General features: G+C 43.7%; 3 protein-coding genes, 1 long non-coding RNA gene and 1 pseudogene across 5 annotated transcripts; 2 read left to right on the top strand and 3 right to left on the bottom strand.

The window, feature by feature from the left end:
• Positions 1-6502: 6502 nt before the first annotated feature.
• Positions 6503-7381, top strand: H1-7 (H1.7 linker histone). Its single transcript, XM_070408815.1, has one exon. The coding sequence runs from the start codon at positions 6503-6505 to the stop codon at positions 7379-7381; it is 879 nt and encodes a 292-aa protein (XP_070264916.1).
• A 5770-nt stretch (positions 7382-13151) lies between these two features.
• Positions 13152-26442, bottom strand: ZNF641 (zinc finger protein 641). Of its 2 annotated transcripts, none has more exons than XM_070410334.1 (6): positions 26372-26442; positions 23670-23878; positions 22976-23067; positions 21838-21967; positions 21072-21185; positions 13152-19981 (listed from the first exon to the last, which is right to left on the bottom strand). In XM_070410334.1, exons 2-6 carry the CDS (start codon positions 23851-23853, stop codon positions 19227-19229), a joined length of 1275 nt encoding a protein of 424 aa, XP_070266435.1. In that variant the 5' UTR covers positions 23854-23878; positions 26372-26442; the 3' UTR covers positions 13152-19226. The 2 variants fall into 2 exon arrangements, with proteins under 2 accessions (XP_070266435.1, XP_070266436.1); XM_070410335.1 differs by lacking the exon at positions 26372-26442 and adding an exon at positions 24772-24793.
• A 158-nt stretch (positions 26443-26600) lies between these two features.
• On the top strand, positions 26601-47673 carry LOC139005567 (uncharacterized). Its single transcript, XR_011470678.1, has 3 exons — positions 26601-26749; positions 46289-46379; positions 47305-47673. It is a non-coding gene; the product is annotated as an uncharacterized lncRNA (long non-coding RNA).
• LOC139005565 (ubiquitin-ribosomal protein eS31 fusion protein-like) lies at positions 43223-43689 on the bottom strand (annotated as a pseudogene).
• On the bottom strand, positions 45085-46014 carry LOC139005566 (olfactory receptor 8S1-like). The gene has a single exon (XM_070407794.1). It carries the CDS (start codon positions 46012-46014, stop codon positions 45085-45087), a length of 930 nt encoding a protein of 309 aa, XP_070263895.1.
• Positions 47674-71382: the final 23709 nt, after the last annotated feature.

Raw genomic sequence — 71382 nt, 5'->3', positions numbered from 1 at the left:
ACCAAGTCCCAAAGCAGCGTGTTTATTTTATAGTCCCAATGACAGGAAGTTACGTCACATCTGGGTGGGCCTTCGACATCATGAGATCCATCCTCTTAACACTGGGCGGGATAGTCAAACTGGGTGGCGCCCAATCTTTTGACTGGTCACGCCCCCAAGGGAGTGGCTCTGCCTGCTCCCTGGGTCCAGCTGACATAAATTTAAACCGAGTGTATTCTGATGGCCCTCAACAATCACCAAGTCAAATGATAGTTCAATTCGCCTTCTCAAGCTTCATCTTGCACACTTCAGGAGCCAAGACCGCCATGGAAAACCAGGAGCAAGTAACCCACACCTGGGACCCAGGTTATTATGTGGCTGTTACTAGGCAGTTTGTCCTTCCTATTGGTTTTTAATATAGTTTTTTTTAAAAGTATAAACTTAATGTTCATTTATTCTTTTGATGGTTGAAGGAAGAAGTGTATAAGAAAGTGGGATAGGAACTATGAGTGGGAACATTAATCAAGCATCCAATAAGGGAAATTAGAAATCAGAGGTAAAGAAAAAGAATCTCAGTTTTTCTGAACCCAATAAAGGTGGAAACTGATAGGTCAGTGAGAATCCAGTGTTATTTTAGAAGAGCAATCTGGTTGTTGGGGGACAAAGCTGCTTCTTTGGTGATGAGGGTGGGGGTTGAAATATGTGGTATTGTCTCCCAGCATTGGCTGTTGTTTCATGGCAGTTTATATGAATAGTAGAATTCAATGTTTCTTTAAATACACAAGGTTTATTTTTTTAATGAATTCTACGTTTCTAATGATATAACTTCTGAATCAATTTAAGTGCTTTGTAAAGTTAGCTTTTTAATCTGTTAAGTTTATAGCCGATTTGTGATTGTAGTATTGGTAAATAATCTAGATTTCTAGCCTAGATCCATAGGTCCACGGATTTCTTTCTTTTAGGTTTTGTAGAGAAGGCTGCTCCTCTTTTTGGCATATTTGTGTATGCTAATGTCAAAGGAGACTTTTTGAATAATACTTAGCTATAAAAATAATATAATAACAATTAAATAATATATACGAGAGCTCTCATGTATATTGATATGTAGAACCTGTCCTGAAGAGGTGGTGAGGTGACAGGAGGCAGGACTGTGCATAAGTTTCCGGGATTCCAGCACAGGCTTCTTCACACATAAAACACAAACTCACAATAATATTATTAAGAACTTTAAGATGACAACCTCAGTATCAAACTTCAAGCATGGAGCCCTGTATGGCAGCATTAGTCACATGTTCATGAAGTTGACCCTGCTAATTACATTAAAGGAATTTTCTCCAATGTAAATGATGAGGGGTCACTTTCCTTATGTGTTCCTGTTGTGTAACTTATCTTGTGCAAAATGGAAGGCTCACTCACATTGGTGATATTTACAGTATTTATCTCTATTACCTAAGGAGAGAGAAATCGTCCCATACTCATTGTTAAATTCATAAGATTTCTGTCCACTGTGAACGGTCTTTTGTTACCTAAGGGATGAAAGAGCAATAAATGCCTTTCAGCACTCATTGTGTTCATAGGGATTCTCCCCACTGAGTATTCTCTTATTCGTGGTAAGTTTAGAACTACAGCAGAAAGATTTTCTATTCTGGTTACACTCATAGGGCTTTTCTCTGGTATGGTTTGTCATGTTTCCTAAGGGTGAAGTAACACTCAAGGCTTTCCCAAAGTTACTGAGTTCCATTTTTTATTCTGTTGTATACAGTAAGGGGAAAGCTTCTTCTGAAGGATTTTCTCTATTAATTACAATAATGGGATTTTCTCCAGTGTGAGTTCTCATGTGCATATCAAATGAGATCCCTTCCACTCTCTTTAAAAAAAGGTTAGTTGCAATGTGAAATCTGAGACCATATCAGTGAACTTTTCTTACCCCGTAACATAAAAAACTAATGGTCTCTCTTCTTTTACCCACACATAATTCTGTAACCTTGCGTTGTAAAATTGCAGTGCATTGGGCATTTGGAAAATATTAGTTCATTGAGTTAGGCAGATCTTCCCCAAACCGACATATTTTACTATGCATTGTCCAAAAATCATGATTGTTAATATCACCACTGATCTCAACAGAAAGTGTTGGGATGGTGTCAAATTTATTTTAGCTGATATAGCTCTTCTAAAATTTTATTTTTTGTCTACAAACTGGATTTTACCATTAGCAATAAAGTATGTCAGTTGTTTTATATAAAATTATAGAGTCACTTTATTCATTTCTGAGAATGTTTGGTAAATACCTAACTTTGAATAATTATTGTTTGTATCTCAGTTGTTCTTTCAAGTACAAATGCTGTTTCATGAAAAAGTGGCTACTTCACCTTGCAACAAATTGCACAAAGGCTTGCCCTTGAGACAATCACTAAACTTCAGCACATAGCAGAAATGCTTTATTTGCACACAGAATGTTAAAAAGAAGGGTACTCAAGGATTGAGATTTAATAAAATGATAATTTTTTATTGCTTCATCAAAGATATTTTCAGGTTAATTGCTGAGAGATTTGCCTGGGCCTCCCAGTGTGATCACCTGGAATTCATTTCTGAGAAATTGTGCTGAAGAGTAAAAGGATGGATGCTCAATTGCCAGGCTGTCTCCATGCTTTTAAGGAATCTTGTTATTTTAGTTTTAACATTCCTTTTTGTGAACCACTGTAGTCTTCCTCAAAGCCCTGAAAGTACTAGCAGACTTATTTGCTCAAATAACTATTTTGGGGTCATTTGCATTAAAGTGGGAGGCACATAGTAGTTCAGGAGGGGAAAGGGTCTTAGAACGTAAGACAAAATGAGAAGAAAAGTTCCTTTTCAGAAAAAAGAACTAGCAGTTTAAGGTCAGTGAGGGAGTTGTAATAGACTGTTGAACACATTTCTGTTATCTGTTTGGAGAGAGGTAAATTGAGTCACTGCAAGATAATTGAGTCAGAAAGACCTAACACCTTGGAACTCAGGCCTGTGGATTAGGAGAGGCAGTGAGTTACAGATGGAGGTTAGATCAGTGTGTGCTCCTAATTTTTGCTGCGCTCTGGCATGGAGTTATTCTTGGTGAAGTTAGAGCTGTATAACTCTGTATGAGGGAGTGAGATTAATTGAAATTTCTGATGTTCTTACATTTTAGTATAGTAAAGCTTGCGTATTCTCTAAATCAAACAAGTTCCTCTAGAGATCTCAGAGAAGCTTCGAGGAAGAGTCTTGTTATCAACTGAGAACAAAGCAATCTTGCTCTGGAACTTGAAGCAGAAGGATTTAAGCTTGACATTATCCCCTAGCATCTGCCCCCGCCCCCCCCCCCCCCCCCAACTCCCATCTGCAACCCATAGGCGTCCAGAAATTAAGAGCTGTTGCTCTTTCTCACAATAGGGTGATGATGTCCTCTCTAAGTGATAACTTCTGGTTTATAATCAGAGACCATTCAAATTGCAAGGGATAGTTGTCTTTCTGGATCTTGGGTTGGTATCTCCTGATTAGGGGCTAAATGCTGGCTTATACTGACCCTTTTCCTAAATAAATTGGTGTGCTTTTTTCTGCAGTATTTTTTTCCTTTTGGGGTACCAGAAGAAGAAGGCTGGCAAGTAGATTTATTGTAAAGAGGAAGACAAGAACTCTAAAGGATCGGTCTATGAAAAATGTCTGTCAGCTGGTTTTCTTGTTCTCTGAGCCAGCTGAATGGTAGTGGGCATTTGTTTCCTACCTCGAATTTTTGTTATCCCTCTATTACCTACAGCACATTTATACAGAAATCTATATAGAAGTAAATGATTATATATAAATGAAAATGTTTGCCTTTTTTGCCATAGGTGTTTTTGATATGTTTTTCATATATTAATTTTTCTTTCATTTCAGGCTAATTGGCCTCCTTTATAATCACAGGGGTATTAATACAATGGTTTTTTGACTTGGTTCTTGTCCTTCATGATGATACCATTGTGTGCAGCCAATCTGGAATTAGCTGATTGGAAGGTCAGACTTCACTTACTTTCCTCCTGCTCTCAAAGTATACAATTTTGTCTCTTTTTTTCTCCTGGTGGTTGCCCCATCCTGTGGCCACTGACCTATGCAACCAGGAAGTATAGACAGATCAAGAGACTACACAAATGGGAGAAATCCTGCTCCATGTGGCTCTGCCTCTCCGTCTGGCAACTCTTCCATGGTGCACTGTCTACATGTTAGTCCCCTCTCCTTGGAGATCCTCAGGTTCACACTACTCTTTTGGGACAAGGTACAGTGAATGCTCGTAGATACTCATGATTTTGAGCTGTGATTATGGAGATAATAGAGATATGTAAGGTTGGGAGGGTCAATCTTGGAGAAAGGGAAACCAAGCACAGTATTGTAGTTAAGAACTCAGGCCTTAGAATGAAATAGACTTCAGTTTGAATCCAAACTTGACCACTTACTGCTCTGTGACCACTTACAGATGTGTCATTATGGTATCTGTCCTTCACATCTCAGCCCTATGCCACCTTTCCAATCTCATCTCCTGCCACATCCCTTCTCATTGTCTACTCCACCCCCACCCCCCACAACAACACTTGTATTTTAACCAGATAGAACTGCCTGAAAGTTCGTTAAAAAGTATACCATCTGGCCCCATCCCAGACCTAATTACTAGAATTTGCACTTTATGAAGTGTGCATTAATGTTTAAGAAGTGCAGGTCTAAGCTACTTCCTAGAACTTTGATTCCTGGAAGAAACTATGTCACAGTAGACTGTTGAGTATACGTGAATGTCCTCTGGAAAAGTATGACATACTTTGCAATTTGAAGTATTCTTTGAATTATTCTATGAATTAGTCCCAATTAAACAGTGTCCAAAATAAGAAATCCTTGAGCAGCTAGCTTCCTTGGTCCCTTCATTTCCAACCCTTTGAAATTCATCCTGCTCTGCTCTACTGGTTTTCTGGGAGTTTTCTTCTGAATCCAGAGAAAGCCTCGGCACCAGGGAGAAGTTTTAGCAGACTCAATCAAATGCCTGCTATGTATGATGAGATAGTGAGTGCTAGGTACAGGATGAGACATAGAAACTGAAAGACTGTCTGGCTCTCAGGAAATTTTTTTATTTAGTTGGAAAGACACAGTCAGAATAAAATAATTTATGCCTCTTGTCATCTACCATCACCTTCTCTGAACCATTGCAATAATTATGTGATGTTGGTAGGGAAGGATTACTGCCTTTTTTTTTTTTTAAAGAAATCAGATCCAAAGATATTAAGGGATTTATCAATTTCATATGGCTGTTGAAGAACTAAGATATGGCCTGGCCAGTGTGGCTCAGTCATTGAGTGTCAACCCAGGAACCTGGAGATCAGAGTTTGATTCCCTGGTCAGGAAAACATGCCCAGGTTTTGAGCTCCATCCCCAGAAGGGGGCAGGCAGAAGGCAGCCAATCAATAATGTTTCTCTCTCATCAATGTTTCTATCCCTCTCCCTTCCTCTCTCTATTAAAAACAATAAACATAAAAAGAAAGAAAAAAAGAAGGAAAGAAAGAAAGAAGGAAAGAAAAGAAGAAAGAAAGAAAGGGAGGAAGAGAGGAAGGAAGGAAGGAAGGAAGGAAGGAAGGAAGGAAGGAAGGAAGGAAGAGAAAAGACGAGAAAAGAAATAAAAAGAAAAGAATTAAGATATGTATCTATGTTTTCCAGCTTCAAGTTCAGGGTTGTTGGGTGTTTGTTTGTTTGTTTTTTAAATATTGTGGCACATTGTACCCTCTAATGCCAAATTAATTTAAAGTAAAGAAAAAGCGGTATAGGAGTGTAAAAGTAATTGTAGTAGTTAAGAGGAGAGAAATCATTAGCAGGATTCAGCTAGGCAGAGAAAGGGGGTGGGCAATCCTAGAAGAGGCAGTGGAGGGAGATGAGCTCAAAGGCTGTTCAAGGAATGTTTGGACCAATGTTCTTGGGCTGTTTGGAATCTGATTGTTCCAATTCAACGGAATGAGGCATCTGAACTTCCAGGTGTGGGTACCACTGTGGTGGAGAGTCAAGGAGACATGGCTGCAGACACAGCTGAAGGGACTAACAGTGGGCCTTTCTAGGCGGGGTGGTGTTATGAGCCACCACATTTACTTCTTGGAGGCATCTAGGACTTGTTTTGGACAGTTGAGAGCAGTGTCTCTCGCCTTAGGGACATATGGGTAGGTGGTGTGCACTAATTTTCACAGAAAACCAGTGAACTTCAAAAAGTGGTCGAGATTAAGATCAATGAGAAGTGTGAGCATAAGAGCAGGGGACAAACTCGGGAGGGTTATAAAGGTGGTTCTTCCGGTGCATCTGCGTGGAAGATCTGCAGTGGTTTAGACCCAGAAGGAAGGGGTAGGTGATTCAAAGTAAAAAAGGCCCCTGCCCAGGGGGGAGCTGCCAGCCCCCTCCTAGCACTGAACCTCCAGGCTGGCCCGCCTTTGTGACGTGGTCCAGCCCCCCCAGCCCGAGCTCGGTCTTTGTAGGTGAGTCCCCAACCCAGCGCCCCGCGGAGCAGAGCTGGGCCATGGCGGAGGCGACCGGGGCCGTGGCGGAGGCGGCTGAGGCCGGGGCCGGGGCTGTGGCCGGAGCCGGGGCTGTAGCTGTGGCCGGAGCCGGGGCTGTGGCCGGAGCCGGGGCTGTGGCCAGAGCCGGGGCCGGGGCCGAGGCCGGGGCGGAGAAGGCTGAGCCCAGTGGCGGATCTCAAGGCGCTGAAGTTAAAACCCCGCAGCCCACGGGAAAAATCCTCGCGGCCCCGCCGAGGCGGGACTTGGGCTCGGTGCTCAAAGTGTCCCAGCTGCTGCTCGGAGCCATCGTCTCGCACGCGGGGCTGACGGTGGCCACTCTCAGGAAGGAGCTGGGGAACGCCGGCTACCAGGTGCGCAGGAAGTGCCGGCGCCGCGCCGGCTCCGCGCGCAAGCCTGGCATCAGGAGCACTCTCATCAGGGTCAGCGGCAGCCACACCTCCGGCTGCTTAAGGGTCTGGAAGCCTCCAAAGCCCAAGAGGAAGCCGGCGCCCCGCCCGACGTCGGAGGAGGGCGTTCGGTCCTGGAGGACCCCTTCGGGGCTGCGGAGCCCCCGGAGGCGCCGCCGCGTGCGCTGCCGCAAGGCGGCCAGGAGGGCCCGGGAGGTTTGGAGACGCAACGCCAGGGTGAACAGCGCCCTGAGGAGGCTGAGGCCGAGAGTCCGGGGCCAGGTGCGCTCCAGAGCCAAGGAGGGCACGAGGGCCAAGGTGATGGACGGGGGCAGAGGAAGGCCCGTGAAAGACAGGCCTCGGTCCCGAGAGAAGAGGCCCAGGGAGGAGAAGAAGCAGGAGCCCGGGAAGGCGGGAAGGCGGACCGTCCCGAGGTCAGCTTCGGTTAAAACGGGCCCAGGGGCTGCTCGCTCAGACTGCCGCAGCATCTGAAAGCCCTTGGCAGCCAGCGGGAATCCTTGGTGTGGGAGCAACTTCCCTTCCTCCAGGCGCAGAAGCCTTTCCCCAGAGGGTTCCAATTAGAGCCGCTCTCACACTCATGGAAATGGACAAACTATTCACAAGACCTTTCAAATCACCAAATTGTGTCTGTTTCCTCTTTATCCCCTGGGGGGCGGGGGGGCGGTTGTGGAGGTGAGACCTTGTAGCAGGGACATGTGAGGTGAGGGGAGGTAAAGTCATTGAGTCTGTTCCTGCTACAGGACCCGGGAACATGCCTTTCAAAAGAAGACAGGTAGAAGAAAACCAGTAATTCATGGTATTAGACAGAAGTATTGAATTAATGTTAGACACCCTAGCAACTCCATATTGAGTTTGGGGGCGAGGGCAGGTAAGGAGAAAAGTGGAGGAATCATTGGGGCAAGAGGAGACAGCCTTTAGGTTGAGTGGTCTCACTGACCCAAAGTGTTCGTACCTGAAATTCCTTTTTAGGAAAAAGTCCCTTCTCCCAGAATTGATTGTAAATGGCTTTCTAGATTTTTGCCGATGATAATTTTTAAAATGTTTTATATGTTAATCCTCGGGTAAATGAGTGTGTGTGAAGCATCTAGCACAGGGCGTGGCACAGGGCAGGTCTGTCTCATCACTGAGAGTTAAACGAGTATAAACAATTCTTGATGGAGTGATAATGTGCTATAGCAGAAAACTGCTGGATCAGTACTTAATAAGACCAGGTTCTAGTCAAAGTTCTGCCACTCGGACCTTAGCTGAATTACTACTTAACCATTCATGGCCATGGTTTCCTTCTCTGGAAAGAAAGGAAAGGAAAGAAAGGGAAGAGGAAGGAGAAGGAGAAGGGAAGGAAGGGAAGGGAAGGGGAGGGGAGGGGAAGGGGAAGGGAAGGGGAAGGAGAAGGGGAAGGAAAGGGGAAGGGAAGGGAAAGGAGGAAAGGGAAAGGGAAATGGAAGAAAGAGAGAGGGAGAGAGAGAGAGAGAGAGAGAGAGAGAGAGAGAGAGAGAGAGAGAGAGAGAGAAAAGAAAGAAGAAAGAAAAAGAAAAAGAAAAAGAAAGAAAGAAAGAAAGAAAGAAAGAAAGAAAGAAAGAAAGAAAAACTGGTATTAAACTAGGATGATTTTATGTGTCAGTAGAATAAGAAGGACTTAAATATCACATATGCTTTGATTGACAAAATTCAATAAGGGAATTTTCAACTGGGAAAGTACCAACTCCTAGAGAGTAAACTATTCAGATTTATAGAATGCATATCAGAAACACAAGGAGATGGGGAAGGTTAGATAATGAATAGCTAGTTCTTTTGCTTTTCCGAAAAAAAACAACATATATTGAGCACTATATATAAAATATGGAGCAAATGTATGATTCCTTTTAGTTCTGAATGTGGGAGTTAAGAATAGATGGGAGTAGTTCTCATGCCATAGGCCATGACAGGACACAGAAATGATTCCTAAGGAGCCCTGGCCAGGTAGCTCAGTTCATTGGAACAACATCCAGATATTCCAAGAAGCCTTGCAGGATAGAGGGTTGCTAGGAAGGGAAACAGCAGAGTAGTTGATTCAGGGAAATGATGTTTCCAGCTGAAGCCAAAGGAGTGGGGGGAAAGGAAGGCACCTTGGAGGTGCTTTTTATTCTGAAAAGAGGTGAGTGAAGGTGAGAGATGGGAAAGTGTGAGAACAACCTGGAGAGCTTGTTACAGAGTATGCCAAACCCAGCTTTTCCCAGAAGAGTCTGATATCTCATCCATAGATGATTTGAACTTTAAAATTTCCCCCTGCTGTAATTAGGCATATGTGCTTTTACATTGTCTGTGAGCAGCAGAATGAAGCAAGCAGAAACAGAATCAGAATAGGGAGCCATCTGAAGAGATTAAGAAGTACAAATTGGTAGTTACAAAATAGTCATGGGGCTGTGGAGTACAGCATAGGGGATATAGTCAATAATACTGTAATAACTATGTATGGGGTGCCAGGTGGGTACTACTTATCAGGGGGACCACTTCATAAATTATATAAATATCTAACCACCCTGCTACACACCTGAAACTATTATATAGTAATATTGAATTGTATTGTAATTGAAATATAAAAATTTAAAGAAAAAAGACTAGAGAGCCATCTAAAAGAGGCAGTGAGAAACACAATTAGAACAAACTTAATCAAGTGTTCTTATGATAGCCACATGTATTGCCCCTTTATAGTCCCAGTTATTTTTACCTAAAGAACCAGATGGTCTAGAATTAGGACATCTTTTCCCTTAAGATTGGTAGGAAAGAACACTGGTAACAATTTGTTTTCTAGATTTCTTAAGAACATCACACTTCTGTTCTGTTTATATTATGATTTCTTCATTTATTAGTAAACTTACCAAATTTATTAAATGACAGACCCTGATCTTATATAGCTAACAATGATCATTTCCGATTATTTTTCATTAAGCTTTAGGGTGGCTGTGCTCTGATGAAATAGAAGAAATAACCTTAACTCATTGGCAGGCTATCAAAATTATCTAGATCCTAATCCTAGCTGGGTACTTCTGTGAAAGGAATTCCCAAGAATAGCTGATCTCATCACTAGTGTTCACTATGACTAAGTCCTGCAATATGCTGGGCCTTTTGCTGGGAATAAAGATGGATAAAACATAATTCCCACTTTTCATTGTTCACAATATAGTGGCATTATTTGGGTATTTAACTTTAGTCAGAGTAAATGGAACATCCGTGACCTCAATTCTTTGCTTCCCTTTTATCTCAACAGCCCAGTGCAATGATGATCGGAAAATTGTTGGACTTAAAAAAAAAAAAAGAAAATTGTTGGACTTTAGAGTTGTAATGAACCTTAAATGCTCTCTAGCATCAAATATTCAATGGTTATTGAAAAAAAGTTAACAAAATACAAATGGCCTTTAAAAACATGAAAAATGTGCAATTTTACTCCTAAGAGAAATGCACATTAAACAATAATTTTAACCAATCCAAAAATGTTTAGGAACCTACTCCATTGGTGAGGCTGTGGGGAAACCAGCACTCACATACAGTGTTAGTGGGAGTGTAAATCTCTGCCACCCCAATGGAGGGAATTTGGCTTTCCAAATTGCAAATTCAGATATCCTTTGACCCAGCTGAACTACACTTGGGAATTTATCTTTTAGATATTAGTGCATTGGTGAAAATATTTATGTTCAATGTATTTAGTGCAGCATTGCAGCAACAACAACAAAAAGGAAATAATCTAAATAGCATGAGGAGATTGGTTAAAGCATGAAGCTTCCCTCCAGTAAAATAGCATGAAGCTGTAAGAAAAAAGGGAGATTCTCTATGTATTATTATGACAAGCTCCCCGAGATACATTAAGTGGGGGAAAAAAATCAAGACGACCATCCCAATGAAGGAAAATGTATTTCTTTGTATTGTATAAAGAAACTTGAAAGGATACACAAAAAACTGGTCCTCTGTTGTGAGGGGAAGGTGATGGGAATTGTAGAGGAGACACAGAAATTAGACTTTTTATTATAACTTTTTTGTATTTGTTTTCAGAATCATATAAATTGTGTAGAAATGTCCATGTAATCATCAATTACAGCTTTTTTGTTTATAAGATGATTGTGCTTTTGCATGCATTATTTAATTTCACCTTCATCTCAATCTCTTAGATCTTAAGTGAAAAAGCTAATGTTTAGAAAATGTACAATTTAGAAATTGACTTTTTTTTTTATCCTCACCCAAAGATGTTTTTCCATTGATTTTTAGAGAAAGTGGAAGATAGGGAAAGACAGAAATATCGATGTGTACATCCATTAGCTGCCTCCTGCACGTCCCCTGACCAGGGCCCGGGCCAGGGAGGTACATGCACTTGACTGGAATCAAACCTGGGACCCTTTGGTTCGCAGGCCGATGCTCTATCCACTGAGCCAAAGTGGTTAGGGCTAGAAATGGACTTTTAATAGTAACTTCAGTGCTCTCTTCACTACAATTATAGATGTTGAATGGGACCTTCCCATCTACTCTTTAACTCTACGAACATCTTTTTTATGTAGGTAAAGGTCAGAAGTTTAGAATTCATTCTACACTGAATGTTTTAATGATTTAGTGCAGGGGTCCTCAAACTACAGCCCGCGGGCCACATGCAAATACAAATATTGTATTTGTTCCCGTTTTGTTTTTTTACTTCAAAATAAGATATGTGCAGTGTGCATAGGAATTTGTTCTTGGTTTTTTTTAAACTATAGTCCGGCCCTCCAGCAGTCTGAGGGACAGTGAACTGGCCCCCTGTTTAAAAAGTGTGAGGACTCCTGATTTAGTGGTTTCTTGCAGGATGTTCTCAAACACATTGTGGAGAGGTGTTTTCAGAACATATGAACATTTCCATTTGTCAGTGTTCTCAAAGCAATAGAGTTCACGTGTTCTTTCTCCCCCTCTGGGGAACTCTGACATGGCAAGGCTGTCTGGTTGGGCTGGAGGTTATTCCAGCCAAAATCTAAGTGCCCAGCAAGGACAGGAAGATAGGTTATTTTGGAAATTAATATAGGGGCACACGTCAAGAAAGGACTTGGAAGAGAGGAACTGAAGACTGAGGGGAGGGAGGTGTCAGTGTGAGGCCTTGGATGAGCCTGGGAAAGGCAGTGATCTGAGAGTAAGAAGGAAGTCGGGCCTTCAGCAGTCCACTGAAGCTGGCTAAGAGAACAGGCACCTCCATGAACAATCACAGCTATGTTTCTCCTCCCCGTTTTATCAAGTCCTTCCCGCCTCCCCCTTTTAGTTAGGGGAAAGACCAGACTAGTCAAAAGTTTTACTCCAAGTGACTAAGGAAGAGTGAGAGTGAACTGCAAGAAAATAGGAAAAATATGAAGCATGGAGGCAGGCAACACAACAGTCTGGTGGTGTTGGGAAAGCTGCAGAGGGGAAGCAGCCCCCCAAACAGTAGGCATGAAGCTCTTCAAGGCAACTCCCACGCAGGAAGAGCAAAGCCTTCGGGTTGTGCCAAGGCCTGCCAAGCAGTTCCCTCTCTCTGCCCCAGTGAAGCCCCAGGGCTGGAAGGCCATGTCAGTGGGTCAAAGACTGGTGGTTTCTCCCCTGTCAACTTTCCATATTTTCTCCCACGCTATTTCTTACTCTATATTCTTCATAACCTGCCAGATGCCCGACCTCTTCACCCTCTAAAGTGAATGCATCTGGTGGACCAGTTCGTGCCTAACCCCATCTGTGTGCATTTTCTCTGGCTCCCCCCAAATCACCAAATATTGTGAATTTGCCTGGGGGGGGGGGGGTCATTTTGCAGTCACCACCACCAGCTGGTTCCAGACTCAGCTGTCTAAATTTTAAGGGCTCAGCACTCTAAGGGTCTCCCAAGAGGAGACTTGGCACTTGAATAACCGAGACCAAGGGCTTCCTTAAATTTGGGCCCTAAGCCCTCACTCACCTGACCTGGCCTCCCCCTAAGCCTGGCCCAGCTCTATGCTCTGCTACCTCAGTCTCCAAGATGAGTTGAATCCCCAACTGACTGGGGAGTGACATCTGGGAGTCAGGACTTCAGGAGGGAGGCAGAGAGGCCTATGTTGTGATGCCTTGAAGGTTTATATTTCAGGAAGGATAGTGAGGGGACTTACACATGGCTGCCCTACCTCCTCTGGGATTTCCCTGATCTGTCTCGGGTCCCTACTCTATTGCAGTTTTTGTGTTGTTTTTTTAATCAGGACTGAATTGCTGAGAATGGGGGGAGAGTAGAGAAGGACCAACAAAGGAAGTCAGTGACTGAGTCAATACATTCTTTATTCAATGACAGGGATCATAAAGAGCGTATTATAGATCCCTAAGGATACAGATGAAGGTCCTTCGCTGAGTAATCTGTGGGAAGTTCACAGTCCATCTGAGGGAATTAAGTCAGACAATTGCTAGAAATCTGGCAGGCACGGAGCAAGTGGGGTTGGATGGCAAGTAGGCATATACCCACAATGCTTCCTGGAAAAGAGCACCTTGGCGCACAGTGTCATGAGGCATGGCAGGAAAGTGATGGCAGGAGAGGGCTCCGCTGCGGAACATGCTGAGGACAGGTCCATGATCACAATCTCCCAGGCCTGGAACAGCCAGTGCCTACCATGCAGCGAAGAGCTCAAAAAATGGCTTGTAGAATTGGAACTAGTTCTCAGGAGCCACAAGAGATAAAAAGGGTCTGAGTAAATCAAAATAGTGAGAAGTAAAAAGTTACATCAAGGGAGGAAGAGCCTGTAGGGAATGGAGTTGACAGTACCAGCAACTTTGGCCAAGTCCGGATATGAGAGAGATGCAGAATGGTAAGATGGCAGCTGAGCTGCTATAGCCAAGCCAAGAATTTGAGAAAAGAAAGTGGGAAGTATATGGAATGGAACCGTGCTTAGTAGGCTTAAGGCTGATAGAAAAGAAACTGGACGAGAGGAACTATGATGGAAGGAAGACAGGGATTGGGAAGAACAAACACCCTCAGGAAGGTGTGGTATTTCCCAGACAAAACAAAACAAAATACCGAACCAAACCAATCAATCTGAAAAAGAGAAGTGGAAGTTAAGAGTGTAGGAAGCTCCCCTGGCCAGTGTGGCTCAGTTGATTGGAGCGTTGTCCCATATACCAAAAGGTTGTAGGTTTGATTCCCTGCCAGGCAGGGCACACACACAGGTGGTGGGTTCGGTCCCAGGTCAGCGTGCGTGGAGGCAGACAATCGATGTTTCACTCTCACATTGATGTTTCTCCCTCTCTCTCTAAAATAAAATTTTTAAATAAATAAATAAATGAATGAATGAATAAATAAATAAATAAATAAATAAAACATGTCCTTTAAAAAAGAGTGGGGGATGAGCTCCTTTTATTGGGAATATGGAAGTGCTGATAGGAAGGGAAAGAGGGAGAGAGCCTAAGGTCTGGAGCTGAAGAAAGCAGTAGCCAAGCTTTTTTCTGCCTTAGGGGAGAGGGGCTGATCACCTCCCCCAAAGAGAGGTAGGTTCATTCTAACCTTTTGGCCTTGGAGATTCCCATAAGGGTGACAGGTTTGCAACTTTCATTTCAGCCTGTCCTTATGAGCAGGCCTCGGAGAGGAGCTGGAGGAGGTAACGATCCCTTCCTGAAGCCTGAATTGGACAGAATCTTCAAAGTAGGAGAATGTTGTGTTTTTTAAATAGACAATTTTTAAAGATTTTTTTTTTTTTACTGATTTTGAGAGAAAGGGGGAAAAGGAAGAGAGAGAGAAACATTGATGTGAGAGCGTAACAGCAATCAACTGCCTCCTGCACGATCCCCTGTAGGGATCAAGCTTACAACCCAGGCATGTGCCCTGACTGGGAATCGAACTGGCAACCTTTCTGTGCCCAACCAACTGAGCCACACTGACCAGGGCAGAAGAATGCATTTTTGACATAGGTGCCATGGCTTAATGGGTTACAACCTCTACCTAGTAGAGTCTGGGTTCAAATCTCCCTGGAGTCACATCTTACTAAATGAGCCTGGTTCCCTCTTATGTCCTCAGGGCTCCCTAATGCTCTGCTGCCCTTGCCCATACAGTAGACCAAATCCTGGTTAGAAATTCCTTGCATAGCACCTTATTGTTCTCCAATGCATTCTGAAGTTGGAAAACCTGGGTTAAGGGCTTGGGACAGTTGGCTTTACTCCCTACCTCTGTGCTGAATGTTCATCTAGTCTGCCTCCAGGGCAACTATTAGGCCCAGAAAAGGACCAGATAACTAGCAAAGGAGGATCATTTCCTTGGTTGTCAGTTTTTCAGCTTTACATTGGATTTCCCCTCTTTGGTGTGTCTGTTCCTTTTGTCCTTTCAGATTTTTGGACCCACAAATCCTGTGTCCACTTTAGAAGCTCCAGCCCCAATCAATCACAGCAACGTGGTAGTTGCCCCACCAGTTTCTGAAACTGGTGACTGACCCAGTCCTTTCATTGATTAAAGAGTGAAGGAAGGCCTTGGAACTCAAGAGGAACAGAACCGAAAAACAACTAGCTTGGAGAGGTTGCAGAAAATCAATCTGACAACATATATAAAGACCCCCTCTTTCCCCATTTGAAGTGGGTGCTGTACCGCTGATTGAAATGGAATTTGAATCTCTGAGCCAGAGGTTCTTAAACATTAGCATACCTCAGAGATCCAGAAAGACGGGCTAAAAGACTAATTGCTGGGCTCCCCTGCATTACCCCATCCCTAGTTTCTGATTCAGTGTGTTTGGGGTAGGGTAGAGCCTGAGAATTTGCATTTCTAAAACAAGCTGCCAGATGATGTTGATGCTGCTGGACCAAAGATCACACATTTTGAGAGTGTAGGCCTATTAGAGCATTCCAGGGGAAAGAAAGAAATTTTGCCAGCTCAGGATCTCTAAGGGGTCTAAGAGAATAGATTTTACTTTTCTGTTACTGCCTAGTGCCACTCACTCCCATCCAGAGATGGAAAGAACCTATCTTCTGGTACCTATGGTTCTGCGTCCGGGCTCACCCTGTCCTTGATATAAATAGATAACAGCAGTTTGATTGCACAAGTGCTGGAAAGGGAAGGATTTTGTCCCAAATTATATCACCCCTTCAGCTCCCTAAAGGCATAACATCATTTTAACAGGGGAAAAGATTTTCCTTCCACTTCCACTACCAGATATCAGAACACTTAAAATGGAAACAGATCTGGGTAAAGCTAACACTTTGGGTCACATTCTCCTGTGTAAGGGATTCTTTACAGAGATACTTTGATGGGATGCAAAGGGGAAGATACCTGCACCCTGAGTAGAGGTACCACAGAGGGGAAAAGGTGACAGGTTTCTTATATGGGACTTCCCTATTTTACATTTTGCACAGAGAGAACACAGAGACATTTTTTATTTAAAGCAGTTAGGATGGACATGTGGCAGAGGCAGTTGGAAGATGGGAGTTTGAGGCTGATTCCCTGTGGGAAAAATCATTCAAATCTACTTGCCCATATGATGGCTGTTGCTTATTTTATTTTTTGTCCAAAGGAAGTGGTGTTGGACCGAGGTAGAGAAGAAGAGTGGTACACCGGAAATGACCTAAAGGGATGCCCCTTCTGCAGAAGACCCTTAGACTCCATGATGCCTTTCATTTGGGTGCTATGACTGCACCTACACTTTAGGGGCTTCACTTTCTAGCCTTACAATTACTAAAACAGATTAAAGGCTGGAGGTTAACATCTAATTATTAAGAGTGTGATCTGATAGTATGGAGAGTCACCTCCTACAAGTCTTTAAAACAATGTTTGTGAGGAGCTGGACTTGTTAGTATACCATATCTTTAAGAAAAAAATAGAGTAGATTGTAAGCAATACCCTTCTAGTCATTATAGACCAGACTATTCTTATATCCTACTGCCTCTGGTATCTTATTCCTTAAAATATTTAGTGACCACTGCCTTGTACTTCTTGACATAAATATACTATAATGACCTTTCTTTGACCCCAGTTTAAGTGATTCCATGGGTAGACTAAATGTGTATGAAAAACTGAGTGAATTGCTAATGTATATTTTTTCAAAAATGAGTTCCTGGTTTTTATCAGATCTTCAAAAACAGTATGTGATCCAAAACAGGTTCTGAACCACTGCTTAATAGAGCTGATTTGCATGAATGAATGAGGCAGAGTGGGAGGGTTAAAGAAATGGCATAGTCCAGTTTTACTACTGGAAGGCAATACTTTTCTATTCCTTGGGGCATCTCCTAATACTGATCCTAGAACACTCCTGTCTATGAGAACCTAGAACAAGGCGCCTTACAAAGGACTGGCCATTTTGCTCTAGTCATATCAACACAAGCAAGAGAAGTGCATACCAGGCAAAGAAGGAAGACTGCTCTGAGCAGCAGAAGGCAGGGACTGGGCTGATCAAGTCATATCCACTCTAAGAAGCCCATTCAGCAAAATGACCTTATTTTCAAGTCCATATGGGTCCAGGGCTCTGAGGAGCTGTGATTCACCCCATGTTCCCTAAGCAAATGGGACAGTCATGAAATTAGACTGTTGCAGCTCACTTTATCACCTCTCTGGTTAATTCCACCAATTGTGGTTGAAAGATAAGTCTATTAAGGAAAACCCAGAATTTAAGCATTAAAGAGAAAAATACTGACTTTCATCCTCTCTGCTCCTCTCCACGCCTCTCCCTCCCTAACCCCAAACTGCTCTTACATACAAGATAATTTTTAAATTATAACACTGGTATTAACACATCATCAATAAAGAGAAACAATGATCAACTCATCAACGCACAGATGCTAGAATATTATGCAAGTCCTGGAGTTAAGAGTCTTAGCATGGACACTTTCCCAGAATTGTGAGAAAAACCAATTGGAAAGCTCATTACCCTGCATCAGCTGCAAAACTAAACCACAGCCATTTCCCCCAAAGTTCTGTTTCGGAGAGAATAAGATCCTCAAGAATAACTCTGCCCCCTTGATGAGGCCATCAAAGTCAAACAAGAGTAATGAAAACAACCTGTAAGCACTGTGATTCCTGCCCTAATTTCTCAGCACTTAAAACAAGACAAGGAAACACACCACACAACAAAAACAAAAAACCCTCACTCAGCATAAAGCTTCTATATGCATCTTGCTTGAAATCAACAAGAAAGAGCCCACCTCACTGAGGATGTTTCTTTCTCTCTCCCCCCAAGCAAAAAGAATCTGTGGCCCAGGGATTCGGACATGGAATATATATCCACTTGTCTTGATCTCAGTGACATTCAAGAAGTCTTTATACCTCAATTTCCACAACACTACCCATCACATAATCCTTTCCACTAGGGCTCCCTTAATAGATCAGCTTACTTCCTATCTTGAAACAAAACAAAAACCCCATAAAATCCCCACTACCCTCATCACCAGAACACAGCCCCTAGAAAATCTAGCTTTTACAGTTTGCACTTTGCATGCTCTCTTCAAAGACCCTGCACACAGTTACACATCAACACATAAAGACGCAGTCAAGAGAAGAGGGGGACTGTCCAAGGAGATGAAGTTTTTTCTTCTGTGTGAGTCTGGATTACTTGGGAGTATAAGGTCCATCTCTTAGCATGGTAGTATGATCTCTCAGCTGGATATACATATGTGCAGGATAAAGGACTAGGAATCATGGGTGAAAAGGTTATTATTTCTATTTTTCATCAGGTGGGGTTGAGAGGTGTGGATGTATATTTGGATGATTGGAGAAAAGGTGATGGACCCACACAGGAATGAGATCTGCCCTTCAGCTTTCACTTGGATAAAAAAGGGGTCTCTTTTCTGTTTCCTCATTACTCTAACCCAGTGTTATCAGAGCGTTTCATGGAGTCACCAGTTCTGTGGGATGTGAGATAGAAAGAATACTGAGGTCAAATACATTTAGGAAACGTTGCATTAAGAGGCTCAAAATTTGCTTTACTGCATACATTTTCAGAGCCTTTAATATGCCAACATGGTCTTTCTCTCTCTCCATATATAATGTAAAGAGAATATAAGAGTTATAGTATACAGTGGTGATACTAAAAATATTTAAATATTTAACTGGTATGGCATAGGCTCCAATCACATCAGAATGGACCTCAGCCATAAACCGCTGGTACCACTGTACCCTTGAGAATGGGCCTAGGCTGAATATCAGCCCATGTAGTAAGCATTGTTTCCCAAAAATTTTGCCCAAAGAACTCTATTTTATGTGGTATCTCACAGAAGTGGTGAAAAATGCTCTGGCCCATGCTGAAACCTCATCTTTCTAGGGATGAGGCCAGGGCTCATGATCCTGGCCATCGGGGGCAGGAGGGGGGCACCTCTGGCAGAGACTCCTGGCAGCACCAGCTGATAGATGTGACCACAGCTACAGTAAAAACAGAAATCAGAAGACAGATGTCCCTCTGTCCCAGCTGCTCCTGGGACTCTGTCCCTGATGGGTCAGCAGGTGCCTGTCCAGGTGATGTTTACGGCCAAAGCTCTTCTCACAGCGAGGGCACTGGAAGGGCTTCTCCCCAGTGTGGGTTAGCCAGTGTCTCACCAGGTGGTGCCGTCGGCCAAAGCTCTTCCCACACTCAGTGCACACGTGGCACTTTGGCACCGGTGGGGTGTGCTGCCGTTTCCTAGCCCCAGGGCTCTCTCCAGCTTCTTGGCCTTTGCAGGATTTGCCTTCCGCATGCATTCTCTGGTGGCTGGCCAGATGGGAGCTGCATTGGAAATTCTTGCCACACTCAGAACACCTGCTGGGCTTGTCGTGCATGTGGGTTTTCTGGTGCCGGATCAGGTGATGTCTTCGCCCAAAGCTCTTTTCACACTTGAGGCAGCTATAGGGCCTCTCCCCGGTGTGAGTTTGCTGGTGCCTGGCAAGGTGGGAGCCCCACACAAACTGTTTCCCACATTGGGGGCATGTGTGTGGTCTTAACAGGGAATCCATCTCTGTGCTACACAGAAGACTTGAGAAGCTCTCTTCCTGAAGAAATGGTGGGCCCAGGAGCATTCCTCTGGAGCTTCTGGGCATGGAATCCCAGCTCTCCTCCTGCTCCGGGTTCCAGAGAACAGTATCTTCAGACACACTAGATAACATCCTGGGAGGTTCTGCTTCTAGTTCAGGGGTATCCCCCTCATGCTCACTTCCATCTCCTGTGGAGAAGGGAAAATACCAACCCCAAGATGGGAGTCACCAGAGAGGACCTCAGGACCCAAGTCACAGGTGAGGTTATATGATGTCTGTTAGGGCCTAAACCTCACCCAACAAGGACTGAGAGAACAGATTTTAATGTTGTACAAGACAGTGCAAGAGGTGTAGAAGTTAGAAGCCTAGGCTTAGGAGACAGACTACCTAATTTTGAATCTCAGCTTTCCTACTTAATTTCTGTTAGTCTTCATTTCTTTTGTAAAATGTAAATAATTATAAGATAGATAGCACAGTATCTGCACATAGTAACCACTTAGTAAATGGTCTGTGCTATTGTGATTATTTATTTATTACTGTTACTTATTTACCACTGATCTTTACTATTAATTACCATCTTCCTGCCTAAGCATAAATGGAGAGTTAAGGAATGTGCTGCAGTCATCACGGGCTGGCTGGCCACCTGTCAACAATACCAGAGACACTGCAGAAGCCCTTTCTATAAGAGGTGGGAAGCTGAACAACAACAACACCAACAGTCATAGCAGCAACTAGTGTTTATTGAGTGCTTTTTATGTACGTTGTGGTATTGTTCTATTATGTTAACATATTTAAATCTCACAATAACGTATACGTGAGGAACCCAAAGAGAGGTTAATCACTTTTCTAAGGTCCTGAATTCAAATCCATGAAGTTTAGCTCCAGAAACCTGCCTTCTAAAACCTTTCCGCTATACTGTCTTGCTTTTGAAAAAAAAAGACCTCTAAACCTTTTGATTCTACAGCTCTCCAAGGCAGAGGAAGGATTAGAGCAGCGGTTCTCAACCTGTGGGTTGCGACCCCTTTGGTGGCCAAACGACCCTTTCACAGGGGTCACCTAAGACCATCCTGCATATCAGATATTTACATTACGATTCATAACAGTGGAAACATTACAGTTATGAAGTAGCAACGAAAATAATTTTATGGTTGGGTCACAACATGAGGAACTGTACTTAAAGGGCCAGAAGGTTGAGAACCACTGGATTAGAGGGACATGGAATGATCACATTCCAAGAGGGATGAAGGCCATGCCTGAAAGTCCACTCAAGGCTCTTACCTGTATATGTTACCCTCAGGATGTCCCTCTCCTCTAAGTCCTGTGGGTCAGGGACCCACTGTTCCTCCCCTCCTTCTACTTGAGAAAGCATGTCCAGCTTAGGAATTGGAAATCCTGCCCATGGGAAAGGAAAATAGGGATGTCAATTAGTACATCGGTAATTCTATATTTCTGAGAAAAGCTGTTTCCTATATTATTCCTTAGAACTCTAGATAAAAGGCCAGATACAAGCTTCACCCTCCTCATCCCCTCCCATTTTTTAAGTTGCTCCCCCCGCGCCGCCCCCCTCCAGAAAATCACACACTATTCCCCAATGTGTGTGTTCTCTGCCACTTATATTTCAAATATTTCCAACCCAAGTGTCCTTTCTGGTCACAACTTCATTTATTTAGCTCTAACACAGCTATCTCTCCATCCCTCCCCCTCCTCAACTCCCATCTTTCCCTAGATGGTTTCTGAGTTTCCAAGGACTCAGTTCTATCTCTTAGATGTCCTGCTCTCTGTTTTGTAAGAACCTGCAAATTCCCAACTGAGAGGAGTCTAAAGTTCTCTTCTCCATGATTCAGCATTATTTTGCTGCTGTCTTTAAAAATGATGCCTCACTTCCATTCTCCTTGAATTAGTCCTAGTGCTCTTTTTCTGGTGGAAGGAAGACAGATCCCCTGACAAGTGAAGAACCCTTGACAGACACTATCCAACATGCTAAAGCACAGGGCTCATCCTCCCAGAGGACAATCTTTTAGTGGCTGGGGAAGATCATGCTTACTTAGAGAGACCACTATCCCACAGTTTTCTTGCATGACATATTCTCCATAAAAGTCTGTCTGAGAAGGGTCCAGGCTCCGCCACTCCTCCTGAGAGAAGCACAGTGACACATCCTTGATGGTTACCAGGCCCTGAAACAAAATGTGGCATCATCTGTCACCAGCTGTTCCTTAAGGAAAAATGTGATCCCAATATAAAAGGATGGGGCAGTAGAAGAGAGAGGGCAAGAGAATATCTGGAAAAATAATTACCCAGTGGCCCCTGGGTAGGGCCCTGGGTGAAGGGGAAATGAGGAGAGGGGTAAAGGTAATGGTCAGTAAGTGAGGTTAGTGTCTCCAGAGGAGTCTCCCAAATGGGACTAAAAGTCGGAGACACCAGAAAATCATTGCTCTCTCTGTTTAACTGTATGTGTCTGACCAGTCTCTTCTCACCGGCCTTATTATTTCCATTGAAAAAATTGTGTATTATGCTCTCCTTCCTCCACTTGACCATTCCTTTTCTATCAGCACAAAATGATATAGATATGATAAGGACACATATGTAATACCTTAATCAATAAAGAAAAAAAATTTTTTTAAAAGGATATAGATAAAACATTCACCCTCACACCCACCACCATGCCATATCCTTATCTTCCGAGGCAGCATAGTATGGTGTTTAGGAGTCCAGATTCTGGAGCCAAATAACTCCTAGCTCTGCCATTTACTAGTATTATGGCCTTACACACATGCCTTAGTCTCTTCCTGCCCTTTTCCATAAATGCCCCATCATCCACCCAATCTTGCCTACTTTATGCTCTTCCAAGCTTCCTTCAGGCTCTCTTTTCCTAATCTTCACAAATTTATCTCTTAAAGAATATTAATGAATTGTTCTTAAAATCTTCCTGTGGATAGCACAGCTATCTAATAAAAACAACCACACACCTAACTTCTTGGAATTCTCCTCTTCTTGTTATATCTTCATTCATTTTTAAAGGATATCTTGAGCCTCTTGGAAAGGGATAGAATCTATTCACTTATAAGATGAACATACTATTCGTGATCATGTGAAATAACAATTCAGTGGGAGGATGCTAAGGCTTACAGAAAGGCAGCAGTGAGGAGACCCCTGGGAGAGGCCAAAGGCAGCACACAGCCCACCTGTGATCCGGCTGCAAGAAGTGCAGCTGCCATCTCCCAATCTCCGGTGCTCCCCTCCTGGGGAACGGCAGGAACCCAGGGAGCCGACTGAGCTGGTGAGGGGAGAGAGGAACCATTAGAGGTGTACCATTCATCCTTTCCCAATAAGAGCCTAGGCCCCATTTTAGAGGGGCTTAAGGGTCATGGTTTTTCTCTATCTATGCCCATTGGTAAAACTCAAATGCAGAAATACAGTAGAAGAGACTTTCGCTCAAAATGTTCAGTAAGAGTATTGAGTGACTTTTAGTAGATCTTTCCTGTCATCCATCTCTACCACAGTGGCTATGGTATGAATTTATATTATTTAAATGTAATTTTCATCTTGTAAAGTGTATCTTACTGGGTGTGTTCTCCAATAGTAATCAGTGTTGCTGTCACTTCCTTAGTCTCCCACATTTGGTACCACTAAGATGCACTTGCAGCATGTGGAGGGAGTGGTTATGTAAGAAATGGAGAAAACCCAGTTGTGTGGCATGCAGAATACAGGAGCTCCTTGTATTCCTGTGACCAGGGCCAAGGAAGAATGGACTAGCTGTGATATTGATTATGCTGTTCAGTTCAAGGCAACTGGGGATTTTCAACTCTACTTTCTGAACAGAGATTAGGAGACTACTCTGCACTGTGCTCCCCCCACACACATCCTCCAGATTCTCACCCTTTTCCTGAAGGGACTGTGGCTCTTCTTCAAGGTCACAGCACAGGTGTTCCAGTGGCCCCGGTGCCATTCTCCATGGCCCCTCCTCTTGGCTTCCCCTTTCCACCTGGGGCTCTGCTCCATCCAGCTGGACATTCATCGACTCCCATCCTGGCCCTAGGGCTGCTGTCTGTTCTGAAAGCATTTTTGCTGCGAACCCAAATTGTGACCTGGAACAAATTCATATCAACAGTTCCCATGAAAATGGAAAGGGATGATATTCCTAAGGGAGTTAGGGAGACAGCCAAGGGATAAAAGATGAAACTAGATAATAAGAGCTTGATGGAAGATGAACTTTAAAAGCTTGATATAGTCCAATCAACTGAGCCTGAGCCAAGCTTCTTGCAGGAACTAAGAAATGAACAGGTGCCACAGAGCAAACTCACTAATGGCTATTTTGGGAACCTTGTGATAGAAATAGAATATCCCTGAAGGCTACAAGAACTTCATTTAAGAAAAATAAAGTTCTAATGGAACAATCCTGGAAATTCAAAAGCTATCCATTAATTCCAACCACTGAAAATACAGTAAACAATCTGGAAACATCCAGGAAGGAATGCACACAGACTTGCACCCAACAAAAATGGATATAATCACTTATAAGATTTTCTGCCACAAATTCCATTCACATTGATTAGTTTAGATAGAATGAAATTATTACTATACGTAAAAGTCCCAGCCAAAGCATGTATTTGTGTCAAGAGCACTTTTGTTTCTAACAGAAAAAAAACAAAAGTGAAGAAAACAGGAAATATGGCCATTGGGGGAAAGTTAAAAACATGGACATAGTTTTGTGTTGGTTAAGGAAGACTAATGAATGATACTACCAATGAATAAAAAGAGAAACGTTTTCGATTTCTATACAGATCTCTTGTGTGTGTGTGTGTGTGTGTGTGTGTGTTTTAAGATCCTCACCCAAGGACATGCTTATTGACTTTAGAAAGAGAGAGAGGCAGGAGGAAAGAAGGAAGGGGGGGAGGGAGGGAGGGAGGGAGGGAGGGAGGGAGAGAGAGAGAAAGAAACATCCATGTGAGAGAGAAACACCAATCATGTGAGAGAGAACCATCGATCGGTGTACAAGATGATGCTCCAACTAACTGAGCCACACCGGCCAGGGCCAGATCTCTTCTTTTGATGGCGAGAGAAGAGGTTTAAGTTTTTTAAAATTCTTCATAATAATCCAGCAGTGCGCAGGACTGGGTGTGTGGGCTCTCCTTTTCTCTGGACATCTTAAGAGCAGGACTGGTCCCACCTGTGTTGTGATACAGGCCTTGCTGTCTTACGGCAGAGAAACAGTCTGTGACACTTCAGAGTCCCTTGCTCCTTGGCAGAGCTTTGGTAACTACTCTGGCTCACTCATGTCTACCCAACAACATTTGCAAGAACCCAAGATCCCAGGATGGGTAATGACAGATATCAAGCTGTTTATTTTCTTGCCATTTCTCTTTGACAAAAGAGGTAGGTGGGAACCCTAAGCCCAATGCACAGAAAGGGAACAAATTCCCCAGACACCCCAGGGCCTCACGGGAGCATCCTGGACTGAGTCCCAGTTTAGGTTTCCTTTTCAGAGACATCTCCTAAGAAAGGAAAATACCCAATAAAGCAAGAAAGAGAAACGTCCATTTTCGTTCTCTCCTCTGAATTCTGGCCCCTGTACCCGCTCCACTTCTAACGTATAAGGCACCAATGCATCCTCTTCACCAGAGGTCCTCCCTGTTCTCTAGCTCCCGTCACAAATCCTCCCCGAGGACTTCACCTCGAGCTAAGTATCTGGGCACCTGCCTCAAACCTACTTCTCCACCACCTCCCAGCAGCAGGGTCCCTGGAGAGGAGGCCTCTCCCGCAGAGCCCACGGGGCCAGCTGTGAGCCCCCGCAGACCACTGACCAGACCCGCACAAGTGCCGGCAAAAAACCTCGGCACAGGGCGGAGGGCGGAGGCGCCTGTCCTCGGCGGCACCTCCCCAGACGTTCGCGCTCTCGGAGCACGCACCTGGTGGTTCAGGTGTCCGCCCTAACCGCTTTCTCCGGTCCCAGGATGACCCCAGGCCTAACTGGAGCCGGGTTCTCGGTTTTCCACTCCATCCTCTTTCTCCCAGACCTGGGGGGCGGGGGGAGGAGGGCGTGGCCGGCACGTGCAGAAGTTAGTTTTTGCAGCCAGTGCAGCTGGACGGAGAAAGGGCCACGGAATTGAAACGCGTCGCCCAAGGGCACAGGGACGAGCGCGCTCGGCGGAGAGCCTGGCCCCCGCCCCGGGCGGGCGTCGGCCGCTGGCGCCGCTCCGGGGAGGGTGGCTTCCTCCCTCCTCTGGTCGCCGTGCCCCGGAGGGTCCGATTTCAGAGTCTCCGAGGCGGGCGGAGCGGGGGCCGGGGAGGGGGGGTCAGAAGACAGGGTTCCCGAGACCTGGGGCAAGAGCGAGGGAAGAGAAAGGGCCCCGGGCAACCTGCGCGCGAGTGACAGCGACGCCGGGGACGAGGGACACGGGGCGGCGGGCGGGCAACCATGTCCGGGGGGGTGGGGGGGCCGACCCCGGGGAAGGCAGCGACCCGGAGGCCGCGGCGCTTCTCCTCCCCGCCCCCACGGGTGACCGGCCCCCTCCCGCCGCCCCGGGGAGCCAGGCGTCCCTCCCTCCACTCGCGACTGCCGCCCGCCCGCCCCCACTCACCCGGTCGGCCTGGCCCGCGGCCCGGGGCCTCCTCCGGGCACCGCCCGCCCCTCCCTCCCTCCGCCCGGCGCCTCGCCGGAGCTGCAGCCGCGGAGCCAGCGCCTGGCGGAGACGGCCCGGCGCGCGGCGGGGCGGGCACAGGAAATCCCGCCCGCTTCCGGGGCTCGGCGGCCGCGGCGGCGCGGGGCGTGCGGGGGGCGGGCCGCGGGGCCCAGACGCCAGCTCCCGCCGCCGGAGGTCGCCACCCCGGGGGCGACGCGGGCCCCGGCGTCCCGGTCCCGGCGACCGAGGCCGCCGGCCGCGCCCCGTCTGGCCATTTTCCGCCCCGGCCCGGGGACTCCCCGGGCTCTTCGCTCGCGGCTCATTACTCACCGCTAGGTCTGTGCCAGACAGCCCACCTGCCGGGGACACCCGCGGGCTTACCTTCCGGGGGTCAGATAGCGGGGAAGGGGGACAGCGGGAACAGCGGGCTAGGGGAGCACCGCGGGGAGCCCTCATTCCCAGTGCGGGTGGCCGGGTGACCTCACGGAGACCAGAGGCCTCGCAGCTGCATTGTCCAGTTTGCCGGAGCCGCGAGCCGCATGTGGCTGCTGAGCCCCTGTGGTGTGGACTTCATTAACAAAATGTAAAATGGCTAATAAGCAGTGTTTGGGATATATTGGGTTAAAACGTATTAAAATGAATTTTATGTACTTTTAACTTTTTCATGTGGTTACTACAGTGTTTACATTTTATATATGTGGCTTGCATTATACTTTTTTTTTTTTAAATCTTTATTGTTCAGATTATTACATTTGTTCCTCTTTTTTCCCCCCATAACTCCCCTCCTTCCAGCTCCCACCCCACCCTCCACCCTCACTCCCCACCCACTGAGTTCATCCATAGGTGCATGATTTTTGTCCTGTCACTTCCCGCATCTCCCACACCCCTTTTCCCCCAAGAATAGTCAGTCCATTCCCTTTCTATGTCCCTGATTCATTATAGACACCAGTTCATTCTGTACATCAGGTTATTTATTCACTTGATTCTTAGATTCATTTGTTGATAGATGCATATTTGTTGTTCATAATTTGTATCTTTACCTTTTTCTTCTTCTTCCTCTTCTTAAAGGATACCTTTCAGCATTTCATATAATACTGGTTTGGCGGTGATGAACTCCTTTAGTTTTTCCTTATCTGTGAAGCTCTTTATCTGACCTTCAATTCTGAATGATAGCTTTGCTGGATAAAGTAATCTTGGTTGTAGGTTCTTGGTATTCAGCACTTTGAATATTTCTTGCCATTCCCTTCTGGCCTGCAAAGTTTCTGTTGAGAAATCAGCTGACAATCGTATGGGTATTCCCTTGTAGGTAATTGAGCCTCTTTCTCTTGCTGCTTTTAAGATTTTCTCTTTGTCTTTTGCTCTTGGCATTTTAATGATGATGTGTGTTGGTGTGGTCCTCTTTGGATTCCTTTTGTTTGGGGTTCTCTGCGCTTCTTGGACCTGTAAGTCCATTTCTTTCTCCAGGTGGGGGAAGTTTTCTGCCATTATTTCTTGAAATAGGTTTTCAATATCTTGCTGTCTCTCATCTTCTGGGACTCCAATGACTCTGATATTAGTCCGCTTAAAGCTGTCCCAGAGGCTCCTTACACTATCTTCACACTTTCGGATTCTTTTTTCATTTTGCTTTTACAATTGGGTGTTTTTTGTCGAATCTTTGGTTTGATTCTTGTGCTCCTCTGGTCTGCTATTGGGTATAATATTCTTTTTTTTTTTTTTAAATATATTTTATTGATTTTTTACAGAGAGGAAGGGAGAGGGATAGAGAGTCAGAAACATCGATGAGAGAGAAGCATCGATCAGCTGCCTCCTGCACACCCCCCACTGGGGATGTGCCCGCAACCAAGGTACATGCCCTTGACCGGAATCGAACCCGGGACCCCTCAGTCCCCAGGCCGACGCTCTATCCAGTGAGCCAAACCGGTCAGGGCGGGTATAATATTCTTTATTTCAGTCCGTGTATGCTTACTTTCTAATTTCTTTATCGTAGCATCGAGGGTCTCATTAGTTTTCGTGAGGCTCTGCACAAATTTATGGCAAGCCCTCAAAATTGCGATTTTTAACTCCATATCCTCCATTTCTGTCATGTTTTTTTGTCTCCGCATCTTTTATGCTTTCTTGGTGCACCCCCTTGTGGTCTCTGTGCGCAGTCTTGTTCTAGCCAAGCCTTAATTGTTGTAGTTAACACTAGAGGGATTTGACCACCAGGCCGACTGGCTATGGAAATCAGCTGTGGGAGAACTTCAGTCCTCAGGGGAGGTGCTAGTCCAGCCCTTGCCTGAGGCGGTCGGCAAATGGCTGTGCGCAGGGTTTGGGTGGGGCGGGCTCAACAGGGCGGGGGGAGGGAGCAGCTATGGCCGCTCTCAGTCCGTCCCCAGGGGCTCTGCCTCTCTGTCCCAGCAATCGCTGCAAACCTCGGAGGGGCCGTAGCCAGACAGTCCCGCTTCTCCCGTTTGAGTCTGGGTCCCTAGAGACTTGCCCGGATCTGTAGCCCAGAGTCTGAGACTCGCTCCTGATTGAAAACGACAATTGCGCCCTCAGCCGCCAGCCCACTTTGCGCGCGCACCCTCACCGCCACACCGCCGTACCTTTAAATTTTCCACACTGCGCCTCCGCTGAGCGTCGGAATGCTGTTGTTTTTGCTTCTAGTTGAAGAGTCTCTCCTCAGCCAGCCTTCCCGTGGTTCTGGTTGATGTCCGCTCCGACTTTTAGTTGTATTTTTGAAGTGGTTGTCCACGGCGGCAGTCTCCGGTGTTTACCTATGCCGCCATCTTCGATTCCTCCCGTGAGGTGATAATCGCATTATACTTTTATTAGAGCTACTTTTGAAGCATTAAGATGAATTTGGGAAAGATGAGAAAGGCCTGCAAACATAATAAACACATTACCATTAGAATCTTTTTTATAATCTACAAATTGCATTATTTCTCACCACAACAACTCTGTAAAATCCTACAGACTTCAGACATATGTGACTTACTTAAGGTCATAGGTGACAAGCATTCCTTTAACATATATTTATTTATTTTCCTATGTGCCAGGCACTGTAACTAAATGCTGGGAGTCAAAGACCCTAAAGGAACTGTCTGTGGATTTAAGGACTCAGCCAACAAATATTTGCAATGAAATGTAATGGATGCTAAAATGGAGGAATATACTTCGCACTGGGAGCAAAGGCATGAACATGTATGGGAGAGAGGTCAGAGAAGAGCTCGCAGAAGTCTTGAGGCAGAAGAGTGGGGAGGGCTCCATAATGAGGAGGAGGAGAATGTGCTAGACATGCACTTGGGAAAGGGTATAGAGCAGATTCTAGAGCAGATTCTAGGATATGGGGGGAGGAGGGAGTGGTAGAACCAAGATTTGTATCTCAGGTCCTGGAACTAAGTCCAGGGGTTCTCTTCATTGATGTTAGCCCTGGTGAGAAATACGAGGTGTATTACTAACAATAGGGCAGGCTAACCATACCAGATCTCTGTGGCTTAACACAATAAAGGCCTATGTTTCACACAAGTCAGAGTGTGTAGTGGGGCCAGTGGGTGGGGTGTCTACTTCAGGCTGCTTCTATCTTGTGGCTCCACATCCCCTGTTGCCTTGGAATCATCCAATCGATAGGCCTCAGATAAGGGAGGAGAGCTGTGCCTGAGGTATCAGGGGCCAGCCCTGGAAATGGTGTGCATGTTTTTACCCTATTCCCTTAGCCAGAATTCAGGTGTGTGGTCACATGGCCCAGCCTAACTGCAGGGGTGGCTGGGAAGTGAAGTGTGTGTGCCTAGTAGAAAAGGAAATTGGGTTTGATGAACGCTTAGCATTGCCTCTGCCACACAATATTAAATTGAACATAACCAAGTACCTAAATCTGACTTTACCTGAAAGGAATATTTGGGGAGAGCTGGCAGGTAGATATATATGAGAAGCAGCATAGACTCTCTTCTTTGGGAAATAAACTGATGTGAGATTGTATCCAAAACAAACAAAACTGAGAAAAGTAAGCTTTGGCCTAATGGCACCATAATGAGTCATTAATATTTAATAAATATCTACTTTATGCCAGAACCTTCTCTTAAACATCACTGGGGGGTGGGGGGTGAAATACCTTTATATTATGCTTTTAATGTGCCATCTCTTTAGCTGTTTTTTTTAAAAAATATATTTTATTGATTTTTTGCAGAGAGGAAGGGAGAGAGATAGAGAGTTAGAAACATCGATGAGAGAGAAACATCAATCAGCTGCCTCCTGCACATCTCCTACTGGGGATGTGCCCGCAACCCAGGTACATGCCCTTGACCGGAATCGAACCTGGGACCCCTCAGTCCACAGGCCGGTGCTCTATCCACTGAGCCAAACCGGTTTCGGCATCTCTTTATCGGTTAATCAAGAAACTGTGAGGTGTAGATATTATCTCAGCATGAGTTCAGGGGCATTAAGTGAGCCAAAAAGCAAAATTGGGAATTGGGCCTGGCCTTAGACTTATAATCTGTTGCACCAGTCACCAGAGTGGTATCTTAGCCTTTCACAGTAATATATGGACAAGTCCAAACTCCTACATACTAGTAATGTTACAAGGTGGAGTAATTAAGCATGCACTGAGTAGTAGGCAGATGATTCCATCTTTTTAAGACTTTCTGATGGAATTGTTTCAAGATCAGCTTTGAAGGCAAAACGTAGGAAGAGCATCTTGGATAGAATTAGAAGGGAGAAATGGACATGCTGTGCAGCATGCTATGGGATGAAGAACAGAATTGTGGGGATGTCTAGAGTATAGAAAAAAATGAAATGGGGAAATTGACAGAAAGATTAGACAGTGGGTCAAGGATTTTTATTTGCCGTGTCAAGTAATAGGGAGTCACTATATTTAGTACTATAAGGAAATGATATACCCGATGGGTCTAATTATACCATTTTTGGTCCTTGGCTGCCCTGCTGATAGAGTTTGGAACAACAGAATGGGATGAACTGGCCAATAGCCAGATTCTAGCAGGTGGAATACAGAGTTCCTTGGAACACAGCAATGTTCTTCCTGGGGCTCAGAAAGAGCCCCCCAGACACTTAAGGTTCCAAGTTCTCTACAGGACTTGAAAAAACCTTAAGAGATTGAGTCTCTTGCCTGTCAGTCTTGGCTCCTTCATTTCTGAACTTTTGTTCTGATGTGGCTTGAATAAGAAAGTGTTCACCAATTTGGGATTGTGTTATAAAAGTTCCTTTATTAGTCTTATTTTTTGTAATGAATTATCAGCTTGGCTTATAAAAGCCTGTTTCTCCATAATGAAACCATACCTTCAATTACTAATTAGGACCTAACCACCATTTATGACACTGCTTTTCTTCCATTCAAAGTTTTGAAGCTTGACGTCAGAGATGAATTTTCTATCCACAGAGCAGTGGAAATTTTTGCTTCCTCTAGGTCCATGACTATAAAGGAAAGAGGAAGGCTGAGGGAAGTTTCAGGTTAGGACTCCTGTGGAGAGAAAGGGTAAGGGCCTCTCTATTCAGTAGTTAATAATTATAACTAACATTTGTAGAACACTTTACAATGCACAAAGTGCTTTTGTGTACATGTGATCTTCACAACTCAATGAGTTAAATTATCTTTATCCCTAGTTTAAGGTTAAGGAAATAGTGGTTCAGCCATTTAAAATTGTAGAACCTCTACTTTTTATTTCTATAATCTTGGGTAGACTTGTGTATATGTGTGTGTGTGTGTGTGTGTGTGTGTGTGTGTGTGTGTGTGTGTTAATAAAATGGATGTCATTATACATACTTTGTCAGGTTGTTTTGAAAGTAAATAAGATGATGTAAATAAACAACTTAATGCATAGTAAGAATTCAATAAATTATAGGAATTGAAGCTGGATAATGGGTGAAAAGAGGACTTTAGTAGGATGATGGACAGTGCCAAGATGGGATGAAAAATAAATGTATTCTTTTTTTAAAAATATATTTTATTGATTTTTTACAGAGAGGAAGGGAGAGGGATAGAGAGTTAGAAACATCGATCAGCTGCCTCCTGCACACCCCCCACTGGGGATGTGCCCACAACCAAGGTACATGCCCTTGACCAGAATTGAACCCAGGACCCTTCAGTCTACAGGCCGACGCTCTATCCACTGAGCCAAACCGGTCAGGGCGATAAATGTATTCTTGAGTCTCAATGAGGTAGACCAACTATTGGAATGGAGTGAGCTGAAGATGTAGGTGGCAAAGTGGGGTGCTTGAACTGGAGATAGGGAGGGGTTGCAGTTGTTGGTAATGACTATGAGAGTGAGTTTCTGCAGTGATGGAAAATATCATTTAAGGTAAGAGAAAGTCAAGGAGCTGAGAGGCTAGGGAGTTAGGTGGGATAGTATTCAAAGTATTTAACTGCTGGTTATAGCATGGACATGAATCCATCAAAATGAATGTAGGTTAAAGCGCTGGTGCCAGGTCCTGGAGGTGCCAAGGGCTGTGAAAATATTTCAGTATTTTAATAATCATACTTGTGCAATTTAACCCAGGGCATAAGATGAATTGTCCACATAGATATTGAAGTCACCAGGAATGATGATGGGGTTGTGGAGAGTGAAATAGCAATCCAGTTGAGGGAGTCTTTAATGAAAGAAGGAGAATGACCAGGAGTATGGTAGGTGATAATAAGGAAGGGCAGTGTGTGGAAAGGTTTGATGGTATGTGCTTCAGAGTGGCAGAGCATTACTTAGGGAGGAAGGAGGGAACTGGTACTTGAGGCAGCAAAGAGAACACTTCCTCTACTTCTAACCTTAGGTGGTGTAAAGCAGTGATTTTCATATAGATATTTATTTGAATATAAATATTTGAAAGCAATCACTTATACAATTGAAACAAAACTTTCATGAAACAATATGCATCTTAACTACATGCAGCATATACTAATGTTTTCTATTTTATTATTTTATTTTAAAAGTATTCCATTTATACTATACACTAATGGGTAGCAATTTAATGTTTGTAAAGTATTGGTATATAATTTGTAGGAGAAAAAATAGCCACCCCTAGAGAGGACTGCAAGGGAAGTGTGCTTGGTCCTCAAAGGGTAGCCAGGTTTCAGTTAGATAATGGAGGTGAAAGAAACATCTATCAAAGAGGTTGAAGAATATAGGAGTGTCTTTGTTGTTCGGGCTGCTGTAATGAGTGACCATAGACTGAGTGTCTTATGAACAATGAACATTTAATTCTCACATTTCTGGAGGCTGAGAAGTCTAAGATCAAAGTGCTATCAGATTCAGTGTCTTCTCACTGTGTCCTCACATGGTGGAAGGGGTGAGGGAACTCTCTGGAATCTCTTTTATGAGGGCACTAATCCCATTCGTGAGGGCTTTGCCTTCAAGATATAATCACCTCCTGAAGGCCCACCTCCAAATACCATCACATTGAGGGTTAGGTTTTAACATATAAATATTGGGTGGGGAGAGACACAAACATTCAGTCTATAGCAAGGGATTGTGTTAATGACCAACCCTAAATTCCAGAGGTCTCAGTGGAAGGAGTTAGAGCAGTGATGGTGAACCTTTTGAGCTCTGGTGTGTCAGCATTTTGAAAAACCCTAACTTAACTCTGGTGCCGTGTCACATATAGAAATTTTTTGATATTTGCAACCATAGTAAAACAAAGATTTATATTTTTGATATTTATTTTATATATTTAAATGCCATTTAACAAAGAAAAACCAACCAAAAAAATGAGTTCGCGTGTCACCTCTGACACGCATGTCATAGGTTTGCCATCACCAAGTTAGAGGCTGTTTTGGGGGTTAGAGTTTGATTCAAATTAGGCAATGTAGGGACTATACTAGGGCAAGAATCTTCATGGTGAGGGATGGCCTGGAGGCAAAGGATTCCTGTAGTGAGTGTTGTAAGCAGAGATATAGGGCATGCTGGAATTAGCACTCTAATTATAGCTCCCTTCTTGAGACTGGTCTCTTTGTCAGCTTGTCAGTGATGAGGTGAGGTGTAAAGGTTGGTGGGACTTGAGTAGATGAGGTGTGTGTGGTAGGATGATGACTCACCAGAAGTGTGCTGAGCTGTGTGGGTCTTCTTCAATCCTATTGTGGACTGAGTTAGGCTAGAGGGGCTATCTTTCCAAAAGTGCCAGAGCTCTGAGGGCCTCTAAAATCCTGCTTGACAATGGGTGGTGGTGGTGGCAAGGCTTAACAAGTTCTGTGGCTTACATTTAAATCCTCCTGTCCTTGATATTGAGGGGGAGGGAAGAAGTGGCCTTACAAGATGGTAACAGTTTATTGTGTGCTCTTTAAGTAGGACATTTTTAATTAAAAAGACTCAGTGTGGCTCAGAAGTTAGAGTCTCAGTTCCTGGACCAGAGGGTCTCAGGTTTGATTCCCAGTCAAGGGCATGTACCTGGGTTGCAGGTTCAATCCCTGGCCCCGGTTGGTGTGCGTGCAGGAGGCAACCAATTGATGTGTCTCTCTCACATTGATCTCTCTCTTCTCTCTCTCTCTCTTTCTTCCTGCTTCCTCCCTTCCACTCTCTCTTAAAAATAAGTGGAAAATAATATCCTCTAGTGAGGATTAACAAAACAAAAAAGACTGCTAAATTAAATAGTGAGCATAAAGATGTGCTAGAAATAGCACTAAACTAAGAACTAAAATAAAAGAGTTGGTTTTTTAGTTCTGGCTGTGCTTCTGGGTGACATATTAGAGCCTTAACCTCATCTATCAAATTGGTATTAATGTCACTCTTCTTTTCCCGAAAAGCTGTTGTGAGAATTAAATTAAGTGAAAATGTAGACATACGGTGTAAAACTTGTGAAGCACTAGTCAAAGGCAAGATGTTGGTAATGGGCTTTACTTGGCAGAAATAATTTGTAGTCAGTGCAAATAGTGGACCGATGTAGGGAGCTGTCAGTTAGTAACAACTGGTGTTGTAATCAGGTTAAGGCTAGATGTTTTATAAGATTTTAAGATTTTTTTTTGATGGTGAGACACAACTCAAAGGCAGATAGATGAAAGGCAAAACTCTTTGTTACTTACAGCTGCAAACCAGAGAATGCTGTCATGCAGGGTCACAAGGGGGTTGCACCCAAGGACAGGGTAACAGTGAGCTGGAACTGCAGGAGGTGCTTATGTATGGCAAACAGAATAAAGTTAGCTAGGATGGAGTTAGCTAGGTTTCACAGGCTTCCTGGAAATTGTGTATCTATACTAATAATTAGGTAATATGCAAATTGGTTGGGACACAGTCATGGTAATGACCAATCAGCAGGCTGCGTGCACAGCAGGCGCGGGTGGGTGGGGACTTGAAGCATCAGGGATGGGGGCGGGGCCGTGGTGGAGAGGCCTCTCTGCCGCGGCCCCGGCTGGGGGTGCACAGGTGCGCAGAGGTCCGCAGGCCTCCGCCATGGCCCAGCCTGGGGGTCCACAGGCCTCCCCCGGCTCCAGCCTACCTCTTTGGGGCAATCCATCGAGGAGCCCCGGATGGGTGGGCGAGGCCTACCTCTTTGGGGCAATGGATTGCGGGGCTCCCACACTGTGACAGGACACAGGCCAGGCTGGGAAACACCCCCCTCCCCAGCCCCAAGTGCACAAATTTCATGTACTGGGCCACTAGTTTCAAAAAATTTTGCAGGCCTAAGAAAGAAGAGGGTATCCCTGGGTGCAGGTATCTGGGGCCTCTGGCAGTTGGGTATGTGTATATTGTAACCCAGGAGTGTGAGAGCCTGATGAGGGAAGTAGCTGGGGTGAAAGGCTGACATATTGCCAGAAAAGGGGAATTGAGAGTTGTAGCCATGGCATCAAGACTGGGTCACTTGTGAAATATTATGTTACACTAGGACAGCTTCAAAGTGGTGTAATGCCAAACTGTCATTTTAACAAATAGTACAAAAACTTACTCTAAGCAGACTTCTCATTGACAGTAGAGTTTCTTAATTTAGCTGTTTATTAATACCTCTTATTTATAAGTTACAGAAAATATAATGTTTACTTCTATTATCTCTAATTCTTAATTTCTATTTTAAGTAGACCAGATTGTTGAATCATTGTAGACAAATACCTGGCACCATCTAATACCCAGAAAGCAATAGAAAGAGTTAGACGCTGGGTTAAAAGTTCTTCTGAGATGATAAGTGCCTATAGCATATAATGGCTGGAATAATATGGGCTCAAATTGTTTTCCACATCAGGTTAAGATTATTTTCCTATTATAGGGCTGTGGTAGGCAGATTTCTAAGATGTTCCCCAACATTCTGGCCCCCTGGTGTACACGTCCTATATAATCTCCTTCTCTTGAAAATGGGTGGGATGTAAATATGGTGGAATTTCACTTCCACGCTTAGGTACTGATTAGTTGACCTTGAGTTCATCAAAAGGGTGATTATCTTGAATTGCACTGACCTAAGCAGGTGAGTCCAAATAAGTGGGCTCTTCCTGACATCAGAGAGATTAATTAGAAGCTGTCATGTAGTGAGGGGGTCATATGGCTAGGAACTAAAGGTGGCCCCAAGAGCTGAAAGCAGTCCCTGGCTGACAGCTAGCAAGAAAGTGGGGACCTCAGTCCTACAGTCACAAGAAATTGAATTCTGAGAACAATTACATTGTTAGCAGACTTTGAAGGAGGACCTTGAATCTCAGATGAGATCATAGTCATGGCTCACGCTTTGATTTCAGCCTGATGAGACCCTGAGCAGAGGACCAAACTGGTTCATGCCTGGATTTCTGACCCACAGAAACTGTGAGATAATAAACTTGCCTGCTCTAAGGTACTAAATTTGCGGTGATCTGTTATTCAATAATCCCATTTTTCATTTTGGTGACTGAGCATGCATAGGCACTGAGTTTATCTTTTTTCTTGTGAATGGAAATTTGAGTTGTTTCTCCCCTTGTGCCCCCTTTTTTCTTTTTTTCTTCCCTGAACAATGCTACCATGAACATCCTTGTACATTACTTCTGGTGCACATTTTTAAGAGTTTCTCTAGAATTAGAATTATTGAGCCATAGAATATATAAATATTCATCTTTATAAGATAATGCCAAATTGCAAAAGTAGTTGTGCTAGTAAATACTTTTAGCAGCCAGCAGCAATGTATAAGAACTGCTTCCCATTGATCCACATCCTTGCCAACACCTGGTTTTGTTAGACAGCTAAATGAATGATGAATGATTTTTCTCTAATGGTCTTGATTTGCAACTTCCTCATTATTAATGAAATTCAACATTTCTTCATATTTTATTGGATATATATGCTTTCTCCTCTGTAAAATGCCTGTTTCTATCTTTTGCCCACGTTTCTATTGAGTTGCTTGAGCTTTTCTTTTTGATTTGTAGGAGTTCTTTATAATGTATGTTCTGTTTATTAATCTTTTGTAAATTACATGTATTGCAAACAATCTTCTAGCAGTTTGATTGCGTCTTTCAAGAATACATGCAACTGTCTCAAGCTAAAATTATGCTGAGCCATTAAGCAAATTGATCACAGTAGAACTAAATTACAAATCAGTAATTGAACATATCTGGAAAATTCAAAATTTTAAATATCAAACAACACACTTTCAAATAACCCATGGGTCAAAGAAGAAACCACAAAGAAAATAGGGAAATATTTTTTTAACTGGATGAAAATGAAAACATCAACATTTGTGGGATAAAGCTAAATTAATACTTGCAGTTAAGATAAATGCTCTATTAGGAGGGAAAAAGGTCTAAAATCAGTGGTCTAAGTTTCTGCCTTAAGAAGTGAGAAAAAGAAAATCAACTTATACTCAAAATAAATATGAAGAGGCAATAATGAAAAGCAGAAGTCAAGACATAGAAAATAGCAAACAAAAGAGAAAATGAATTAACCCAAAACTATTTTTTTAAACATATCAAGTCAATAAACCTTCACTAGATTGATTAAGGGAAAATGTGAAAAGACAAATTACCAATATTAGGAATAAAAATAAAAAGTGCATCAATATAGATCCTTCATATACTCAAAAGCTAATAAGAATGTTATGAACAGTTTTATGTCAATGAATTTAACAGTTTAGTCAGTGGTTCTCAACCTTCCTAATGCCGCGACCCTTTAATACAGTTCCTCATGTTGTGGTGACCCCCAACGTAAAATTATTTTCGTTGCTACTTCATAACTGTAATGTTGCTACTGTTATGAATCGTAATGTAAATATCTGATATGCAGGATGTATTTAGGCGACCCCTGTGAAAGGGTCGTTCGACCCCCCAAAGGGGTCGCGACCCACAGGTTGAGAACTGCTGGTTTAGATGAAATAAACAGATTCTTTAAAAGACATAGATTACTAAATTACAAGAAAATATAGAAAACCTAAATAATACTATATTAACTAAAGAAATTGAATGTGTAATCATGAACTGGAAGGAAACTAAAGGTCCTGATAGTTTTACTGGTGCATTTGATCATACTTAAACAAAAAAATACTAATCCTTAAAAAAAAAAACTTTCAGCCCTAACTGGCTTGGCTCAGTGGATAGAGCGTCGGCCTGCGGACTGAAAGGTCCCAGGTTCGATTCCGGTCAAGGGCATGTACTTTGGTTGCCGGCACATCCCCAGTGGGAGGTGTGCAGGGGGCAGCTGATCGATGTTTCTCTCTCATCGATGTTTCTGACTCTCTATCTCTCTCCCTTCCTCTCTATAAAAAAATTAATAAAAATTAAAAAAAAAAACTTTCAGAAAAGAGAGAAGGAGGGCTGCTGGGACTGAGCGAGCTACAGACGTGCTACCCGCAGCCGTCACAGCTGCTTGGACCTGCACAGGCCCACTGCCTGAGTGTAGAATGAGCTAAGGAGACTCAAACCCAGCAGCAATTCCACATAAAGCAGAAAATATTCAAGGAGATGACAGGTGGATGTATCAGCACAACAGATTTGTACTAGACTGTAAAGATAAAGAGCCTGATGGGCTGTTTGTGGGGGATTCCAGGGTGCAGTTAATGCAGCAATGTGAGATATGGCAAGAACTTTTTTCCTCACTCCATGCACTGAATTTTGAAATTGGAGGAGATACAACCAGACATGTTTTATGGAGGCTTTCTCCGAGACAGAAGTGCAGGCAGGTTCCTTTGCTGAGCCGTCCCTACCACAGAGCCAACAGGCAGTTGCCACATATGAATCTCCATCAACCTGGCACATACTTTTTACCCCATCCTGGTAATCCCCTGAGACCCTGCCCCTCCTTACTTGTAAGCTCCACTAAGCCATTTCCAGTATCTTTTCCATACAACTGGTCTCTCATGCCTCATGCTTTGAACTTTCCTAAAATCTTTCAAACATAGAGCAGCTGGCCTCAGCATGCCCCATACCTCTCAATAAGTGGCCCCAGGCTAAGCACTGGTTCACAGCTTGGCCTCTCCTGGGCACCCCCAAGCCCAACACAAGTAGCAGCCATCTGCAGATTGCTTTATAGCTCATGCTGTGTAGCCCCAGGCAGAGCACAGGGAATGGATGACTTTGCACTTCTCAGGAGGTTCCAGAGCCAGTGTACCTGGTGGTCAGCTTTCACCATGCTGTATTACAGCCCACCACCTCCCCGAGTGACATACTTAAGGGGCGGACTCAGTGAGCACCAAAGCCCCACTGAAGCAAGTCCCACTCCATAGGATCAGCTCCTACACAGCAGCTCTTCTACTATAGTTGCAGTCTATCCTCACAACTGATTGGGCTAGGGGTCAATTCCTCCTAGTGATGCCAACATCAATCAAGGCTAACCTACAATAGGACAGTGCACACAGCTCACAAAGGGTGCCCACCTCTGGTGCCTGGGGAGGCTGAGTCACTGGGCCCTACAAGACACCTACTACACAAGGCCTGGAAAATCTAGCAGGTCTACCTAATACATAGAAACAAACAGAGCCAAAATGTAGATACAAAGAAACATGTCACAAATGAAAGAACAGGAGAAATCTTCAGAAAAATAACTTAAAAAACGGAAGCAAGAAATCTATCAGATACAGAGTTCAAAACAATGGTTATAAGGATGCCCCAGGCAATCCCGCAACTATGGATGATGGCTTTGGAATCACTCCCTATCTGAGAGACTTTCTGCAGAGCAGATACAACTTACTCTTTGTAGCACCTTGGCTGAGAACCCTCTATTTTTCCTCATCCTCACATAACCTCTACTTAAATTTATTTTTCTAGACAATTCTTAAGAGTAGAATGAAAGAAAAAAATAAGTTTCATCACATTGCAGTTGTAAAATGAAAAATAGCATTAATTAGAATAAACTGGAGCATATACTCATTTGTTTTTAAATTAATTTGACAAACTTTACAGGGACTTACTGAGTATTTCAAGGAATTTAGTGAGAACTTCAAGGAATTTAGTGAGAACATCAACAACATAAAAAAGGACCAATCAGAAATTAAGGATATACTAACTGAAATAAAGAATAATTTACAAGGAATCAACAGTAGAGTAGAGGATGCTGAGAATCAAATCAAGAATTTGGAATATAAAGAAGCAAAAAACACCCATCCAGAACAGCAAAAAGAAAAAAAGAATGTAAAAATATGAAGATAGTATAAGGAGTCTCTGGGGCAACTTCAAGCATACCAACATTCGCATAATGGGGGTGCCAGGAGGATAAAAGATGGAGCAAGAAATTGAAAATCTATTTGAAAAAATAATAACAGAAAACTTCCCTCACCTGGTGAAAGAAATAGACATAGAAAGAAAAATCAATGAAGTTTAATACATTATATGAATAATGGGCAAAAATTACAAATTACTAAAATTGACTCATGAACAAATATCAAACCCAAATATGCCACTAATCATTAAAGGAATTAAGTTGGCAATCAAAATTTTCCCTCTACAACAACAAAAGACAAGAAGTCCTCAAAACTTTATAGATGAGTTTTACAAAGCCTTCAAGAAAACCCCTTTTTAATGAAAATATTTTAAGGAAATACAAGGTGAAAGAAAGCATACTATTAATGCCAAGATCAAATGTCTGAAATGCGAAAATCTATATGGGCAAAAAATAGATTAGTGATTGCCTGGGGGAGGGTTTGGATTGTTACTGCCCATGCGAATGGGGGTGATGAAAATGTTTGGGGATTGGGTTGTGGTGACGGTTGCACAACTCTGTGAATGTGCTAGAGACCATGACATTGTATTGAATAGGTGAACATTGTGATGTGTGAAACATGTCATTAAGGCTGTTAAAAAGAAAAGACCAGATGAATGCAAGAAAAAAAAATATACTATCTCACTTATGGACATAAATAGGAAATTCTTAAGTTAAATACTGATGAAAGTTAATTCTGTTTTTACTAGTCTATCTAAGTAGGGTGATTTCAGGAATGCAAAAATTCTTCAACACCAGAACACCTACTGATACAATTTATTATTAAAAGCCAAATAATTTCCTAGCTGGTTTTGCTGAGTGGATAGAGTGCCGGCCTTCAGACTGAAGGGTCCCAGGTTCGATTCCAGTCAAGGGCACATGCCCAGGTTGCACGCTCAATCCCCAATAGGGGGTGTACAGGAAGCAGCCAATCAATGATTCTTTCTCATCACTGATTTTTCTAACTCTCTCTCCCTTTCCCTTCCTCTCTGAAATCAATAAAAAAATATTTAAAAAGTCAAATAATAAAAACCATGACTATTTTGATAAATTTATTTTTTAGTAAACAGTTATTTATTGCATGCTTATTATGTGACAGACACTATACATTAGTAAACAAAAGGGAAAAAGTACTGGTACTCAATAGAAATAAAAAACACATTTGATAAAATTTTACATCAATTCTCAGCAAAATATGGTTAGAAGAGAGCTCGTGTACTAAGTCAAAACTGATAAGAAACAGAACAAACATTATCCTTAATGCTGAAACATGAGAAACTTTCTCACTGATCCCAATAAAAAAGATGTCTGTACTAGAGGTCCAGGCCAGTGAATTAACTTTAAGATATGAAACATATAAAAATTGCACAGGAAAACAAATTATTTCCCTTTATTTAAGATGAAATCATTAAAAAGTGAATTAACTTTAAAATATGAAATATATACAAATTACATAGAAAAATAAATTATTTCCCTTTATTTAAGAGGAAATCATTAAAATGTGAAATGTAATTTAAGATAAAACATGAATATCTAATTTCCTTTTATTTAAGACAAAATAATTAGAAATCCAATAGTATTTATAAACAAGCCATTAGAACTAGGAAAATAGTTCAACAAACTTGACAGATACAAGGTCAGTGTACAAGTGATAAATGCAGTTGAATTTTTAATTCATAATAGAAACAAAAAATAGAATGTATTTGGTAATATAGCTAGCAAAAGTTGCATATGACCTTTATCTAAATAAACTTCACCAGTGGCAACAGCAGAACAGCATTCATGCATGAAAATCTTGTTGAACCTTTGCATAACTATCACCTTGCCCAGGCCTGGCCAAACTGTGAGTCCATGGCCCAGAACTAGACGAACATGGAAGAAAGAGATTTGACTCACATAGTAGACTATTCTACTCATATAATTATTTCCAACTGCTTTGGTAGTAAGGTCCCTCTGGTGAGACTCCATCATAGATATATTCTCATTTCTCTACCCATAATTGACACATTCAAAATTTACTTATTGTGCAACAAGCATATTTTAAAAATTAAAATATTCTTAAAAATGTAGTGAAAATTTCAAAAATGTCCTTGACCTCTTTGAGTATTTGTTCTCTGTGGCTGGAGAGTGCAAAGTGATGGGGACAATGACAGTTGACAGGTTGTAAATAAGCAAAAACCAAAAGGTAATGTCAAAAGACATAATAATTAATTTGTTTTAATTTTTTATTTTTTAGTTCATGTCTTTTATTAACCATGTACAATTACTTGTCTTCTGGTTTGTTGAAGCAATAGGTCAGACAACATTTGCCACAATAATGTATGTCAAAGTGCCTGGCCATAAAAACTCCATCACCACATTCACCGGAAGGGCACTTCCAACAAAGGCAACTGATTTTGCCATTCTCATCTACTTTGTAGTATTTCAGGACAGCCAGCTTCACCTTCTTTCTCTTATGCTTATTCTTCTTGGGAGTAAGACTTCTTCCTTTTCTTAGCACCACCAAGAAGTCTCCACACAAGATGAAGAGTGGACTCCTTTTGAATGTTGTAATCAGACAAAGTACATTCGTCTTCCAGTTGCTTGCCAGCTAAGTAAGATCAGTCTTTGCTCATCAGAGGGAATTCCTTTCTTATTCTGGATCTTGGCCTTTACATTTTCTATTGTATCTGAGGGTTCAACCTCCAGAGTGATGGTCTTCCCCTTAAGGGTTTTCATGAAAATCTGCATCTTGGTGGTGACTCCATTGCGGATGGCAGATTGGAAAGGACAATAATTAATTGTTTGCATAATTTTCACCCACACATCTCTTCCAAATCTCCTTCTCACTAATTCTCCAACTGTGTTTCATGATCTAAGGGATCTCTGCTGAAATTCTATTGGTTTCTTTTTGGAATTGCCACAGGCCTTGTGCAGCATTTGCTCTGCTATTGATGCTCTCGTGTTCTGCCATTTATACAGCATCACTGGGATGATTGGCAGACCTACTTGTCTAGCAGTGCGCATGAGCTGGGGAATCTTCTCTTGTCATGGGGCCCCTTCACAGGAATTTTGGCTATTAGGTAAATAGTTTGAAGAGGATAAACAAATGTGCTATTTGTGGTCTCTATTGGACACACATACATCCAACAAAAAATCTCAAATTTCTCCACTGTCCTCGGATGTCTATACCTGCAATTCCATGGTGGCACCAATATATGTCTTTTAGGTCATTTCCTTGCAAAAGACAGAATCTAAGCAAAGTAAATTAAGACAACAACAATAAAGCATTAACAAGGGAATTCATGAACTGGGTCTGGGGAAGCTCACACCATCAAGGGGAGAGTCAGTGTGGCAAGGTGGTAAAAAAAACAGACTTGGGGTAAGTCCATTTGGTTCCAAATTCCATCCCCACCACTTACCTCTCTGAAGCAGTTTCCTCCCTCTTCTTAAAATAACGATAACTAAAGCATTTCCTTAAAGCACTTGTGGTATTTAAATGGATCATATATGTAAAATGCTCAGCACAGTCTGATCATGTGTTCTTATTATAATTCATGTTTATAAATCTGCCTTGAAAAGGCAGAATCTTGGATAACACTAGTGATCTTATCAGTGGGCCACTGGGATTGGCTGTCAGAGTACTGCAAACAGAATGGCTGACCTCTGCCTCTCTGAATCTCTCATTAAAATTCCTACAGAGTGAATGGACTGACATTGACCATGTACTCATTCCTGTACCAGCCACTGTGCCAGGAAGAATGAATGAATATTAAGCAGGGACGGGGAGAATTAGGGGTCACCATGATTAACAGACTCTATGATTAACAGTCTCTATGGAACCATATTGAGCAAATGGAGTTTAGTTTGAAGAGTGGCAAGGTAGACAGAGTATAATTGCATTGTCTACCATACTGTGTGTAATAAATTGAATATTTTCGTAGGAATAATTGCTATACCTTCCTCCCCCTTGCTCTGACTAGGACTGAACTGGTATCATTCCAAGAAAATTAACTCTACTTCTGCTTAAGTATTTTTAAGAAAAGCTGTAGGGCACCTTACAGATCCTGATATCAGAGAATTCTCCTGAATATCCAGGCACCACTTATTGGAGTTCTACCCAGAATCCTCATCATTCTGATGTTATTATTTGAAGCACCAGAAATATTTCCTCAACATCCTTTTCACGGCAGCCTTCATCTCCTTGTTCTTCAGGCTGTAGATGAGGGGATTCAGCATAGGGGTGATCACACTGTACTGCAAGGAGAAGATTAACTCTCGAATGGATCCAGAATTTGGCATGAGATAGCGTAGAAATCCTGAGCCATAAAAGAAGATCACAGCAGTGAGGTGGGAGGAGCAGGTAGAGAAGGCCTTGGTTCTGCCTGTGGAGGAGCTGATGCGCAGGATGGTGGACAAAATGCGAACATAGGAGAAAAATATCAGGAGAAAATTTCCAAAGAAATGCAGGAGGCTAGAGCACAGCAGGGCAATAAAACTTGCAGTCACATCAGAGCAGGACAAGGGGTAAAGAGAGGACAGCTCACAGCAGAAGTGGTGGATATCTTGAGCCTCACAGAAGTCTAAATTGAGAGCTACAAGGATATTGATAAGAGCATCCAGAAAAGCCAAACTCCATGAGGCCCACACCAGCCCCATACACAGCTGTCTGTTCATCACCTGGGCATAGAGCAGAGGAGAACTGATGGCAACATAGCGATCATAGGCCATCACAGCGAGTAGGCAGGATTCAGTGCCCCCGGAGGCAAACAGAAAGAAGACCTGAGCCAGGCAGCCCTCTACTGAGATAGTTTTCTTCTCAGACAGCAGATTCTCCAGCAGCTTGGGCACAGTGACAGAGGAGTGGCAGAGATCGAGGAAGGACAACTGCCTCAGGAAAAAGTACATGGGGATGTGAAGACGGGGATCAAACCCGATCACCAGCAGCAGCATCAGATTCCCCATCAGGGTCAGGAGGTAAATAACAAGGAACAGCACAAAGAGCAGAGGCTGGATCTGGGGATCCACAGACAGCCCGAGGAGGATGAACTCAGAGATAACACTGTGGTTCCTCATTGCCTTCAGTATGTTCTTGGGAATGTCAGAAATAAACTGGGTGAAGTCTCTTCTAATGTCTGATATCTCAGTGTTTTCACCCTATTCTCCATTCACAAAGTTTCATGCCCACTCAAAAATTTATTTCTGAAATGGTAAGTCTCTAGATTTCCTAAAACATGTAATAATCTTTTCTACAGAATCCCAACACTAGATCAACTCGCTGTCCACATTTATTGTTCTTTCTGTAATGTCTTAGAGTTAATTTCTTGTTGTTTTATTATTCAATCTACAGAAGGATGTTTGTAAATGGTTGATAATAATCCAGTGGAAAGAAATTCCAAGAGGAATGAGATACAATTGCAGAAATGGTGTCTCTGGAGCAGGTGAGTTTCACAGCAGAAGCAGAGCATGGATGGCCTTAGGTGAGAATGGATTTTCTTCATTCACAAAACACGCATGCAGTCAGTAGATTTGATGTTAGGAAGGAAGCACTTCTCATCTGATGGCTTTTGTTATTCACTAAGTATTTAAATGAGATCATTAATGGAAAGTGAAGAGGGGTAGTGGCTGGACATTTGCCCAGTGAGGAGAAAGGGAGTTAATTAGAGACAAAGCAGCACAGAGATATCCCAGATACGGTGTAATTTATCACAGAAACTGTTGACTGATATGAAAACATACTCTGGTCATAATCTCCATGCCCAGTTTGTGTGATCTATTCAGCGTCAGCTCTTGTCAAGCCTTCATGACACTTGTAAATATAGACTACCCACTAACTTTCAAAAGCTTGACCCTTTTTTCCAACTGTGATCCGACAACCGAGATTACAACCATCAGCTCAGGCTAACCCTTCAACACTATTAACCACACCATCTTGACCTTCATGTCCTGCTCTATCTCTTGTGTTCATACTACAAGACCAGCACATTCAATTTCTCAAAAGCCATGCTTTCTCCCCCACTGTTTATCCAAACAACACACAGGCCTAAAGCTACTCTTAGGAATCAATTCCACATTACCTGCATTTCTCGCCTCGTTGAGCAATAACTAACACTGAGTTAAAGAAAAACCTTTGAAAATCCAGAAGACAAATAAGTTTAAATATCAGTGTGAGAATTTGGTATTAAGGTGAAGTTTAAAAATTCTTGTTGATATAGATCTCCTCTTTGATTTCTAAAATAGGAAAATGAATGGGTAAGTTGTACATATCATTTTTAACAACCTAAATACTTCCAATCATGTGGGGATTGCATTTGCTCTTGTAATTACTTTTTTTTTTTTTTCTTTTACCCACCACTCATGCTCTAGCTATAGTGACTGGATTCATCCGGAGAACAGAACATCAGTGGCAGAAGATGCTGGAAAAGCAAGGAATCAAATCATGAAATACAGACAGAGAACCGCCCGTTATCATTTCGGAGGGCAGCAGAAAGAAAGCTCCCCTCTGTTCTACTCATCTCCAAATGGAGCCCCATTACCAGCACTAGAAATTCCTTGAACTTTGGGGAAACGTCCTCTCTTAGAAATAAAGGCCAAAGCACAAAACTCTTGCAGAGGACAAACCTGGAAATTGTATCCTGTCAGGCCAGACTCCCTCACAGGTAGAGGTGGACTATATTAGCTATTTGAGGGCCACAGAAGTAAATAAAATCATCACTTTCTCCTGGTGCTACAGTTTTACTGTTCTCGGTGCTTCGTTTATTCAGGCTAGTGAGTCCAGATGTAGAATGGAAACAGCTCTGAGAATGCTGCCACTATGTTTTCAGTTACTGTCACAATTAGGTGGAGGTAGCTGACTCGGTCATTTCCAAAGAAAAGCTGCCCGAGAGGAGTTCATCTTAGAATGAGACATGCAAAAGCACCTTGGAATTGTAACTGCCTCAAAGGGGTTGCTCAAAAGTGTTATTTAAAAACAGAAGTGTGTGTGTGCATGAGCAAGTGAATGGATGAGACTCAGGAGGAGAGGAGTCACAGAGAACAGATCTGATAGAAACCAGTAAGGGACTTGGACATCCTAGACTCCCATGAAACCAGATGTAGAAAGGATACTGGATAAAAATTTCACCCACTGGAAAGGTTTGCACCAAAGCTGTGTCTTGTGCCCTGTTCTGAACTTCCACATACCACAGAATACATAATTATGGGGGATAACTATGACTAAAGATTTGTTTCTGGACCCTATATGTTTGAAGTGCTTGGAGAGGGTTATTTTTTGAGTCACAAGGTGATATTCTGATCTCCTCCCAACTATAACAGACAGCTCTCAGGTATCAGCCTCCCCAAACCTCCAAGCTTCTAGTATAATGTAGGCTTTCAGCACCAGAAACAAAGAATACAGCAAGGGATATAGCAAAGAGACTTGTCTCAGTTGTCCCACGTGTAAAATGAAGACTAAAAACAATTACTTTGAAAAGTTGTGAGTTTTTAACTTACTAACTTAAATATAGTGCTGAAGACAATTGAGGTGCCAAAGAATCATTAGATTCTCTTTTCTTCACCCCCCAATCCAAGTGTGTAAATTTCCCAAAAGGAAAAAGAAGTGGTTTTGAGGAGCAGACCAAAACATTTAAGGTAACAGAAACAAATACCAGGTCAGAGAGAAATGTTCTCCTACCTCCAGACCAGGAGAATAAAGATAAGTTGAGAGGACTGAGGGGAACAAAGTGCCCGAAGAGGAATAACAAGAAGTGATGGGAATGAGGGTAAAGGGGTCCTACAGGGAACACAGAGAAAACCATGAGAGAACAGAGAAAGCATTACCTGGTTTCTGTCTTTTCCTGGCACTGAGTGCATCTTGTTGTTCTGACTTGGTGGGCATGACTCTGAGCTCAGGAGAAATTCACAAGACAGAAAATGTTCCACAACATTGAATCATGTGAACGGACGTTGCTTTTTCTATGGGAGACTTTTTGTGCATAAATAGGAATCTGTAAGCTCAATACTCAAAAGCCTCTGCAAATAATGACTTCAGAAACCTCTTCTAAACTTTGAGAGAGTATTTTTGCTCTTATCCCCTAAATGCTCCATAAAATGACTAAGGAAAGAAAAACGTGAAAATTTCAAATTCCTAATAAGTAGTACAGCAATTCTTTCATACTTCCTCTAGCAAAATTACACTCTCATTTCTCCACAAATCTCTCTCTGTGACTGTTATTACCTTGCTAAAAGCACCACCTACAAAGAAGGCTCAGGTGTAGCCATTCACAAAGGCTTGTGCGTTAAGGTGCCAATAGGTTGGCAAGGTCTGACCTGAAAGCCCAGGGGATGTCTAGGTCCGTCCTGATTGCTGGGAAGCTCAGCCCCAAGCATACTTCATACTCATTAGCTAAGAATGAGTGCCGGAAGATCCCAGTGCGAATTCCCACTGAAACTCAGTGACTCACAGCTTACCTTTAGATCATTTTGTTAGTATTGTCATGGGTTTAATTATTATATATAGTAAAGACAATTATTATTATTATAGAAACACTATTAGGTCAATAGTAATTTAAATTTTCCTGCATATTTGACTTTTTTGCTCAATTTTTTTCTACATCTGCAATTGCAAATTCAATAGCTGAAACTAGATTTCTGTGGATGAGTGTAACACAAATTAGACAAAGTTAAAAAGTATTAGTGAATCAGATAGGTCAGAAGAAAGTAAGAACTTCCATCTGTGAGCATTTCTTTCTCCTTTTCACTTTTCTTTTAGTGCAAGTCTTCTAGTGATGTATTTATCTCACCTTCATTCTTAAAGGATGTTTTACTGGACATAAAATCATAATGGGGGAGTTATTTTTTTATTCAGTACTTTTAAGATAATATCTCATTGTCCTCTGTCTCCTTGTTCATCTAATGTTTCTCCTAAAGTCAACTGTTAGTCTAATTCAGTGGTTTTCCACTGGTGTGCTGCAGCACACTGATGTGCCACAAGAATTTTCAAAACTAGCAATACCTAACTATTTGGTCAGGGGCACTGACCTCTTTTCCCTTTTATTGTCAAACTAGAGGCCTGTTGCACGAAGAGATTCGTGCAATAGGCCTTCCCTTCCTTAGGTTGCTGGCACCAGTTTTCCTCTGGCACCCAGGACCCAGGCCTTCGCTCTGGCTGGGCTCCGGCCAGAGCCCCAACCCCCAGCCGTCAGGCCTCAAGGCTCCGCTTGGGGCCAGAGCGGTGAGGCCTCGAGGCTCTGCTGATCCCGGGGCCGTGAGGCCTCGCTGCTCAGCCGGCTTTGGGGCCGTTTGGCTTAGCTCCACCGCTTGGAGCCTACGTATGCGAATTAACTGCCATCTTTGTTGGCGGTTAATTTGCATATCGCCCTGATTAGCCCATGGGAAGTGTATCGAAGGTACGGTCAATTACCCTTTTTGTCTTTTATTAGATAGGATAAGAAAATGACAATTAGCCAGCCAGTGTGAATTAATCTAAATTATACCTACTTTTGTCAGATTGGCAAAAATATTGTAATATATTTTTGGTGTACCACCAAATTATAGTAATTCATTTATATGTGCCATGAGATGAAAAGGGTTTAAAATATCTAGTCTAATTGTACTTCTCTGGAGTCAATTTGGCTTTTTTTTCCTCTTGCATTTTCAGTATTATGTCCTTTGATTTAGTGATTTTATTATGATGTGAAAATGTGTGCCTTTCATTTTATTTATCATATTTGGGATTTACTTATAGGACTTCTAGCATTTCTAGTTGATATATAGGGTGTCCCAAAAAAATGTATACACATATGTTGAGTAATTGTAAAGTTAGTGTTTATTTGTGAAGGCTGCATCCATTTGTGGCTAGGGTTCAAGGTATAGAGAAGGGGCTGCACACAAACGGATACACTAGACAAGAAATATAAATTTAGAGGAGAACCAAGATGGCGGCGTAGGGAGCGGACCTGTGTGTGCTGCTCTCTCACAGCATCATTGAAACTATCAACTATGAAGTAAACAACCGCCACTCAGAACCATGGGGAAGTTGGCCCAGTGGGAGATCTACAACTGGAGGAAAAGAAAGAAGCGCAGTGAGACTGAGTGGGAGCTACGGAGGCACCAAAACCAGAGGTACGCAGTCACACGCCACGCGGGCTGCAAATGGATTCTCGGTTTTTTACGAACCCTCGAATCCTCTGGGCTTGCTCGGGGCGGGTCTCTGAGGCCCCAGATCCCACAGGGAGAGGCGGCCACGGCCTTGCAGTGGTCGGAGAGCTAGGGAAGCCCTGATACGCGGCTGCTCGCCGGCACCGAGGGACAAGAAGTCCTGGTGTCCCGGGGAGGCGAGGGGCGCGGAGACGCCGCCATCGCTATTTCACCCATGCTGGTGACTCCCTGTGACCCCGCCCTACCCTCAGGGCTGTGCCAGAGGCACAAGAGGGAATGACTGTGCTTTTACAAACTCTCAAATCCACTGAGCTGGTTCGGGCGGGTCTCTGAGGCCCCAGGCCCCAAGGCGAGAGACGGCACGGCCTTCCAGCGGTCAGGAAGCGAGGGAGGCTCTGGCGCTCGGCTGCTCGCCGGCACTGGGGGACGCAAAGTCCTGGTGTCCTGGATAGGCAAGGGGCCACTGAGTCTCCGCCCCGGCGACTCCCTGTGATCCCGCCCTACGCAATTTACATTCCCATCTGGGCTGTGCCAGACCCACAAGTAGAAGCGCCTTTTCTTCTGCAAACTTTCAAATCCACTGAGCTGGTTCAGGCGGGATCATGAAGCACCAGACCCTACGGGGAGAGGCAGCACGGCCTTGCAGCCATCAGAAAGCGAGGGAGACTCTGTTGCACAGCTGCTCGCCGGCACTGGGGGACACAAAGCCCTGGCAGAGAGTCAAGGGGCCGCGGAGACTCAGCCAATGCTATTTGCTCCGCCATGGCGACTCCCTGAGTCTCAGCCTTAATCAATTTACATCCCCATCCAAGCTGTGCCAGGTGCACAAAAAGACCCACCTGCGCTTTTGCAGCCTATCCCAACAAATTGCAGACTTCAACTGCTCGCAGCCATGAGAGACACACTCAAGAAGCAGACCCAGGAGAACCAGGATGGCGGCATAAGGAAGAGACCTGTGCGTGCTACCTCGCACAACAACATCGAAACTACCAAAAATCAGACAAACACCTATCATACAGAACCATGGGAAACTTGGCCCAGTGGAAGCTCTACAACTGGAAGGAGAGAAAGAACATTGAGACTGAGTAGGATGTGACACCAAGTACAGAGCCCAACCCAACAAACTGCAGATTTCAACTCCTCGCATAGAAAGAAGCGCATAGAGACTGAGTAGGATGTGCTGAAGCACCAAGTACAGAGCCCATCCCAGCAGGCTGCAGATTTCAGCTCCTTGCATCTGGGAGGGACGCAATCGGGGGGCAGAGTCGGGTCCGGGGCCGGCCAGGGCTGGGCCTGACTCGGCCGGCACTGTGGAACTGCTGTACCAGCAAGCGCACAAACATGCCCACTGGTCCCAGTCTCTGGTGGGGCGCTGCGGGACAGCAGACAGGCAGCCTGTGCACTTGGTGGAGGGCAGGAGCGCTGGATGTGCAACCACCAGGAATGCCTGGAGATTTTGTCTAGTGGGGAGCCGCCGGCAGGGGACAGAGGGCCAAACTTCCTGTTTCCCCGGTAAGGCTGGGATGGCCCCGGTGAGGTTGAAACGGTCCCGGTGTGGTAGGGACGACCCCGGCGAGGTTGAAACAGCCCCCGTGAGGTAGGGACGACCCCAGTCAGGTCGAAACGGCCCCGGTGTGGTAGGGACGACCCCGGTGAGGTTGAAACAGCCCCCGTGAGGTAGGGACGACCCCAGTCAGGTTGAAACGGCCCCCGTGAGGTAGGGACGACCCCGGTGAGGTTGAAACAGCCCCCGTGAGGTAGGGACGACCCCAGTCAGGTCGAAACGGCCCCGGCGTGGTAGGGACAACCCCGGTCAGGTTGAAACGGCCCCGGTGTGGTAGGGACAACCCCAGTCAGGTTGAAACGGCCCCCGTGAGGTAGGGACGACCCCGGTGAGGTTGAAACAGCCCCCGTGAGGTAGGGACGACCCCAGTCAGGTCGAAACGGCCCCGGCGTGGTAGGGACAACCCCGGTCAGGTTGAAACGGCCCCAGTGTGGTAGGGACAACCCCGGTCAGGTTGAAACGGCCCCCGTGAGGTAGGGACAACCCCAGTCAGGTCGAAACGGCCCCGGTGTGGTAGGGACGACCCCGGTGAGGTTGAAACAGCCCCCGTGAGGTAGGGACGACCCCAGTCAGGTCGAAACGGCCCCGGCGTGGTAGGGACAACCCCGGTCAGGTTGAAACGGCCCCCGTGAGGTAGGGACGACCCCGGTGAGGTTGAAACAGCCCCCGTGAGGTAGGGACGACCCCAGTCAGGTTGAAACGGCCCCCGTGAGGTAGGGACGACCCCGGTGAGGTTGAAACAGCCCCCGTGAGGTAGGGACGACCCCAGTCAGGTCGAAACGGCCCCGGCGTGGTAGGGACAACCCTGGTCAGGTTGAAACGGCCCCGGTGTGGTAGGGACAACCCCAGTCAGGTTGAAACGGCCCCTGTGAGGTAGGGACGACCCCGGTGAGGTTGAAACAGCCCCCGTGAGGTAGGGACGACCCCAGTCAGGTCGAAACGGCCCCGGCGTGGTAGGGACAACCCCGGTCAGGTTGAAACGGCCCCGGTGTGGTAGGGACAACCCCGGTCAGGTTGAAACGGCCCCCGTGAGGTAGGGACAACCCCAGTCAGGTCGAAACGGCCCCGGTGTGGTAGGGACGACCCCGGTGAGGTTGAAACAGCCCCCGTGAGGTAGGGACGACCCCAGTCAGGTCGAAACGGCCCCGGCGTGGTAGGGACAACCCCGGTCAGGTTGAAACGGCCCCCGTGAGGTAGGGACAACCCCGGTCAGGTTGAAACGGCCCCGGTGTGGTAGGGACAACCCCGGTCAGGTTGAAACGGCCCCCGTGAGGTAGGGACAACCCCGGTCAGGTTGAAACGGCCCCCGTGAGGTAGGGACAACCCCAGTCAGGTCGAAACGGCCCCGGTGTGGTAGGGACGACCCCGGTGAGGTTGAAACAGCCCCCGTGAGGTAGGGACGACCCCAGTCAGGTCGAAACGGCCCCGGCGTGGTAGGGACAACCCCGGTCAGGTTGAAACGGCCCCCGTGAGGTAGGGACGACCCCGGTGAGGTTGAAACAGCCCCCGTGAGGTAGGGACGGCCCCAGTCAGGTCGAAACGGCCCCGGCGTGGTAGGGACAACCCCGGTCAGGTTGAAACGGCCCCCGTGAGGTAGGGACGACCCCAGTCAGGTCGAAACGGCCCCGGTGTGGTAGGGACAACTCCGGTCAGGTTGAAACAGCCCCGGTGTGGTAGGGACAACCCCGGTGAGGTTGAAACGGCCCCCGTGAGGTAGGGACGACCCCAGTCAGGTCGAAACGGCCCCGGCGTGGTAGGGACAACCCCGGTCAGGTTGAAACGGCCCCCGTGAGGTAGGGACGACCCCGGTGAGGTTGAAACAGCCCCCGTGAGGTAGGGACGACCCCAGTCAGGTCGAAACGGCCCCGGCGTGGTAGGGACAACCCCGGTCAGGTTGAAACGGCCCCCGTGAGGTAGGGACGACCCCAGTCAGGTCGAAACGGCCCCGGTGTGGTAGGGACAACTCCGGTCAGGTTGAAACAGCCCCGGTGTGGTAGGGACAACCCCGGTGAGGTTGAAACGGCCCCCGTGAGGTAGGGACGACCCCAGTCAGGTCGAAACGGCCCCGGCGTGGTAGGGACAACCCCGGTCAGGTTGAAACGGCCCCCGTGAGGTAGGGACGACCCCGGTGAGGTTGAAACAGCCCCCGTGAGGTAGGGACGACCCCAGTCAGGTCGAAACGGCCCCGGCGTGGTAGGGACAACCCCGGTCAGGTTGAAACGGCCCCCGTGAGGTAGGGACGACCCCAGTCAGGTCGAAACGGCCCCGGTGTGGTAGGGACAACCCCGGTCAGGTTGAAACAGCCCCGGTGTGGTAGGGACAACCCCGGTGAGGTTGAAACGGCCCCCGTGAGGTAGGGACGACCCCAGTCAGGTCGAAACGGCCCCGGCGTGGTAGGGACAACCCCGGTCAGGTTGAAACGGCCCCCGTGAGGTAGGGACGACCCCGGTGAGGTTGAAACAGCCCCCGTGAGGTAGGGACGACCCCAGTCAGGTCGAAACGGCCCCGGCGTGGTAGGGACAACCCCGGTCAGGTTGAAACGGCCCCCGTGAGGTAGGGACGACCCCAGTCAGGTCGAAACGGCCCCGGTGTGGTAGGGACAACCCCGGTCAGGTTGAAACAGCCCCGGTGTGGTAGCGACAACCCCAGTCAGGTTGAAACAGCCCTGGTTTGGTAGGGACGACCCCGGTGAGGTTGAAACGGCCCCCGTGAGGTAGGGACGACCCCGGTGAGGTTGAAACGGCCCTGGTGAGGCTCAGACGGCCCTGGTGAGGTTGAGACTACTCCAGTGAGGTTGGGACAAATAAAGGGGACCAGTATGGACTGATGAACAGGTGTAGATACAGAAGCAGAGCAACATTGAACAGAATGTTAAACTACAATGGGGAGCCTGGGGAGGGTTGGGGGGGGGATTAAGAGACCAACTGAAGGACCTATATGCATGCATATAAGATTAACCAATGGACACAAGACACGGGGCGGGGGGGGGGCGGGGGGTAGGGGCCGGGGGAATGTCATGGGGGGGAAAAAGGAGACATATGTAATACTCTTTGTAATACTTTAAGAAATAAAAATTATAAAAAAAAAAAAAATAAAAAATAAAAAAAAAAAATAAATAAAAACTGAAATAAAATACTCTAATAAAAAAAAAAAAAAAAAAAAAAGAAATATAAATTTAGAAGTAATGGGGAGCCAGGCGGAGACTTCACTCTAGTGGAGAATCTCCCTGAATCTTCGGTCCCCTTTGCTTTTGTTTACTAGAATACACATTTGCCCTTTAGCAAAGCAAACAGGCGTATCAATGGTAAAGTTTGGTAAACAATAAAAGGATTATCAGGTTAGGCCCTAACCATTAGGGGATTGCCTTCAGCCATTCTGCCATCAGCAGGCAATATTATGCTGATTTTCAGCCCTGCTGAATATCAAAGTCCATCAGCCTTCTAACTGACTTCTCCCATAATTATGCTAACTACTTGTTGGTCTTATCCTCCAGCATTTCCCCTTTTTTTGTTTTCTTAATAAATTTAGAAAGGTGTATGCCACTGGCAGGGCTTGAGTCCTTTTAAGACTTCTAGATTCAATGAAAAAGATTGAGTTTTTTCATGTCCTTTTAAAAATTGTTGTCAGGCATCAAAGGAACTAGTTTGCAGTAAGCTCCTTTCTGGGCCATCAGTTCTTTATAGGTTCCCTTCTCAATCACTGTCCCCTGTGACATGACAGCAATAATATTTGAGTTCTGGATGGTGGACAAACGGTGGACAATGGCAATGCAGGTCTGACCTTCTTTGCCTTTGTCCAGGGCAAACTGCACTGACGCACAGTTGATGACTGCTAGCATGGCAAGGCGTCTTTACCATCCCCCATCTCTGGACTGTCTTTACCATCCCCCATCTCCTCTGTCTCATCAGCGTGTTGCTTGGGGCTACTGCTATCTGTGGTTGGAGTAGTCTGGTCACTTCCTCTCTCAGATCCATTGTTGCAGAAATCCACACGGGCTTGGAGGAGTTTTCTGGAAATACACAAGCATATCCTCGACCAAAGGTTAATAAAGGGACCCTACTATAAACCAGACTCAGGATTTTTCTATTTAACCAGACCATTTTCCTTTGGCTTATTCTGACACCAGTGTAATTCCATCGGTGTTTTGCCATCAGCATTACAAGTGAAAAAATTTTAAGTGAAAAAATGTAAAGTAATTAAGGCTTGATGTTGTTTACTTACAGGATATTTCTCCACTATTCCCCCTTTTTTTGTTTTAACATGCTGATGAGATTCTGTAGCTTGTTTTAATAAAGCAATTCTATTTACCAGGTCAGCAGTATCAATCCTGTAATGCAGCCTTGATAGCTTTTAATTCAATTCTTAGCATAGAAGTATGATTGGTCTGTATGAATTGGTCTGAATTCATTGCATGATAAGCAGCTTTACCATAAGATGATCCATTAGTAAAAAATAGTTAATGCTCCAGGAATAGGTTCCTGCCTACTACAACTAAGTTCCCCTGAATATCCACTTAGTCCAATTTGCCAATTTAGATCAGTCTGAAATAAGGCTTATATTCTAACTTCATTTGTCCTTGGGTGTAGACAGTAAATGACACTAATTAGATTTCTGCTACCAGTCTTTGAGTATATTGACATAAGCTTTCTGTTAGGGAGGCAAAATGCAAATTACTTACTTTTCTTTTTGAGGCCTAATACATTGATTTTTAATTACCGTTTTCTAGATATTTGAAGGGAATCTCCTTCTGTTTTTATTCCCAGAGTAATTTCTAGGCCACATTTAGGGAGTTTCTTTTAAAAACCTTTTTCTTTCTTTTAAACAGAGCAACAAACTTGGTTGCTTTTCAGATTCTGGCCAATACTGTAATGTATACACTGAGTGGCCAGATTATTATGACCACCTGACGTTTGTAGGCAAATTAGCCATACACTGCATCATATGGGATATGGAAGCCGAAGGCCTGTTCAAACACCTTTGCTGTCTGCAGTTACCAAGATAAAACGTCTCCAATTCGCACAGGAACACAAGGATTGGACAGTCGAGCATTGGAAAAAAATCATGTGGTCCGATGAATCACGTTTCCAGTTGCATCATGCAGATGGCAGAGTGAGAATTTGGTGGAAACAGCATGAAAGCATGCACCACACATGCATGAGTACAACCCTTCAAGCTGGTGGGGGCAGTGTTATGGTTTGGGGCATGGTTTCCTGGCATGATTTGGGCCCTTTAATTCGTGTGGAACAACATCTGAATAGCACAACATACCTAAGTATCATTGCTGATCAGGTTCATCCTATATGTTGATGGCGTATCCCAATGGAGATGGCTTCTTCCAATAAGACAATGCGCCATGCCACGGTGCTCGTATTGTGCAGGAGTGGTTTCAAGAACATGAGGGAGACTTTACCTTGCTTAGGTGGCCCCCACAATCACCAGATCTCAATCCAATTGAGCACTTGTGGGACAAAATTAAAAGAGCCATCAGGCAGCTGGTTCCATAACCATCAAATTTCACAGATCTGGACAGTGCTATTCATCAGGCATGGTGTCAGATTCCTCGCATCACCTTTCAACATCTCGTGGAGTCAATGCCAAGAAGAATCACCGCAGTATTGAAGGCAAAAGGTGGCCCAACGAAGTACTGATAGAATGGTCATAATAATCTGGCCACTCAGTGTACATATTAAGTAAAAGTAACTCTTTTTACTTATGGTGTCTTATTAATGGAGAGATTTAATGCTTGGATAATAACTTTTCGTTTACTTTGTAAATAGCAGCAGAAGAGATTTTAAAATTTCTCCTTTTTATTAAGCTTAAAATTTACTTTTAAACAGCATTCTTTTTGGCTAGTGCTCATTTGCATATGTATGCAAATTTTTACTTTGACCTTTACTAGAACCAGGTTGCTCATAAAATATTGGCTTCTCATATAAATGAGATTATATGAGACCTTGATTATATTATAAAAAGCTAACTTATTAAGTAACTAAAGTAGGCATCTTTATTGAAAAAGCAAAGTAAGCAAACTTATATATTTGACCTATGAAGTTCAGATGCTGCCCCACCCCCCAGCCTATCTAAAGAGAAGGCTGTCAGGGCTCTCATTTTAAAATTCTGCTGCTGAATAATCCAGTTTTGCTTAAGAAGTATTCAGCAACTTTGTCCTGCCCTCCCTTAGAGGTTGAGACTTTTATGACATTTAAAATATATGTATATAAATAGAATATAGTTATTAATTTTTATTTGATAAAGCTTCCCACGTGATTTCAGGTATATTAGATCGGCCTAATTTAGTTCAAAAATGTTTATTTTAAGAGAGAATAAATCCTTGAATCATTTCAGGGCTCTTGAAATGTCCCAAGGCTATCTCTCAATATTATTCCATTCTGCTGCCTCTGGGACCTACTTCCCTCAAACTTGTTATTTCTCTCACCAATATTTTTCTTCTTGCTTTGTGTGTAGAACATAGCACATTCAAACTATTTTCTCCATTTGTGTGTGTCTCATAACATTGTTTTTTCTAAAAATAATTTCCCAGTTCCAAATACCCTATAGCTTCTGACTAAATTCTCTCATTTTCTCACACCCAAGTATATTAAAGTAATAATTGTATTACCTGGCTATCATTTCTGCATCAACCACTCTTCTGAAGCATCTCTATGGTTTACTAATGATCTCTGAAACCAGTATGAATTTGCTCTACAACCCTGAGATGCATAAAACACCATTTTCTGTATTTTTCCCATGGTTTTTGTTGCTTATTTTAAAAAATGTTTACATTATGCAATTTTTCAAACATGCATAAAGACTTGAAAATATAAAAACCTCCATTATATCATGCATACTTAGCAATTTTAACTTTTACCATATTTGCTTTGACTCATTTTAAAAAATGGGACATTATAGATTTGAAGTCTTCTTTATACCATTTGCTCATCCTTTCTTCTACCCATAGATAACCACTACCTTAAAGTCAAAACATAGCTTCCTATGATAAACAGAATGTCCCCCTAAGGATGTCCACTCCCTAATCTTTGGAACCTGTGATTATATTACTTTACATGGCAAAAGGGACCTGTAGATGTCATTAAGGTTAAAGACTTAAAAATGGAGAATATCCTGGGTTATCCAGATTGGTCCAATTTAATCACATGAGTCCTTAAAAGCAGAGAATTCCTATTGATGTGAGAAAGATGTGGCAGAAATGGAAGTCAAAGAGATTCAAACCATGAGAAGATTAGACCCACAGTTGCTTGAGGAAGGACATATGGAAAGCATGAAAAGCCATGCGACCAGCTTCTAGGAGCAAAGCCCAGACCCCACATGATAGCCAACAAAGAAACAGGGTCCTCAGTCCTACAATTTCAAGAAACTGAATTCTGCTATCAATCTGAGCTTAGAAGTGACTCCATCCCCAGAACCTTGACCTACAGAACCTTGAAATAACAAATAGGTGTTGCTTATTGTTTCAATTTGCTAAAATTGCAGTAATTTCTTCTACTGAGATAAAAACTAATACACTTCCTCATACATGGTTTTATATTTTTACTACATATATATATCCATGTTTTTAAACTTGATAAATATCTCTCACTCTATGAAACATTCTGAAATTAGCTTTATTTTCATTTAACATGTTTCAGAAATTTATCCAGGTTGATCTGTAGAAATAATTCACTCACTTAATTGCTGTACAGCATTCTACTGTATGAATATACCATACTTTAGCATTTTTCTGAACAGTAAAGCACATGTGATGAATTTGAATATATTTTCAGGATTTTCTATGCAGATAAGCACATCATTTTCAAATAATAACTAACCTTGTGTCCTCTTTCTTTCCAGTTCTTACATTTTAATTTATTTCCTTGTCTTATTGCATCAACTGGGACTTTCCATACAATATCTATATATATAAAAGCCTAAGTAACCGAATGACCAAACAACTGAACAACCAGTCACTATAACACACACTGACCACCAGGGGGCAGACACTCAACGCAGGAGCTGTCTCCTGGTGGTCAGTGTGCCTCCCACAGTGGGAGTGCCATTCAGCTGACCAAGTTGGTGGTCCACTCACTCCCTCAGTAGTTCTGCAGGACCAATCTCTAGAGAATGGTCCAGGCACCAACAGACCGGTGCCGCCAGCACCATCCTGTCAGCACCACTGACCTCCTGGAAGTCAGCCTAGGGTACCACAGCCACTTCCCCTCCCTAGACGCTCCACAAGGAAGAAACTATATAAAAGCGGCCGCCAGGTGACTCCCGACAACCAGTGCAAATATCAGCTGGATGAATCCGGATCCCAGGCCAGCAAGGGTGTCCCACCGCCTGGCCCGGAAGGCATTCCCCTTGAGATGTGCTCCAGACACAGGGCTCATGGCTGCGAGCACTGATGTGGCAGCATGAGCCTCTACTGATCAGGACTGACTGGGCGTGAGCCCACAGCAGGCACAGCAGGGCCAGGATGAGCGGGAGTGGCAGGCAGGAGTGGCAGGTGGTGTTGGACTGGTAGTTTTGGCCCAATCCCCGCAGGCCACACTGAGGGACCCCACCCATGCATGAATTCATGCACCAGACCTCTGGTTAAGTTATAAAAGGGAAAGTGGTCATCTTTCTTATTTTAATTGAAGACAAATTTCTAAAATGTATTCTTTAAGCAAAAGTTTACTGTAGGCTTTGTAATTACTCTATCAGGTTAAGAAAGTTTCTTATTTTCCCAGTTTGCTAAGACCTTTATAATAAACTAGAGACCCAGTGCATGAACTTCATGCAGATGAGGGGGGAGGGGGTCCCTCAACCCAGCCTGCCCCCTCTCACAGTCCAGGAGACCTCAGGGATGTCCTCCTCTGCGAGAGGTGACCGGGATGATCAGGGGAAGGCACTGCCCCCATCACCCGCTGCTGCTGCCACTGCCAGCCACTGCAGCTGCAGGCCCTCAGCCCTCACTTCTTAGTGCTGGCCCTGCCCCTCGCCCACTGGTGGATGGGGGGCAATCTGGGGCCAGGCTGGCTGTGGGAGGGGCTGTGGGAGGTTGAGGCACAGCAGGTTACACCCCGTCCAGCCTCTGCGGAGGTGTGGCGCTGAACCGGGCCCACGCTGCTGCCTCTGTGGCTGCCTCTGCGGAAGGGGCAGCACTGGGACTGGGCCCCAGTGCAGCCTGTACCACACCACCTTTGCAGAAGGGGGCTTGGTGCCACCTTCTCGCCACCTCTGCAAAAGGGGCCGTGGCGCTGGACCGGCAGCGCTGGACCAGCCCGCCCCTCCCAGGCAAGTGCTGGACCCGCCCGTCTCTCCCACGTGGCACTGGCCCTAGGCCCTCGCAGGCAGTGTGGCTTTGCCCGGATGGACGTCCAGAAGACATCTGCCCTAATTAGCATATTACCCTTTTATTAGTATAGATAAGCACCAAATTTTATTGAATGCATTTCTGCATCTGTTGAGATAACATATTTTTTCACTTAAAATTTCAATTAATGGATTTAAATAAAATATTATCTGAAGCTTAAATTAGAGAATTCTTGCATTAATGATATAAACTCAACCACTTTAAAGCTAGAAAAGTGGAGAAGAAACAATCCCTTCTAACAATATCAATATTTTTTCATATTATAAGGTTCAAATAAATTAAGGAAATTGCCCAAACCTTGCAGCTAGAAATGTAAAGGTAGTAAAGATCAGGAATTTAGCCTCAAGTTCATTTAAATCTAATATACATGGCATGTTGCCTGCTTCAAACACACTCTCTCTCGCATATGCAAACACCATTATATATACAACACATACCATATAAGTGAAATGTCATATCTATATCTATCTATCTACACACACACACACACACACACACACACACACACACACCACCACATCATTTACAACTCATTTATTCTGGCCTTGGGAAAACAAGAAAGGTAACATTTTATTCCTTAACTGAACTGAAAAGAGAAACGGCTTCTTTTGATTTAAGTAGGTTGGAATCAGAGGCTCCTGTAACCCTGGAGCATCTTGGCCCTATTGGGTCAGGCAACTGCTGTTATTGCTAAGAAATGAAGCAGGGGCTCTAAGTTACAGGAAACAAAATTAAGATAGTTTCTTTAATAATATTAGTTATATCTGGCAGGTTGCATAGCCATTTTTGCCTGAGATAGAAACAAGGCAGAAATGATCATAAACTTTAGGCAGATTAGGAAGGCCTGGGAGGTGTGGAGTTTAGCTGAACAAGTCTGAGGGCTGAGATTAAAGTCTATAGACTACTTTTTCTCTTCCTATTCTGAATTATTTTCCTCTTTTATGCTTCTTTAATATACTTAAAATTAATGGTAATTAGGATAAGTTAAGAGACAAATACAAAATTAAACCCTGACTTCATTTTTTTGCATTTAAATTATTCTTTACACTGATTTTAAATATCATATTTTAAAAACATTGCTTGAGTAACCATCCTAACAGAGATTCACATTTTGTCCTTAAATGAAGTATATGAAGCTCAAGTTTATAAATCTGTGGAGGCATGAGAGTAATTATGTCAACATGTTCAGACCTAATGGCTAGGACACCACTACCTCCTTGTGGTGCAATTTCAGAATTATAAGGTTTGATTACTGAAAGTTTACATTTTCAAATCAGAGTTTTGGCAACCAATGTCACAGAAGCCATAACTTAGGGTAGAAAGAGAGTTGTCACAGATCCCAGATGGTCCAGGAAATATTTATAGGAAAAGTACTATTTGATTCTGTCTTGTTTAGATAATCAAATTTTAGAAAGAGAAGAGAAATATTTAGAGAGAGAGAGCTGTGAATGTATAATGTATGAGATTAAGACCATGAACTTTGATGTTAAACATAGCTGAACTTGCATCCCAGCTCTGCTCCTCACCTGCCTGTGACCCTGTGTGAGAATAAACAAGTAATCTTTTCTGTCAAAGAACAGTTTAGGCAGCCACCAGTTTGGCTCACATGACTTGGCAGCCACCATGTTGGCCACATGACTTTCAGCTCCCCTGGGGGCCGCCATCTTGAAATGGCAAAGGCCAACCCCTTCCTTTAAATTAGCCAATCACAAAAGACTGTGCGCCTGAGCTCCAATCAAGAGTGAGGTACAGGTCACATACATCAGGATTAAAAAGCCAAGCAGACCGCCTGCTCAGGGTAAGTGTACTCCCAGACCATGTGCTGCACACCCTTCTGCAGAAGTAAAGGTATTTGCCTTGCTGCCTGGCTCCCGAGTATACTCTGTGTTCTACCAGGACCCCTGAATTTGGGGGCTCACCTTATTTCTTACACCTGGGCAGGCTACTTCTCTTCCTCCCATTTCCTTGCCTGGAAAATAAATTTGGTCTTGCACCCCATCAGAGCTTGATTGTGGGGATTAAATGAAATGTGCACATAACATTTAGCACATTATCTGACCCATTAGTGCTTGCTTATCCTATATAATAAAAGGCTAATATGCAAATCAACCAAACAGCAGAACGACTGGTCGCTATGATGCACACTGACCACCAGGGGGCAGATGCTTAATGCAGGAGCTGCCCCCTGGTGGTCAGTGCCCTCCCACAGAGAAAGTGCCACTCAGCCAGAAGCCAGGCTCACGGCTGGCAAGCGCAGCGGTGGTGGCAGGAATCTCTCCTGCCTCTGCGGCAGCGCTAAGGATGTCCAACTAGGGAGCGGGCCTAAGCCGTCAGTCAGATGTCCTCCAAGGGCTCCCGGATTGCGAGAAGGCGCAGGCCGGGCTGAGGGACCCCTCCAACTGCATGAATTTCGTGCACCGGGCCTCTAGTTGTTAATATAAAGGTGTCCCAAAATTCACGCAAGAAGTGATTTTGATAGAAAACACAGGTTTATAATTAAAAATTATAAATTTTTTATTGATTCATAAAGTATACAGTATAAAGTTATGTATGGAATAGCATATCAGGTAAATGGATTATCATGTCTCGATAGCGAGCACCATTAACTGTTATTGCCTGAGCAGCTGCATTTTCGAAGAAGAATGGTCCGATGATGCCTCCAGCCCAAAATCCGCACCAAACAGTGACACGTTGTGGATGCATTTGTTTCTCAACAATCACTCGTGGATTTTCTGAACCCCAAATTCGACAATTTTGTCGATCAACCAAGCCAACCACAACGTGTTACTGTTTGGTGCAGATTTTGGGCTGGAGGCATCATCGGACCATTCTTCTTCGAAAATGCAGCTGCTCAGGCAATAACAGTTAATGGTGCTGGCTATCGAGACATGATAATCCATTTACCCAATATGCTATTCCATACATAACCCTATACTGTATACTTTATGAATCAATAAAAAATTTACAATTTTTAATTATAAACCTGTGTTTTCTATCAAAATTACTTCTTGCGTGAATTTTGGAACATCCTTTATTTCACTGTAAGTTGTCATTTGGTATAAAGAGTAAACAACCTAGTAATTGCTAGATTTTTTCCTCTTTTTTGGGGGGGGCAAGCACAATAAACCATATTAAACTTACATGCCAACTATAAGATGCATCTGAATTTCAGAAACACTAAAATATGAAAAATGTGCATCTTAGAATCAAAGGAAAGTATGTTATCATTGGCAGATAGATATAGATATATGACATTTCACAAAAGAAAATATGTTATCCTGGTATTACAGATTCTTTGCAGAGGACCAATCTGCAAAGAATCTGTAATACCATGCTTAATATTTAGATTTGATCCTATTGTTAAAACTCTTCCCCTCTTGGTGGTTTCTAGGCACTCTGTCTGTAGTTCTTAACTCACACATTAAGATTAATGTTTAGTTTTCTTTCTTATGTGGTCTCTACAAAATCTTCAGTACATACAAGATGTTCCATAGATGATGGAATTAGATTGAATCTGACCAATATGGTGGTGGGTTAGGGTGAGAGGTGATCATCGGGGTCTCATCCTAGAACTCAAATAATAAGCCATAAACTTAAATGAATGCAAAGAGAAGCAGTTTTTTTTCCTGAGCAATAGAGCTGATAGATGGCTCACCTCCTCCCACTGTGTGTTTGGTAATTTTATAAAAGAAACAACCACAGGTGTGGTTACCAAACTTTAGCGGGCATCTAAATCACATGTTAAAACATTGCAGTGTTGCTGAACCCCACCCCCAGAGTTACTGATTCAGTAGGTCCAGGGATGAAGCCTGAAACCTTGACTACAACAATTCCCTAGGCAGCCTGGTACATCTTGTCTGAGGATTACACTTTGAGAACTAGCGCAGTAAAGAAAACTGTGTCTCCAGAGCCTCAGCTAGCGACATTATTCTGATAGCCCTTGGCTCATCTGACCCTCTCCCTAGTGGGATGGCTAAGTTGGCCTCAATGCCCAGAAGGCTATGAGCCTCCCTAGTCCACTGCCATCTCTGGCTTTGGCTCTTCTTTTTGTTTGGCATTCTCTACATTCACAATGACACTGAAATATTGTCCTGGGAGAACCAAGTGTGATCCCTTTGAGCATTGCTAGCCCTTTGAGGGAGTGATTACTGTGGAGTGAGATTCTGCCAAGTATCTTGGGGTCTTGTTATGGCACACTGAACTGTCGTCTCTTCAGGCCCCAGCAATTCTGCCTCTTCCAACAGATCACAGGAAGTTTAGTTGAGGGAAGTTTGTGGAAGCAGCTCCCCAGTGTCTCAGCCCAGGAACAATTGCTTGACAGCAAGAATGTTAGCCTCCCTCATCTAGAGACTTCTGAAGAAATTGGCCAGATGCCTACTTTGTCTTCAGTTTTCTCTCCACAAAAGAATCAAAAATGCACAAGAGAAAAGATGCCCTTGAGGCTTTCCTAGTGAGTTCCAGCATGATTTGCCCCAGCCAATTATATCTACATACTGCCCTCAGCCTCACTCACTGCAATTGTTCAGAAGCCAGCTGGGTGAATGTTCTGGATTTAGAAAATATTTGTTGACTGATATAAGATAGAAATCAGGCCATCAAGACCCTTAACTATTAACACTTAAAACACAAAACTTGCTTAGCGGGTTTGGCTCAGTGGTTGAGTGTCAACCTATGAACCACGAGGTCATGGTTTGGTTCCTGGTTAGGGCACATACCCAGCTATTGGCCTCGATGCCCAGTGAGGGATAGGGGTGCTCTCTCATCATTGATGTTTCTATCTCTCTTTCACAGAGCTCCAAGTATCCTTGGGTTAAGGTCGCAGTTTTCCAGACCTCATCTCTGTTTAGAAAAAACTTGGAAAACAAGGCAATGGTCTGCGGAGGAGTAGATCACAATCTCAATCACCCAAACTTGGTTTTCCAGTTTGCCACATCTAAAAATGGTATTTGCATTTCTAGCAAAATATAAAAGAACTTCAGCCCATAATAGGTAAAAGTAGATTTAGGAACCCTAATTTGAACAAATGGTTTGGATAAGCAACATAATGGAGAAAAGGAAAAGATCAGAGGTGAAGCAAAAGAATCACAGTTTGGGCTGCAGTAGACTGCATCACAATTGGTCACATACAGTGATGGAAGACTAATTCTGTGCCATCAGACCATCCATTTTTGAAGTCTCAGAGTTCAAAACTGGCAGCAGAGTAATGGAAAGATATACTGACACTCTCCCAGGACCAAACTGGAATTACAACTAACATGAAGAAAAACCATCCTGAATTATCAACTGAAGACTAGCTGGAGAGAACCCTAATAACAAGGATCTGCTATGACTCCTGGGATCTGTGAATTAGAAGACAGGGTAGAAAAAATCATGCAATCAGAGAACCAACAAGAACCCTGATAACTGGAGACCACAATGAGACTGATAAAAAGTATGGAGGTGCCAAAGGGCTGGCCAGGCTCCCACAGACGGCAGCTGAAGTTCCAGAGGGATATCTCAGCTGTGGAAGGGTTGCCACTAAGAACTCTGGGGTCTAAACCCCAAGCTTGGCTCCCCAGCCCAGAGCACCAGTACTGAGAAAGGTGCCCACATAACTGGGTGTGAAAAGCAGGGAGAGATGGCTGGAAATATAGGCACTCTCTTAAAGCACCAACACTCAAAATTTCATGTGCAGCCACTCACCTTGGGCTCTGGCAGAGAGAGGGCATAATCGACTAGAGCTGTGTGAGGAGAATCCAGGGCTGGGGGCTCTGAGGTTAGAGCTCAGAAGGCAGCCACCCTAGATTCCTGAGCTGAATCATTCCTTCATACTACAGAGGACTTCTTTCTCCAGTACACCTTTACCATCCAGGTAGCTTTTGCTTGGACAGAAACAATTTCCCTACCCTATTGGAAAAACCTCACCCTGTGGAGTCTATGCCTTGCTGTGGTCAATAGCCTAAGACTAATCAAGACTGAATAACAACCAGACAGTAGGCAGAGGCAGGTCTCTGAAGGCTTTGAGTCTTTGCCTGATCTAATTTGGGTCCCCGGGCTAGCAAAAGCAGACCTTGCTGCACATCTTGATCCTTTCCAAAGGCACCCAACCCCAGCAGACAGAGCCACAAACTATGGATTGCTCATAGCTCTGAACAGTACTCAGGGCCAGTTATAAACAGTGTTTGACATTGTCTTGCACCAGGAACTGGGAGTCATAGCAGATCTACCTACTACATAGAAACAAACCCAAACAGGCAGCTAAAATGGGGAGACAAAAAAACAAGCCCCAAATGAAAGAAGAAGAGAATTCTCCAGAAGAAGAGATAAATGAAATGGATATAAATAATCAGATATAGAGTTCAGAATAATAATTACAAGGATTCTCAAGAGCTTGAGAAAAGATATAGAAACTATAAAAAATAACCAGTCAGAAATGAAGAAAGACATAGCACTAATAAAGAACACAATGGAAGGAATACACAGCAGATGAGGGGAAGCTAAGGATTGGATCCGTGAATTAGAAGACAGGGTAGAAAAAATCATGCAATCAGAGAACCAAAAAGAAAAATAAAACAATTAAAAACAGGAGGACAGCTTAAGGGAGCTGTCTGACAACATGAAACATAACAATGTTCACATCGTAGGAGCGCCAGAGGGAGAAGAAAGTGAGCAAGAGATAGAGACTGTGTTTGAAGAAATAATGGCAAAAAAACTTCCCTAACCTGGTGGAGGAAAATGTCACAGAAGTCCAGGAGGCACAGAGACTCCCAAGCAAGAAGAACTCAAACAAGCCCACACCCAGACACATCATAATTAAAGTGCCAAAAAGTATGATCTCACTCATTCATGGATAATAGAGACCATTATAAACTTTTGAACAATAATAGATAAAGAGAAAGAGTTGCCTCGAACACACTGTCAAACTACAGCAGGAAGGCCGGGGAGGGTGGGGGGGCAGGGGGGGTGGTAAGAGATCACCCAAAGGACTTGTATGCATGCATATAAGCATAACCAATGGACATAAGACACTGGGGGGTAGGGGAGGCCAGGGGATTGTCAAGGGCGGGGGGAAAAAAGGAGAAATATGTAATACTCTTTGTAATAATTTAAGCAATAAAAAATATATTAAAGTGCCAAAAAGTAAAGACAAAGAGAGAATCTTAAAGGCAGTAAGAGAAAAGCAATTTGTTACCTATAAAGAAGCTCCCATAGGCTGTCAGCTGATTTCTCATCAGAAACTCTACACATCAGAAGGGAATGGCATGAAGTAATCAAGGTAATCAAAAGCAAGAAACCAAGATTACTATATCCAGCAAGGCTATCATTCAAAATAGATGGTGAAATAAAGAGCTTCCCAGATTTAAAAAAAAAAAAAAAAAAAAAGAGGTTAAAGGAGTTTATCACCACCAAATCAGCACTGCAAGAAATGCTAAAGAGACTGCTATAATGAGAAGAAAAAAATGAGAGAGAGAGAGAGGGAAATGTAGGCATACAAAATTAAATTGCCAATAAATAATGACCTATCAATATTAACCTTAAATGTAAATGCATTAAATGCTCCAACCAAAAGATATAGGGTAACTGAATGGATATGAAAACATGACCCAATTATATGCAGTCTATAAGAGACCCACCTCAGAACAAAAGACTCACACAGGATGAGAGTGAAGGGATAGAAAAAAATTTTTCCCATGCAAATGAAAATGAGAAAAGAAAGCTGGGGTATCAATGATCATATCTCACAAAATAGACTTCAAAATGAAGGCCATCACAAGAGACAACAAAGGTCACTACATGAAACTAAAGGGATTGATCCAACAGGAGGATATAACCCTGGTAAACATATATGCACCCAATATAGAAGTACCTAAATATATATATTTTAAAAACAAAAACTTCTTCCCTAGCTGATTTGGCTCAGTGGATAGAGCGTTGGCCTGTGGACTGAAGGATCCCAGGTTCAATTCCATCCAAGGGCACATGCCTGGGTTGCAGGCTCGATCCCCAGGGGGAGGGGGGGGTGTACAAGAGGCAGCTGATCAATGATTCTCTCATTGTTGATGTTTCTAACAATCTCTTTCTCTCTGAAATCAATAAAAATATATATTTTTTAAAAAAACTTCTGAAGGGCTTTATGGGAGAGATCAACAGCAATACAGTCATAGTAGGGGACTTTAACACCTTTCTGACATCACTAGATAGATCTTCCAGATAAAAAATTAACAAGATAACAGTGACTATAAGTGACACACTGAATCAGATAGATTTAATTGACATTGACAGAACATTTCACTCCAAACTGCAGAATATACATTCTCCTCAAGTACATATGTGTCATTCTCAAAGATAGACCACATGTTAGAACACAAAACAAGTCTCTACAAGTTCAAGGAGACTGAAATCATATCAAGCATCTTCTCAGGTCACAATGGAATGAAATTAGAAATCAACTATAGTAAAACACTCAAAAACATTCAAACATATGTAGGCTAAATAGCATGTTATTAAACAATAAATGGGTTAGCAATGAGATCAAGAAAGAAATCAAAAACTTCCTGGAAACAAATGAAAATGAGCACACAACCCAAAACCTTTGGGACACAGCAAAACCAGTCCTGAGAGGGAAGTTCATAGCACTACAGGTCTACTTAAAAAAACAAGAAAAATTATTGAGCTATTTAACCCTAAACTTACAGAATTAGAAAGAGAACAACAAGAAAAGTTCAGAGTAAGGAGAATGAAGGCAATAATAAAGATTAGAGCAGAAATAAATGACATAGATACTAAAAAAAATAATATAAAATAATCAATGAAACCAAGAACTGGTTCTTTGAAAAAATAAACAAGGTTGATGAACCTTTAGCCAGACTCATCAGGAAACAAAGAGAGAGGACCCAAATAAATAAAATCAGAAATGAAAGTGGTGAAGTAACAACTGACACCACAGAAATACAAAGGATTATAGAAAATACCACGATCAACTATAGGCCAACAAGCTGGACAATGTGGATGAAATGGACAAATTACTACAAAAATACAATCTTCCAAAACTGAATCAGGAAGAATCAGAACACCTGAATAGGCCAATAACAACCGAGGAAATAGAATCAGTAATCAAAAACTCCCAGCAAACTAAAGCCTTGGCCTGGATGGCTTCACAGGGGAGTTTTCCAAACATTCAAAGAATAACTAGCACCTATCCTCCTCAAACTATTTCAAAAAATCCAACAGGAAGGAACACTTCCAACTCTTTTTATGAGGCCAGCATTATCTAATTCCAAAGCCAGATAAAGACACTACAAAGAAAAAAATTATAGGCCACTGTCCCTGATATATAGAGATATTAATATCCTCAATAAAATATTAGCAAATCGGATCCAGCAATATATTAAAAAGATCATACACCATAACC

The sequence above is a fragment of the Myotis yumanensis genome, unplaced genomic scaffold, assembly GCF_028538775.1.
Source record: "Myotis yumanensis isolate MYYU_CA2020_CCGP unplaced genomic scaffold, mMyoYum1.0.hap1 SCAF_3, whole genome shotgun sequence".
Taxonomy (NCBI): Eukaryota; Metazoa; Chordata; class Mammalia; order Chiroptera; family Vespertilionidae; genus Myotis; species Myotis yumanensis.
This window is presented reverse-complemented; position numbering and strand designations above follow the sequence as displayed.

Bases quoted from the DNA above. Each gene is read 5' to 3' on its own strand.
- H1-7 (XM_070408815.1), top strand. From the start codon at position 6,503: ATGGCGGAGGCGACCGGGGCCGTGGCGGAGGCGGCTGAGGCCGGGGCC.
- ZNF641 (XM_070410334.1), bottom strand. From the start codon at position 23,853: ATGCTTTCAGAACAGACAGCAGCCCTAGGGCCAGGATGGGAGTCGATG. The intron at 23,068-23,669 runs GTGAGAATCTGG...TCCCCTCACCAG, and splicing joins ACAGTCCCTTCAGGAAAAGG to CTCAGTCGGCTCCCTGGGTT. The intron at 21,186-21,837 runs GTAAGCATGATC...TCCCATGGGCAG, and splicing joins TGGGATAGTGGTCTCTCTAA to GATTTCCAATTCCTAAGCTG.
- LOC139005566 (XM_070407794.1), bottom strand. From the start codon at position 46,014: ATGAGGAACCACAGTGTTATCTCTGAGTTCATCCTCCTCGGGCTGTCT.